Source organism: Rhea americana, unplaced genomic scaffold (genome assembly GCF_003343005.1).
Source record: "Rhea americana isolate MKP2758 unplaced genomic scaffold, rheAme1 scaffold_7, whole genome shotgun sequence".
Classification (NCBI taxonomy): Eukaryota; Metazoa; Chordata; class Aves; order Rheiformes; family Rheidae; genus Rhea; species Rhea americana.
In genome coordinates this window covers 5,900,322-5,972,410 of record NW_028186867.1, presented here as the reverse complement: position 1 = coordinate 5,972,410, position 72,089 = coordinate 5,900,322, and the positions used below count along the sequence as shown (strand labels likewise).

At 38.1% G+C, this 72,089-nt stretch overlaps 3 protein-coding genes across 6 annotated transcripts in view; 1 reads left to right on the top strand and 2 right to left on the bottom strand.

The window, feature by feature from the left end:
* GYG2 (glycogenin 2) overlaps positions 1 to 13,330 on the top strand; it is a 16,623-nt gene extending 3,293 nt beyond the window's left edge. Inside the window, exons 2-9 of one of the 2 annotated variants that reach the window (XM_085321466.1) lie at positions 2,604 to 2,745; positions 4,524 to 4,698; positions 6,020 to 6,182; positions 6,753 to 6,879; positions 7,845 to 8,067; positions 9,269 to 9,409; positions 11,075 to 11,185; positions 13,105 to 13,330. In XM_085321466.1, coding sequence (XP_085177592.1) covers positions 2,604 to 2,745; positions 4,524 to 4,698; positions 6,020 to 6,182; positions 6,753 to 6,879; positions 7,845 to 8,067; positions 9,269 to 9,409; positions 11,075 to 11,185; positions 13,105 to 13,266 — 1,244 coding nt within the window. In that variant the 3' untranslated portion in view covers positions 13,267 to 13,330. The remainder of the gene's footprint in view (positions 1 to 2,603; positions 2,746 to 4,523; positions 4,699 to 6,019; positions 6,183 to 6,752; positions 6,880 to 7,844; positions 8,068 to 9,268; positions 9,410 to 11,074; positions 11,186 to 13,104) is intronic. The other variant, XM_085321467.1, reaches the window with a different exon arrangement.
* An 8,481-nt stretch (positions 13,331 to 21,811) lies between these two features.
* LOC146586281 (arylsulfatase D-like) lies at positions 21,812 to 41,840 on the bottom strand. Its single transcript, XM_085321443.1, has 10 exons — positions 41,788 to 41,840; positions 40,616 to 40,756; positions 39,823 to 39,944; positions 38,738 to 38,860; positions 36,802 to 37,225; positions 35,603 to 35,739; positions 33,687 to 33,821; positions 29,776 to 29,938; positions 28,674 to 28,795; positions 21,812 to 22,182 (listed from the first exon to the last, which is right to left on the bottom strand). The coding sequence occupies exons 1-10, from the start codon at positions 41,838 to 41,840 to the stop codon at positions 21,812 to 21,814; spliced, it is 1,791 nt and encodes a 596-aa protein (XP_085177569.1).
* Positions 41,841 to 46,620: 4,780 nt separating this feature from the next.
* LOC146586280 (arylsulfatase D-like) lies at positions 46,621 to 63,024 on the bottom strand. Of its 3 annotated transcripts, XM_085321489.1 has the most exons (11): positions 62,960 to 63,024; positions 62,559 to 62,746; positions 55,749 to 55,898; positions 54,619 to 54,740; positions 53,241 to 53,363; positions 52,608 to 53,031; positions 51,539 to 51,675; positions 51,189 to 51,323; positions 49,212 to 49,374; positions 47,590 to 47,711; positions 46,621 to 47,131 (listed from the first exon to the last, which is right to left on the bottom strand). In XM_085321489.1, exons 3-11 carry the CDS (start codon positions 55,844 to 55,846, stop codon positions 46,764 to 46,766), a joined length of 1,692 nt encoding a protein of 563 aa, XP_085177615.1. In that variant the 5' UTR covers positions 55,847 to 55,898; positions 62,559 to 62,746; positions 62,960 to 63,024; the 3' UTR covers positions 46,621 to 46,763. The 3 variants fall into 3 exon arrangements, with proteins under 3 accessions (XP_085177615.1, XP_085177613.1, XP_085177614.1); XM_085321487.1 differs by lacking the exons at positions 62,559 to 62,746; positions 62,960 to 63,024 and adding an exon at positions 62,266 to 62,386; XM_085321488.1 differs by lacking the exons at positions 62,559 to 62,746; positions 62,960 to 63,024 and adding an exon at positions 54,998 to 55,578 and having other exon boundaries at positions 55,749 to 55,836.
* Between the last annotated feature and the right edge of the window lie 9,065 nt (positions 63,025 to 72,089).

Genomic DNA, 72,089 nt, shown 5'->3' with positions numbered 1-72,089 from the left:
TTCAGCTTTGAAGATAAAATATTCATATATAGGGACAGCATTTCAAAGAACATTAATTCTAAACATGGAAAGTCAAGAGATGTTCCTWCCTTGAAAATACAGAATAGATGAAAGAGCAAGTAGAGATAAAAATCCTTTGATTTCTATACCTCCAATGAATCCTTAATGGATTAGTGATGCCTCTGTATGGTTCTGAAATAGCTAGCRTATGCTTCTCTCTTTGCACCAAAAATTATTTTAATATTGTATGGTTTCAGTCAGTGGTTTGATTATCTGTTTAATTATCTCTATAATGGTGTATTCCATTAAGAAGGCCAAAATATGCATTTCAAATTTGATCCTTAAAAAAAGGGAATCGATTTCTTTTAATTAGTTTATTAGCAAAAATTTCTTAGAAACTGTGTGCATTTGGCAGTTCATTTCCTTGTAGTTCTTACCACAACTTTGACCTGAGAAATATAAGGCATGAAAGTGTGTGTAGGATGTGGTAATTTGCCATACCAACTTGCTGAGCTATTTGATGAGTAGCCTGTGTATTTTAGATTTATGATTTATATGTAAATATTCAACTTATGTAGCTGAAAGAACTTGCAGAAGCAGTCAGATGATTATGTGTTTAGTTTTATGGTTCTTATTTAAAGTAGTATTTTGGGATTTAAACTCCTACTCATGTAATAGTTTGTTTTTTGTACTAGCTCACCCACACTCCTCTCAGTACTTGTTTTATTACCTTGTTTTGACTGAAGATGCTTCTGTCCTAACACAAAGGCACAAAAGTGTCTTTCTTTGCTGAGTCTTTGTGTCTTTATCACTTGAGAATTACTTTATTGCTAAAGTAGCCATCAGGATTTTTTTCCAGGTTATTTATTCATTTAACCTTGTGGAAGTTTGCAGAAGGAGCAGTTTACTTGCACAGCTGGTCTTTCAAACCAGTCCATAACTTACTTGAGCAATTATGATAACAGGAGGTTCAGATACACCCACACTGAAAGCTCCTTTTCAGTTTATTTCCTTCCTCTGGGTATGCTGATTAGAAATGGTATTTCTTATAGCAGGAGTTTGCTTAGTTGAGAGATCTGGAAACTCATTTAAATCTAGGACAGATGAATCAGTTTTTTGGTTATTATTAAGGTATATTGTGGTTAATAATGCTGGTGGGACTCTCCTGAGTTAGACGGAATCTGTATTAAGATGTCAGCAAATGCTCAGTGTATTAGGCTTGATCACAATTTGGACCTGAAGCGAAATGAGTGGGAAGCAGAAACAATTAGGAGGGAGCACAGCACACACCAATGGGTCTTTTCTGGGGGCGTTATCAAATATCTAGAGCTGTATTTTGGTCTGGATTTGAAGGGCAATAAAGATMTGAAGATAGTTAGTATCTGAGAGCATATAGCCATCCTTCATGACATACCTTGCTGTTAGGTTGGAGCTTTGGACTCCCTCATTTTGGCAGCAGAGCTCTGGCTGAGGCAGCTGTGAGGTCATTTGCTGGGCTCTTTGCAGCTAGCTCTGTGAGATTCTTTCTAAGTGTCTCTCACACAGCCTGGAAACCATGAGACAGGGGATATATATATATATTTATGCCTTAATAACTTTGTGATGGTTTTAAACAAGTAGTTCAAAGCAAATATTTATTGAAGCTGTATTACRCTCTGTAGAGCTCAGCAGAATTCCCCTCCTCTGTCTGACCTACTCAGCTTGCTTTGGTTAATTTTGTGGCCTCTAACTGAAGTATTTTTTCTGCTCTGAGATACCATTCACCTTGCTAGATTTTAGATTCTAACTCTCCTCAGAAAACCCCAATAAGGGTGGTTCTCTCCAAGGACTGAGTTGAAGAAGTGGTTCCTGGTGATACTGCCACAGGCCTGGTACCTGTACAAAATATAGTATGTCTGTTAGCACACAGGGCAGTAGCTTGCTTCCTTTATGTGTCCTAATTTCTTTTCCCTGTGTTTCTTAAATCTGAGGAATGATTCTACTCTTCTTGAGGCAGGGGTCCTTAACTTATAACAGGGATACTTCCCCCAGTAGTAATTTCTCTGAATATGTTAGTAGGTGTCACTTACTGAGCCAGTTCCTCTCGCTCCAGTGCAAAGAGAGTATAACAAAGAATTATGCCAATTTGGTTGATTCAGTGAAGTCATGGAAAGATGGACATTTCTGGCTAACACTTAGCATCTACTGTTTTATCCTGTTTCCACAATGCCAAACTGAGAAATCTTGTTTWTCAGTTCTATTATACTATGTTTTTTTTAATGTAAAATCCAAATATTTACAATTCTACTTCTATGATTTGACACTATGATTAGGCAATAAGACTTGGGTGATTATTCATTTAAGCTTAGTCTGAAATTTCATATCTGGTACTACGAAAAYAAGGCAAACAAATAATAAAATTCAAGAACATAAATCCAGTGTGTCTGCAGAATGTTCTATTCAATTTTGTCTTCTAGGGGAGTTTGGGAAAGAAAAGAGCTTATCACAGGAACTGCAGGTTGTTTTAAGCCGTCGCCTGTTGGTAGAGGGGAGAGATTGCAGGAAGCTGCCAAAAGAGCTTATGATAAAGCTGTAAAGTAACTCTTCTGAATATTTGTTCACAGTAACAGATCAAGCCTTTGTGACCCTTGCTACCGATGATGTTTATTGCCAAGGAGCTCTGGTTCTTGGACAGTCCTTGCGGAACCATAGGACATCCAGAAAACTGGCAGTACTAATTACACCAGAAGTTTCCAGTGGGATGAGGTAAGAATTCATGTGTTCTTGGAAGCTGATAATATGGAAAAATGAACAATGGTAGGAAGGATTTTTAGTAGGTTCCTGACAGATTTCACAGAATTATGTCAACAAGTTCCCCTTTGGCTAGCAGCTTCTAGTCCCAAATTGAGGTCCCAAATAACATCTGCAAGTAAGATTGCAAACCTGGTAAGAAATCACTGGCAGAAGTAGAGTTTGCAGTTGGAATTTGAATCTCAAGCCCTTCGTAGGGAACACCAGTTGAAAGTTTGGGAACTACAGGTTTAACTCCTTGCTTCTGAGCCAAAATAAAGGCACTAGAGGTGTGTATTTTTTTTCTTTTTTTTCCCTCCTCYCTATGTGTGTCTCTCTTAGAACAAGCAGCATACTTACCATCTGAGACATGAGCCCCTCTAAAAACCTTRGGGGCTCAATTTCAGATGACTGACTGTTAGAGAATATAGTTGCACAGCTATCATGATGCGGAATACATTTTTCCCCCCTTTTTGAAGTCTTTTTCTAACTTGGGCTGTGATTCTACAGGCATTATAGAATTTTATGTGCAGAAATCTCATTAGATCCACTGAACTCAAACCCTGTTATTCAGAGGATCATGTTGCTTATTGAAAGGAACATGCCATACCACAAATACTTCAGCTCTTGGTTCTGCTGTGGTTTAGCAAGTATGCAAGCTCCTGATCTTTTTTTATGCCGTATGAAATTATTTGTAATAACATATTTTACTTTYTTGCTGTGACTAGGGGTAAAGAAGTCTACTTTTCCAGGATTTTTAAAATATTTATTTTGTCAGAACAATGCAATTTTCCAGAGCTAATACTGGTGGAAATATATTTGAGACCTGGGTGGATACTTTTTCTAAATCCATTAATTTTCATCTCTATATGTCTTAATATTTTTTTGACCACAGATAATATCTGAAAGAGTGCTTCACTGAACAATGCTTCTGAAAATCTCTATCTGCTCTTAATTCTTCCCCAGTTAAGAGGGAGAAGACCAGACAAACAAAATCTAATGACTCTGATCATTCATCATAAATTGATGTAGATAATCAACACAGACATTTTTTTTGTGTGTTTGTATGATATCCAGGACTGTGTGAGTGTGAATAAATAAGCTATGTTTAAGCTTTTTTTTTTTTTTTTTTTTTTTTTGGTGCCTTGAAGAGTAATTACCTACTTTGGTATCACCTATAGAATTCTCATGGAAGGTATGGATGGAAGAAAGGTGTCTTGTTTCAAAGTCTCATTTGAGAGAATTTGCAGTAGTAATAAAGCGTATGTTGCCTATTTTTTAAAGGCTTAATTTTGTAGCTTTATTTACTTAAGCATGATAGGTGCAAATAGCTGCACTAACAGTACATGTTACATCCTGTACAGTGCACAGGGAACAGAGTATGTTGCTCGTCTTTAGAGACAGCTGTACAAGATGAAAGCAGTTTTAATTTCTGTTAGTGTTTCCACAGGAGACTAAATAATGACAGTAAGGTTTAGTTTCTCCTCTGTATAGCACATGTCACTTTTGAGATGTGCAGGTCACTTGATGGAAAAGATAATAGTTTATGTCCTGATAGTTGCTATTGCACCAGATTGTCTGTTTACAAGGACTCTGCACTTTTGATTTCTCTTTCTAACMAGTCTACCTGATCTTTGTTATTGTTACAGTAAATGTGTGCTATGTCACTATTATGTCATTATTTTCATACCAGTAATGAACTCTGATGAACCTCTCTAAATTCCCTTGTTTCTTTCCACTGCTTGCTCTGGTAGGTCTGTCCTCCGCAGCGTGTTCGATGAAGTAATTGAGGTAGATGCACTTGACAGTGCTGACTCGGTCCGTTTGGCTCTGTTACAGAGGCCAGAACTGGGTGTAACCTTCACTAAGCTTCACTGTTGGACTCTTACTCATTATAGCAAATGTGTCTTCATGGATGCAGACACGTTGGTGAGTAGAGTAGGAGCCATGGCAATGTCTGTCTGTCTTTAAGAGACACTTAAGCGCGGGATGCTTCTTTATCTGGCAAYCTATTGGCATATGAAATGACTAGATTTGCGCAAGGTCATGAAGTCACAGAAGCTTCAACTGGCAATTTTTGGCAAACTCTGCTGGCAGAATTTTGCTGAAAGCTAATGAAAACTAATCTAGTTTTATGAGTAGCCTCAGAACTGTCTTCAAAAGATAACGTAAACATGCTGTATGCAAACTGACTTCTGACAGATACCTAAAATAGATCTCTCATGTACTTCTGTCTGGGCTTACTCTGGTCAGGAAAGTAGGCCAGTTTTAAAACAGAAGAAAATCAGAAACAGTCACTTTATTTTCACTCTGGTATCTATTAAAAAAAAAAAGCCATAATTTTTGCAAGGAGAATCATGTCATTTTTCCCCCTATACTTAAGTGGTTCATTTTGGAAGACTTGGATGTGTTGTAATTAAGTAGAATTATATCTGATTTCAAAACAAAATTAAATAGTTACCTTCTTCCTTTAACTACAATGTAAAGTAGGAAATCATAGACTTTGTATGTGATCCTCTGAGAACTATTTCATGGGGRAAAAAAAATCCAATGAAATAATAACCTTCCTAGTAAAATGATTTATTTTCCTACTCTTTGTGGTAGCTCCTTTGACAGCCATTACGGATGGGGMCCATATTTTCAGTGATTGTGGAGCTGTCTTTCCCCCAACTTTTAGTGATTTGGGCCTCAATCTGATCGATCTTCTCTGCTTCTTTGTCAAGCTTTTTAAAAAACCTAAAGCAAACTTCTGAGCTTAATTTACATGTGAAAACCAATAACAAGAGATGATTTATTTCTGCTACTTCTGTAGTCGGGCTGTTACTAACTTGAATTATTTGGATTCCCAGCTTTTGCTGAGCTCTGTTGTTGTTTTTGAGAATAATGGKCTTTGTTTTAAGTCTGGAAAGCTGAGCTAAGAAACAAGGAGATAGTGTGTTTATGGTACGGTATAGCATTTAAATGGTATGGTATAGTATTTAAATGGATCTGCTGATCAGCTCTGAAGCTCATGAAGTAATTTCACTTTTTTGTCAGAGAAATCATAGAGAACCATAATTACCACTACCATATCTTATTTAAAATAAAGGTTTTGACCCTTAGCAGATTTTGCATTGCCACTRCTTTTATGTTTTACAGGCTATATACTTGGCCAAACTACTAATTTGTTCTGTTAATACTGATTTAGCTTCTYACATGTTCTAGAAAAACATCTGTTGTAATGATTTTTCCTCTTTCTACTGTCTCCAAGGTGTTATGCAATGTTGATGAACTGTTTGATCGAGAAGAGTTTTCTGCAGCTCCTGATTCTGGCTGGCCTGACTGTTTCAATAGTGGTGTGTTTGTATTCCGACCTTCTTTAAAAACTTACAACCTCCTGCTCCAGTTTGCAGAAGAACATGGCAGCTTTGATGGTAAGAGGCAAAGATAGTAAGGGGCAAAGCATAAGAGGTGATGTCCAAGAAATCAGATTCGCTCTYGGTCAGCCAGTTCTCCACAGCTTGCATGCCCTTCAGTGGAGTGGAAGAAGGAAAATGTTTTTGAATTTTTAAGAAATTCTGACCCCCAAAAAATTTCAGGTGCAGGTCCTTGCCTCTTTTAGTGTATTTAAGGCCCTTTGACTTACTGTGGACTGTGTTTCCCAGAAAAGTGTAATGTGAAGAAACATTATTTCTGAGTCTTAATTTTCCTGACTTGTTTAAGAGAGAGGAAGAAAGAGAGCCAATCTTCACTCTTTTGCTCTGAGAGAAACCAACTGCCCTTCCTACTCCCTTGTTCTTATGCTACAACAGCATTCCAGTTACGCTGAAATTTGTATTGGAATGGAATTGAGTGGTATAGTAGTATTCACTTGTGTCAGCTGATATGGCTGTATCATCCAGATCAAGTTGTTCCATGAAAACTCCATTCTTGAACATGAAATTCTGAAGTAAATTTCAATGTTTGCAAACATTGAAATATTGTTTTATAATTTCATTCTTCAGGGGGTGATCAAGGCTTGTTGAATAGTTTCTTCAGTAACTGGGCAACAACAGATATTGACAAACACTTACCTTTCATCTATAATTTAAGCAGCAGTGCCGTATACACCTATGTTCCTGCTTTCAATCAGTAAGTAGTAACACTTGTGACTAATCTTCTGTAGGTTATTAAAAGGTGGATTTTTTATAAAAGAGAATAATAATAGCATATTATAGTACTGTACAGTATGAACAGTAGTATGTACAGTATTACAGTACTGAAAAATGWCCTACTATGTAAAATCACACAATGGAAAGCTTAAATGCAATGTGAATCTGCATCTGGACMGATTCAGAAACCCAGAGCTGACTGCAAAAATGAAAGATGACTTAGCAATATTTGAGTTGCAACACTGTCTCAAACACTGTTTCAGTGAAGTTTCTCTAAAAAAGTATGCAGTATGTTACTGTAGCGTTAGRTTCTGAAAGCTTTACTTTGAAAATAGTTCGCTTTGTTTTTCAATCAGTTGTATAGGAAATATTTTTTTTTTTAACCATTCCTGAGGTGGCTCTGGGAAATAAATTACATACTGATAACTATATGGCTTCAAACACTTCATTTAGAGAAACTTTCCTGGCAGAAGGCAGGTTGTTTTAAAGATTTAGTGTGTCATGAATTTATTCTTCCAGTTGCACAAAGCACTCTTAGTGGAAGGTGTACTTACAATGATGTATTTATTGGTCATCTTGATGCTAGAACAGTGATAACAAACTKTGATCTGTTGTTTGAAGTGGTATTTATTGGTTTATAAACACAGTGTAGAAGAGAGCTAGAAGTGGGACTGCACAAGCCTTTTGTTTTCCATTATGAACTCTTCTTACTACAATTAGCAGTTGGAAGGAAATGACAATTCAGCCTTTTATYTTCTGTGTGCTAAATGAAATAGCTTAAGTGAATGAGATAGGAAAAGGTATTAAAAYATATTCACATTGAATGTGTCACTGTGACAAAATGTCAAAATTAACTGACTAGTGAGAATAGGAATGTTTCTTCAGCAGTGTGTGTATTAAGTCATTTTTCTTTAAGGTATAGATTTATATATGTAATTTCCATAGTTTTGGTAGAGATGCCAAAGTTGTTCACTTCTTGGGATCGACAAAGCCCTGGAACTACAAATACAACCTTCAAACAAGGAGAGTTATGCAGGATGGCACCACCTCTGGATCTTCACATCAGCTGTCATTTCTTGCCCTCTGGTGGAACATATACAGTGCCAGTATATTACCTCTGTTAGAAAAACCTCAAAAGCTGGAAGAGTCAGACTCTGAGGAATGTAAGGTAAGTAATGAGTTAGTGRGAATCTGCTGAAACCACAGCAACAAAGTTTTGAATGTTCTGGAAGTTACGTATTTGTTACAAAGTTTGGGAAAGAATCACACAAGAAAACATGATGTTTATTGATTGTTAGTAACAGTAGTGACTATTGGCTGAAGAGCCTAAACTAACAGTTTAGGAAAGATTTTTAGTACAATCGAGTTTTCAAGTATTTCTTTCATCCCTCTTCTTAAGGAAGAGTTTGTATGGGAATGTATGTGTATAAATTCTGCAAATGAAGCACAAAGCATGACGTAGTTTGATCAGAGAAGCTGATCACCAGGCTATGAAATAAACAAACTTTTATTGATTTTTAAAGCTAATCTGATTTAGGCCATAAAACTGACCCTTGAAATATAGTGTAGTTTATCTTTTCAGAATTTCATTGTTGCTTGTTTTATGATGGTCACAACAAATAAATTAGACTTGCAAAAGCAGTGGTAATTATGTTAGGATATTATATGCTCTAATTGTACATCCTAAATCATTTACTGGGATCTTTACGCTTTTTTCTTTAAAGGAAGTGCAGCAATATGTGTTTCTTTCCTGAACAGAATAAAATATCTGTTGATAAATAGATGAATTGAGACCTGCAATATTAAATAATGACTAGAAAAAGTAGGATAGGGTTTTAATTTATTAGGCAAACATTACAATTTGGATCACCTTTACACATGTGTAAATGCATTTTCTTAATGGGATTTTAATATTTTATTGTTATCATCATTAACTAATTGCATAGGCCCATAAGATCTGTTGGACAGTAGCCATCAAAGCCTCAGAGAGGAATTTGGCTTATAAAGCTCATGACAAATAAATCAGAAAGCAGAGGAAGGAAAGGTAAATTTTTGATCTCATATTTCCATATGCTTTTATTTTTGTTGTTGTTGTCTTTAATTGTATAAAGAAGTATTCAGCTGAGGCAGTRTGAAGATGGAAGTACTTACTAGATTCATCTCCTGACAATAGTGGTTGTTCTCTTGAGTTTCAGAAACCTAAACTACAAGATGCTCTGAGTCTGGGAATTCAACTTTGATTTTATTAATTTCTTGTTTCTTTAATGTTACAATATGTTTAAGGAAGTGAAACTTATTTTTAGTAAATGAGATAACATTTTTTATGGAAAATTTTATTTCAGTGTTGAGATGTTCTTGTTTTTTGTTAGCACACATTCAATGGAGTTGAAATTATACTAAAAAAGATCAGTCCTCTTGTGGCCAATTCACTGCAAACGTCTGTGCTTCCAGAGCGAACACAGGAAACGCACCCCACAACATGCTCAGCTGAGGAACTCATTTTCGAAGCGGTAAGTATATTATGTATTACTATCAACTTATTTTGTTATAGCATATATACTAAAAAAAGATTTTTTTAATTATGCTTTTGGTCCTGGAGATTATGTCAGCTTCATATTAGCTGTAGCCATTGAATTTTCTGATGGGCACCAGAAATAGCTTCAGGAAATTACATCCTCTTTAATAGTGCATGCTTGATATAWCTGAAGATTGTAAAAGTTTGCACTGAATTTTGCGAAGAGATTACTTATTGAAAGTTATTTAGTAAAATGTAGTATGAAAAATTCTGTTACCAAAGCGATCTTTAAAATCTGAATATTCTATGAATGACTATATTTAAAACTAGAATCTTGTATTTTATTCCAGTGTAGTGTGTTGTGTTTTTGTTTTTTTTTTCTTCCCTACAGAAGTGTTGTCCCAGAAAACTGCTCCTCACATTTTTCTAATTTGGACAACATAAGTGAATTCTTAAGGAGTATGATGCTCTTAAGGAGTATGATGCTCCTTATGATCACTGCAGGGGTGCTGGTTCTTTTGCTGCTCTTATATTTGAGTATTTCTATTGCACTGACTCTCCTTATTTTATGCAGAAAGCAAATTGAACTTAGTAACACAATGTTCATGCAAATATAAGTCAGCAAATGTTTTATGGTAAGCTGTGTTATACTAAGGTAGCATTGGGGGAAAATAATGTTCACAGTTGTAATGTCATCTGCTATTTTAACTTGTGCGTTCTAGTAAGGTCAACAGATGAAGAAGGTTTTTACTATGCTCATTGCCTCAGCACTTCAGACCATAATTACTCCATAAAATAAAACTRTGGTCTTTCTTCCTTTCTTTTTTTCCACCTTTAACATGGAAGGGCTGAAGAAAAATTGCATGAATAAATTCCAAACATTATATCTTAACAATACTTTATTTGAAAAGAGCTTTTTATTTTGGGTGCTTGATACATCTGACACTATTGGGAATGCTCAAACAAAATGTAGACAGATTTTCCAGGTGTGTGTTTGTGGCAAAACTTAATAATGTTAAYTTAAAATAGTATAGTTCAAGTTTTAAATTTCTTTTACTTTTTAATTATAGCACAGTAGGATTGGATTATCAGAAGACACTATTAATTAGTTGCGAATAGCCTGATTCTATTCTCTCTTAAAAACACCATTATTCCATTTCTTATTGTAATCAGTAATGTTATGGAATTGTCATCTTTTTGRTGAAAGAGACTTCAGAATCTGGGCTGCCTATTCACTTAGATTTTGATAACTAGTAGAGGCAAATATTTTGGGCAAGATTTTTCAGTCATTCTATTTTACCTCTCTTGCTGTGTTTTCTGTCTTTCTGGCCTTGTGAAAGGTAGGTATCTAGTGTTAACTAGCTTTCCAAACTGTTTCTATAGTCACTGAAGAATGATGGGTACTCTTGAACCTATTTTAGGGTAAGATGAGCTGCCCTCTGGAGGTACTTATCCTAGATTGATTATATTAGGAGTTTAGATTCAGTGCCATTTTGATAGCTAAAGCTTGTTGAGAGGAATTTTGTCCTTGATATGTTGATCCCTTTTCCTCCCATGCACTGCTTCCCTTAATCCATTGATTTGTTTTGTATGAATTCTCATGATAAGAAAATTCTAGAAAAAATGTATGCCTAATAAAACTCCAGTGTCTGTATTTTAGCAACCTGTTTGTGAAGTTGAACAACGTGGTTCTAACACYCATCTCTCTGAGCCTGACAGATCTTCAGAACAACATGCGCTTCATCCAACATTTCAGGAAACCTCAAAACTGGTACACATGACTTTCTGCATTGTACTTTTTCTGATAATTGCTGTCTTTGCTGCCAGCATCRTTTTGGGAAAGATCAAGTATTTATGATGCAATGTACAAATCATTTATTGACTTGTTTAGCTGTGCAATTTCTTAACTGCTTCCGATATYTGGATATGATCCCTTCCTGCTAGTTATTCTTTTTAGCTATTAAATGTATTTCTTCCTGCACCAGCCCTTAAGTGATAAATGCATGGTGTTAATTTTCGCTGCCTAAGAATACATTCAAAGCTTTTTTGCTCCTGCCTCTCCTTCCCTTATTTATTTTTTTWTATTAAATCACTTGAAATGGTGTTTCCAAGCAAGTAGAACATGAATATMGTGCAACAGGCATGGGACCCAAGCTACTAAGCTTTGCTTTGTGGTCTTGTACTAAATCTGTCTGAGTGCAATGTGACAGCAGTGCTAGACTGATGCCCTTATCAGAGGCAGGGTGTCAAGGAACTGGACCTTGTGAAATACAGACCACAGCCATTTTCCTAATGGGTCTTTTTTATAGGTAGACCGGGAAGCACTGTAGTGAAATACTTCAAGAATGAGAAAAAAAAAATGCAGGTGAAACTCTAGCTCTACTGCAGTCAGGGGTGTTTTGCTCCTAGCTGAAATTCTTCACTACTAAAAGCATGGTTTCCTCTTCTGATGTTAATAACATCCAAGGCTGATTATAATGCATGYTAATGGGGACTAAAGGAATTTTCATGTAATACTGGAGTTAAAAATATTTGTACATATAACCTGAGAAGTAAATACCAAGTATTGCTGCCTTTTTGCATATATAAGCAGCAAGTCTAAGTTCCTCAGAGCATTTGTTCATGCTTCAAGTCAGCTACAGACTGGGAACCCAAGCAGGCCYACCTGTGGTAGTATGCAGTTGCCTAAATGTATAAGGTATTTCATTGAGCTAACATGACATTATCTGGTTTGCAGGTATAGGTCTTGTGCAAGTCCTGTGCCTTATTTGCCGTAAGTGGCAGATGTCATAGATACTCCAGGACATTTAGGCAGTTCAGGCAATTGATTTCTAACCATTAAGCTTTATTCTGAAGATCTTTATAATGGATTTGTGAGGACTTCACTTGAAAGGCTGATATACACATTGTTCTTAACGTGAGATGAGTGGTTCGCTTTTGAGCCTCTCAGAGTAGTACTGAAAGCAGACTTTCAGTGGCTGCTTCATTAGCTCTTGTCACATTTCTGCTTTATTGCCAGTTGTTGGGATGTCCCTGTTTTACTAGCATTGTTCTATCAGGGACAAGGTTTCCCTTTTATTTGGTTGAATTACTAATAATATTTATTATCTTACATTTGTGGAACTGTACTGACTTGATCTTGAACCAGGAATCAGAATTTTGGAGTGTCATTCAACATGAACTAGTTATCAGTCAAATGAATAGTGGCAGTCTTATGAGTTAGTTTATATGGATACTGTGATTCATGGCTAATAAATAATGCTCATCTCATTAGAGATGAGTTAAATGCTTCACCACAAACTGGAGATACTTATATTCATGTGGAGGCCTGTTGATAGATAGACTTTGCACAGATACTGGCTTAGACTTTGGATTAGATATTCCTCTCCAAACAGGCCCTATTTATGACATTCTTCTTGCATCTGTTGCTAAGCATGCAAAGTTGTGAGCTAAGACAAGTAAAATAAACGTTTGATTTTTTTTTCAAAGAGGATATGATAAGTAGTAATTTTAGGAAAATGAGATCACATTATTCAGATATTCATTCTTATTTTGATACTGTTCACTTGCTTGCTTGTTTTTTATTTGAGACTATAAAAAGCAGAAGTTGGACTTCTAAGGTTTAACTTCATGGCACAGAAATGAAACAACCAAATGACTGTTTTCCCACTGTTCTGCTTCTTCCCACAGAATGAGGTTTCCTATGCTGTTTCAGAGCTGTCTATTCACCTCAAACCAGAAGAACCAAGTGCAGAAGATGAACGGAGAAAATGGGAAGAAGGGCGAATGGACTATATGGGGAAAGATGCTTTTGAACRTATCAAAAAGAAGTTGGATGCATTTTTATATTAAGATGAAGTGTACTGTAATGGCCATCATCTGTGTCTCTTGTATAAATGCAGTCTTTGGATATTTGGCTTTCTTCGTAGTTTATTTGATACTACAGTTAGAAGTATATAATTCTTGAGAGAAGATGAACAGATACGGGCTGCTGTTTTTAACTGTTTTGCGTGCCTCAACTTTATTGTTCTCCAGTAGTGCCTACTAAAGTATAATGCAGAAGTGATATCCTCTGAATTTGAAAGTCTCATATTTATCATTCTCCCTGCCTCCTTCCCACAGTGTTCTTTAGTAATGGTCATGACCACTAAGATGCTACAACATTTTTTAAGTTATTTTTTTTTTCTGAAAGCAAGTTAACACATCCAAGCACAAACATGATGCAGACTTTCATGTGAGAGAAAAGTGAGTGAGGGGATAAAATCATGGCCTTATAGGAGTCAGTGACAAAACTTGTTCATTTAAGTATGAGTAGAGTTAGATGAAATTAGAACTTCTTGTCTGAGATCACTAGTGGACATTCTCCCTGTTTTATATGGAAGTTGGTCAGGCACCAGGATGATTAAGAGAGGTCTAACACTCTTAAAATAGACAGTGCATGTCAACCTTTTATATCATTACTACAGGATGTTGTTGGTTTTGTATATCATGTTAGCTCTACTTGCATATTCAGAGTGGCATAGTCAGAAGAAGAAACACTGTCACTGTGGTGTAAACCACCTGGTGCTTTTTATTTGTTTACAGTACTCCAAAATGCAGTTCCTAAAGGTGCTGTACTCATTTAGCAGAATTGCACCATATTGCAGGCATTTGGAGTGCAACTGAAAACACAGTTGATGCTTGTTTTAGTAAATAGGCCCTTTCAATGATCTTCTAGAGAATAGCTGTATTTGGGAACTAATTTGTTCATGAGTAGAGTTCCAGAAAAATCTATTGATGAGTCTTCAATATATTAATTATGCTTAAGGGGAAGTGTGTTGGGTGAATTTGGATATTAGATTTGACTAATCTCAGCAAATTTAACAAATAAGTGAAAAACAAGTGCTTCAAGAAATGTCCAGCAGATGATTCATCTCGCTTTCTCCATTGTTCATAAATAGACCCTTGTTAATTCACTCTTCCTGGGGAGCTAGCCTTCGCATACTAACATGGTGGATGCATTCCACCTCCTGTTTTTGTAAGACACTACGCAGCCCTATGCAGAGATTGTGGTATACCAGCTGCAGTATACTCATATACATGTGGCAATCGATCTGGACTAATTATCCCTGTTTCTTAGTGAAATAATTTGTGCACTTGAAAAAAATCTTAGTTTTTACAAGAATTGCTGTCAAACAACTTGAAGACTGTTTAAAATGACAGTCAACAGTGTGAACTAATGCTTCACGCAGCTGTACTTTTTACAGTAATTACTGGTTTTTACTGGGCATATTAATTAGATTAGAAAAGGAAATTGCTGACTTAAAACTTCAGTTAATAATTTCAGAATAGGCATGATGTAAAATATTTAAGTGAAARGAGCAGTCATGGAATACACTTGAAAGAATCCAGATGTAAAATGATATTGTGTGTGAACTATGCAGTGTTTTGCAAAGAAATATTGTAAGCTTAATAATTGGCAAGTCCTACCACAAAAAACTTGGTGCAAATATATAGCTCTGGAATTATTCTATTTGGTTGAATTCATGGAAATAAAGTAGAAATGGAAAGGACATATAAAGTCATGTGTCCATCAGATGATGCAGGGTGACAAATTTTGTTTTGTTGTGACAGGGAGTAATACTCCTGACTGGTTACTTTAATATGCTTTCAATKTTACTAAATTGCATTTGTGACAATAGCACTGCCAGCTGAGCAGAATTAAGAGGTGTGAATTATAATTATTTCTACAGACATTCATAATTACAAGCTTTAGAATCTCTCTTGAATTAGTACAACACTAGTTGTTTTGTTTTGTTTATGGAAAAGTGTTGCAGTAATTTCAAGACCCAACCAGGTTTGTACAGTAGGTCTTCACATAAAGAAGTCTGAAATAGTTAAGCTTGGTCTCCCAGTGGATTCTAGCACAACACTGTTGTCACCAGATAGTGAGAAAGGAAAATCTTTTGAATTAAATTCAGAAGTTGCAAGTGCTATGCTTTGGGGAGCAATGTTTAGTTCTTGCAGACCTCATCTGAAGTCATCTTGGGACCAGAAGCAGGTTTGGAGGGTATTACGGGTAGCGCGTTGCTAGGTACCRCAGGGTTGAGGTGTGCCAAGTCAAAAATTATTTAAAAGTACAACTTAATAAACTTCAGCTAGGATTTCTTCCACATTAAATTATGGTGTAGTCCCAGGTATTTTTAGAGAAAAGAAAGTTAAGAAATGCAGAATTTTGGAATGCAACTCCATTTCACTTCGGCAGTTTGGAAGGCCTGTAGAGCAATTTGCCTTTTCTCTGTTCACAATTGTAGTATTAAAAAGTTGCATAGGCAAAAGGAGTGTCACAAAATACCTGATACTGTCCGGTGATTGTATGTGATTGTGTGTTTTGTCACTATGGTTTAAGCTGCAGTGACATGAGAAACAATCAGGAGGACTTTAAAAGGCCAAACCTTGAGCTGTTGCTGTGTGTGGCAGACTTCTTGACTTCTTTTGTATTTAAAGAGTAACTTGTGTTTAAATGAAAACCTACTGTCTCCTTCTGCCATGTGCTTAAGGGAGTTGCTTCCAGCTAGAATTACAATTTTATGGGGTGCTGTTAATGTATAAATAGGAGGTAGTGTGGGTGTGCCACAAAGAAAATTCTTGAAAATTTTAGACGAGTGGGTTACTGCACTTTCCTAGCAAGACTACTGTTTTTGAAGTATCTCTTTACTTGCTGCCTGGTGTCATGTGATGACCTTTGCAATTGGATGTTCTTGGGAAAGCAGAAGAGAATTTTCTTTGTCTCTAGTTTAGTCAGCATGTATTAGTTATGTATTGTATGGCTGGGATTTGAAAAAATGCTATTTTTCTACCAGGAATGGAAAATTATGTTAATAGTCAGGTGACTTTATGCATTTTCATGCTTCTGAAAATGTATACTTGGTCTACAGAAACAAGTCTACAGCATGCCTGTCTATTTCTTAATAGGTCTGAACCTGTTGTCTTGCTAAGCTAAGCTGTTCAATTCATATGACTTTGATAATAACATAAGATAAGCCTGTTTTTCTAATTTACATCTCCAATAATTTCACCTTTGTGTGAGAATATTTAGCTCTGTTTATTAAAGAAAGTGATCTATATATTTGTTTCCTTTTTTTCCCCAGTTTTCTTTTTTGTCATGGTAGATTTTTTTTTTAATCAGCCCTATGAATGAAATAAAATGCACACAAATCAATTATTTAATATCCTACAAAAATACTTTTCAGTTAATACTAATTATTGAAATAGTCAGCATTTTTAGTGTATTGGTTGCAAAATGCTTCAGGTAAAATTCTGTTCATCCTAACTTGGGTGGCTCATAAGTAAGTCTTTGGTGCTGACTTTTTTTTCTTTTTCTTTCTTTTTTTTTTTTTTTAAGTGATACTCAAGCAATATCTTGTATCTTGATATAAACTTTTAATACATTATAATAACAGCGTATCATAAATACAGCAAAACTAATTTTAAAAATTACCATGATATATAATTTACTAAAAAAAGAACAAAAAACTCCCACATTATAAAGGTTAATTGCAAGAAGACTAGCAATGACATACTATGAATACAGGGAAAAAAAAAAAACAGCTGCGAGAGTTTACCTTAATCTTACTTTAGTTGTTGTAAACAGCCTTTAAACTCTGAAAGTGGAAGAAGAAAATTTAAGAAAGTCATGCTCTATTTTGTTGATTAACAGTCCCCATCTCAGGGCAGCATGATATTAGCTGCCCTGGAAAAGCATGTGTTCCTTTATTGCATAAAGATAAACTGCAGGTGGTTGCCTTGTGTAATGTCAGAAACCAAGTTACAGCTGGAAAACAAAAAGCTTAATGAACGCATTTTGCGAGGTGATTTGTTTTATTTTAGGCCTAGAGAACTATGTTTTCAAAGCCTATTAGTATTATTTAACATAAATAGTAATATTCATTATTAAAATACTGAGAAAAGAAATACAATAATGTGGCCAAATAGCAATCCTTATTTTAGAGCTTTTGTTTGAAAATGAATGTATTACTTTGTTTGGAACAAGAATGATTGCATGTGATCAGTGGGTGTCTGTTACAAGTTTTGTTTAGCTACATGACATTTTTCTTGAAACCTCCTTAAATTATTTGTGTTTCAAATCATTTTACTTACAGCTTTTAGACAAATGACAGAAAAGAAGTCAGGGCCATCCAGAACATGAAATACCTGAGAATTTTTTTTTCCTTCAAATTTTTACAACTTTATTTTGAAGTAACATTGTACTAAAGATACTTTACAGAAAACATCCAATTAATTATTAAGTTCAGCTTACTGGATCACTTTAGAAACTTGTTCACATATATACTTGTGTGTGTATGTAAACTTACAGTCTAGCTTTGAGCAAAAGATTTTGATTTTTACTTCTTCAAATTAATGAAGGACAGGACACCCTTTCAATTCCCCCTTTTGGGGGTGGGAGGCAGTTATGTAAATGGTGTAAACATACAGGCAGTCTCTAGGAAAACTCAGGCTGGATAAACTGAGCACAAACTGCTTTTTCTCGTTTTATTTGTTACATAATTATTTTGATTTCCTAAAAGATGGGACCCTGCGGTCTACACACTTGCATTCCACTAGGTCCCAGAAAAGAGCAAATAGACTTGTCTGTAATATTTAAACATGGTGAAGCAAGATCTCTTAGAAGCTTATTTCTCACCACTGTGAGACTTTTTCATTTACTTCGTTGAGTCAGTGTAACGTAGCAATTCTAAATGTCACCTAATAATGATCAAAGCATTCAGCTGGACATCAGTTTCATAAGACATGAATGTCAAACATTTACACAATGCAGCCACGACTCTTTCAATAAAAACAAACTTAATTTGTTAGAGTGTTGCTTCCTTCTTCATGGTGTCTGTATATTTAACCGTGTGTGGGCACATTGTCCTATGGTTAACACTGACTTGGARGTTTGATAGTTGTCTCAGGTTTTCTTGACTGGCAGTTTTACGTGGTGGTAGGTTTTGCCCCACAAAGGGATAAACAAGGTGGGGAAGGGGGATGGAGGAGAGAAAGTGTATCATTTAACTTATCTTCATAATTTTTTGAAAAAGCTTGTTATAGATGATTTTTCAACCAACCTAGGAAACTGACTTCCAAGTTTATTTTTCTGTATTATTCAAATGCAGACAGTTTTTGTAACAGCTATTTTTATGCGTTATGCACTTTATGCAGAARTGTGCACCCAGGTCAACTCTAAAGTGCAGAGTCAGATTCACCTAGTTTGTGGGAAATACAGAGATTATTGTGACTGGTTCTACAGAGCAGGCATGCTCTGGTTAATATGCATGAAGAAGAAGAGATCAGCAACCACTCCRTGGCTGGGATTTGCAGGAAACTTAGGTAAAGCAGTTTCCCTGCTTGCTACACTCTTCTCAAAATCTGAAAATTTGATTCTTCTAGAATTCACCAGCTTTGGCTGGTGAATGGAATGTAGGACTGAAAATATTCCTAATAGTTTGCTTTGGTTTGTTTTTTGAGGGCAAAAGGGTTATGTTTTGTAATGAAATTSTGCATCCTATTTGCTGATTCTCATTACATTGTTCTCAGTGTCATCTGTTGATCACCTCTCCATGAAATACCCGAGTTCCTCGTTTCTCTTTGTGTGGAGACAGCCCCTTTTTTGATGTCTGGCTGAGCTGTCTAGCAGTGATTTGACAAATGGCACTTACAACTTACGTTGTCAGGCCTGCCCCTTCAACCCCCAACCCCTGTGGCTTTCCAGAGATGCCAGCCACGGAGAAATCATCTGTATTTGGATGTCAGGAAAACAGCATGTACGTTCACGAGTCCTTAGCATCTGGCTCTGTGTGGCAGCTGAACAAATTCACCTTTCAGGGGAATGAGGTGTTGTACAAATGTTTAATGTTTACTTTTTTACAGGGTGATTCTTTCCTTTCAAATCTGTTTCAACACCTAAGCCCTTGATACCCAGATGCCCTTTACTYTTCCTGTTGCTCAAATGTCACTGCCAGTGCTGAGGGCAGGATTTGGACACTCCTGCAGGAGTTTTTATGTCTCTACGGGCAGGCTTGAGTGATAGGACTTGGTATAAGCCGATCCGTGTGCACTCTGTTCACATTGCTAGCTCTTCGTCTGGCTTTCAAATTGAATAGAAAGCACTCACTCTGCTCAAATGGAGTTCAGGGTTTTTGCCAGTGCACTGAGGTTCCCAGTCTATTAAGAGGAGTTCAGATCTATGCTTAGATGCTGTGGGGGGTGCTTGAACACCCTCCCATCATCTGGTAAACTCTTTAATTGCAGCCTGGTCTGTGACTGGGCATGTTCATGTGTATAAACAGTGTGTGTGTGTGTGTGTGTGTGTGTGTGTGTTGGGGGCGGGGCAGGGAAGCTGATCTGAGAATAGGCTTATACTCCACTGACAGTATAGACGTTACCTAACAGACTAGCGTCACTGTAGACAAGAGCTTCTGGCTTGGTTCCCCACTGAGCAATAAAATTTCTCCTCCATTTGTGAATTGGCCAAACTGGCTTTCAAATTAATGGTCTTTTATGCTACTTCCTTTTTGTGTGAAACCAGTGAAACACAGCTGTTCTGGTTTTAATCTCTGTCATCCACAGAAAATGTCACATCTTCTGGTAAGTTCTTAGCAATGTTGATGTAGATTTAGATGCTGTCAGGCAGTAAGAAGAAAATGCATTTTTCGAAACTCCTGTCAAGTCTGACACAAATCTATTCTATTGGTTGTCACATTAGCCCTTTGATTTATGTGGAATAATTTTCACATAATTTGCATGGTGACCTTTTAGTCAGATGAAAGGTAGTACAGGAAATAATCTAAAGAAATGTACATTCAGCTTTTTGGAGACTTGTATTTGGTGTTACATCATGATCACAGCCTCTACTGTTCAGAAAAAAATAATGTGGTGGGAGAACTGACATATCAAGTAGGGGGTGTAAGTCAGGAGTTTGTTTGAAACTACTGCAAAAAGCTCCAGGAAACAAGTCACCTACAGCATCTGCTGTGCTGCTCCTACCTTCCCTTGTTACCTTTTTGGTGACCTTTAGCTATGTGGTAGGAGTGAACAGCTACTGTTCAGGAGGGCTTGTTTGAAGTTTGAATCCAAGTCTCTGGCACACGATTCACTGTTTGGAAGCAGAAAATATAGGAACATCTGCTTAAAAATGGGATTAGACACAAAAACCCTGCAAGAACATGGTTAGGATTATATATAGCAAGATGAATTTAGTTAACCTGAAGGCAGCAAGAGAGGATTAGATATTTTAATTCCCTACCTTTCCCTAATGACTGCACAGAGTGCTGACACTTGTGTAGGTTGTAGAATATGACCTATACACTGAAGTGGCTAGCGTGTGCTGTGATTTTTCTTTTCAACACCTACTGAAACTAAACTGCTGTCTTCCAMGACAAAGCCCATTTTTTGTGGGGCAAATTAAGCTATCATGAAATCAGGAATGTTATCACTAAAGTAGGACTTGTAGTTTATTGAATTTATCTCACTGATTATGAAATTTGGAAGCAAACTTGTGAAGGCGGCTGGTCACATGCTCCTAAATGATGATTTTCAACACTCCTGCAAGTGAGAGGACTGAARTTGATATGGAAAATGTATGCCAGTAGTAATTGTTGTGGTTTAACACTTTGAAGTAGCTAGACATTGAAGTATTAGACTTTAGACTGTAACTTTAGCTACCCAATTTTTAAATATATTTGTCAGTACAGTTTTTCCAGGGAATTCTTACTGTGACAAATAAATGTACTGATGAGGCGTAACCAAACACACAGATGATGCAAAAGATTGCTGTAAATCAGTAGGTGTCCACATCTAGTAAATGCTTATTTCTTAGAGGCTAACGTGTTTTGGTATGTTTCCAAACCAAATGCACAAGTGTCTTTATATACAAGACAGTTTTTGTAACACAAAGAAACAGCCTTAAGTGGCATCTCCTGGGCTCAGGCCTGTTGCTTAACAAGCATATTGTCTGTATAAACTGCTGCCTTTGAGGTTTGATCTACTATCATCAATAACTTACTTGAATTTAAAATCAGTAAGGAAAGAAATTCTGGTTCACTATCTGGGCACTTAATCCAGAATGATACACTTGAGGGACAGATTATACAGGTGACCCTTAGGCAGAATATGTTTGGAGAGATTTTTGTCTTTTTTTAACTATAGGCTTATTGATGCTTGAACAAAAGGCATCAGAAATGTCCCTTTCACTTATTTCAGTGTAATTTGAACCAAATCTCTGTATTTAGGTTGAAGTCATTCGAATGTGAAAACTATTTCTTTTCTTTTTCTTTCTTTCTTTCTTTCTTTCTTTTTTCTTTTTCTTTTTTTTTTTTTTCTTTTTTTTTTTGAGATAGCCACTCTTTGATTTTTGGTGTTAAAGGATATCCTCTGCTTTGTTGCTTTCTTTATCACACCAACAGGATGGGAATGTCCCACAGCACGGCTGCAGCCATGGTTTCCACATATTATTGTAATGGGACAGCTGCTGTGGGACTGAAGTCAGTGTGTTCTGATGCTCTTCTACAGCTTTTCCTATTCTCCGTATTATGGTGTCAAACAAGGGCTTGGTGTCAGCTGATAGAGGATTGGCCTCTGAAGGGTCTTTTGAGAGATCAAACAGCAATGGGGGGTCATGATGAGTTATGCCATCCCCGAAACATGGGCAAATTCCTCTTCTGAAACAGGCTCCAGAGTCCTTTGGTTGGAATACTGGAGTAGTGTAATGAGCTTTCCATACAGTGCCACCTGGTAAGAAAGAAACACATTTTATCAGCTTAATGGTGAGCTTAATGGCTCACAGGCCTTCCTGGGCTTTGGGTACTTATTGGGCCAGATAATACTATTTGGATAGTTAGGTCTAATATTCTGAGTCTCTGCTCCTTTCTGGTGTTCATTTGGAACCCAACATGCCTCCTGGACGGAAAAACGGAGGATGTATCACCTAATTTCTGGGTGTAAGTACTAGCAGGTTCTTTTCTTGGCTCTGTACATCTGAGCAAAGAAGAACACCTGGGCAGGAACTCAAGACAGCTCAGGTACCATGCTCAGGTAGCACATTTCAAACAGGGTATTAATTGCAGGCCACAAAACCAACAAAATCTGTAGTATAATTTTTAATTTAACATGATGAACTAGATTGCAGCTAGATTGCTGCTAGATTGGAGATTTACATCTTGTATTTTAGCAAGCAGTTGTATGGACACACTGGATTTCCAAATGCAGATCTGTGATTTCAACAGTATTGAAGAGTTAGAAGCAAATAATAGGAGATTATGTTAAAAGTCTGGCTTATGATGAAAAATGCCAAGGGGCTAGGACTAAATTGGAATGCAGTTCAACAGAAGGTTTTCCTTCCCCTTGTTTCTTCCTTCCTCTTCCCTCCCTTCCTCACTCTTTAGTTAGAAAGCACTATACCAAATTAATTCCAGGATGAGGCAGAAGATGTACCCACCAAGAAGACAGTGATTAGACACTGTGTGTGAAAGAGGAAAGGAAAGGGGACATTCAACATGGGGAACCACTTTTATAATGCACTCACAAAGAGCTGACATTTTCGTTCTGCCTACGTGGCATTTTCTTTTTGGTTTGATGGAATCTGCTGACCTGCCCTTCTGTTGTGCCCTGAGCTGTTCTCCATGACTGAAAGTCTGCAGCTTTATTCTTCTGTCATGTGTAACTATACCAGGACATATTTTATTAATAAATAAAATAAACCTCCTAAATGCATAAAGAAACCAAAAACAAGTACTAAAACTCAATTAATTTTTTAAAATCTCCAGTGGCATTCTGGTTGGCTATCTATTTATTTCCACTCTACTTTCACCTCCTGCAATGATGCAGAAGCTGGATTCTGTAAAGGAAATAGGCTCACTCTTCCTTAGGGCTTACTATGAATATGTATTTCTTAGCTCTGTTTGAGTATGTGCTTTGCCACTGGCTGAGATGTGCTCCTGTCCTTCTGCTTCAACCTTTCTCTGTCTTGTGACTAAAGATGTATTTGTCTTGTGACAAAAATGCAACCATCTTCTCTCATATCAGGCTTTCTTAACATGAGATGGGTTTTTACGTCTACTGGTCATGTAGCACAGGCACTTGTCAGAAAGAGTTAGAAAAAGTACTCTGTGAGTCATATGCATGTTTCTGGTTAGATGGCTTTACTCTGCTATTGATATATGACTAACAGACAAATGAGAGATGGACAGATATCCTTTTATCTGTAGCTATACCTAGAAATTCATGTGATCAGCATTCAGGAAAAAAAAAAGTAGTCACTTATCTCTTTTCCTGTAATAGTTGAGCTGAATTCCTCATTGTCTATACGATATACAGCAATTCAGAGAAGTAAGTATCTGGGGAGAATTATTCTGATTTTACAACATTTTTACATTCACTTTTCACAGCTGCAAATAATTACTGGATTTGCAGGATGGGAGACAGCTAGGTCCTTGTTAGTTCATACTCAGGGATACAGTAAGGCCTATTGTAATTAATCCATACTGGTAAATTGAGTTGACAGCTGGGTTAAGAGAGATTCAGAAAAAAAGGTGGTGGTAGAAAGCAGCACTGACGGAAACAGTAGGGTTTCAGTCATCTCCAAGATGCAAAGGGGGATATAAAACTTGAATGGAATTAGCTCTGGCAGAATTTGAAGGATGTGTGTGAATTTTAGGGCAACATGTTAATGTAATATGTCCAAAGGAAAGAAAACCTGCTTCTTCAATCCAAACATCTCTCAAGCCCATCTGGTAACAATCAATCAATTTAATGAGCAGAAAGAAACAGACTGTTGCTAATAAGCCTTTTTGAGCTGTACTAGAGGAAAGGACTCTTTAACATAAAGACAAAGGATTGTTCTGGCCTCAGTGAAGGGTTTAATTGATGAGTCCTGCCTGGATGACATCAAGGCAAAATGATTTGTATCTGGCCTGTGCAACAGATAGAAATGAGCACACAATAAATATGTAATGTGAAAGTAATATACTTTTGAACAAGCACAACTATGAGAAGACTAAAACAGACTCTAATAGGTCTGCCTGCCCAGTAGCAAGGAATGACAGTGAGAACAAGGATGAGAATTTCAGTCTTGGCTGAAAGTTTGGCCAAACAGTAATATTTGATTAGCCAGTGTTTCACTTAGCCACATTTTGAGAAGATGAATTTTGGGTTTTAAATATGTCTGCTCATCATATCTTAATGGTTGATGTTTATACAAGATATGGGTATCATAAGATATATGTGTTTTTTTCATTCTAGCTTGCATTAAGAAGGTTGATTTGTTTTGCTGCCTTATTTAACTCAGTGCAAAAAATTGTAGAAAGGTATGCCTATTAAATCTAGCTGTGCTCACAGTTTCAAAGGAACACAGGCTGCCTTCTGCTCCCCCCCCCCCCCAATCTCTTGACACTATCTGTCTGCATTAGCTAGTGTGGCATATTAGGAATTGATCTGCAGAGCAAACAGGTTAATGGCTTGACATCCACAATGTACTTGTTTGTGGGTACTTCACTGTGGATTTATTCTAGTCTGATCCCATATCCTGGACACCCCTGAGTGGCCAGAGAACTTCAGATATTATCACAGAACTTCTCTTACAGTTTAGGTTCATCCAGAAGAAACTAAGGTCATGATTTCCAAGACTGTTCCATAATGCAAGCCAAAGAAGTAGGTTTTATTTCAGAAGCACTCTCCTGATCTGAACTAAAATTATAATGTATATAAACCTTATGTAGTCAAGGGGTTAAGAGGGAAAAGACGAAGAGGAGGGAGGGAGAACAGTAGCTTTGCAATCTGAAGTGCCAGGGCCTTCTTTGCTGATGGAATATGCATTTACCATTCCACTAGGGAGGTACAGCAGTCTGTATGAAGGCTGTGTGAGCTCCTGCAACATGAACTCACTCCAGGAGTGAATGTTTTCCAGCAGTCTCTGCAGCTGTACAAACCAAGGAAGGAGACTCCACAACCTCTCTGCGCAAGCTGTGCTAGTGCTCTGTTGCTCTCACAGTAAAGAAGTTCTTCCTTATGTTCAGACAGAACTTCCTGTGTTTCAGTTTGTGCCCACTGCCTCTCACCCTATATATGTATCTATATATTTATATTCATATGAAACAAATTGAAGAGATATTTCTGAATAGTGATGGATTTAGAGTCATAGGAGATTTCTAATCCATGTTGTGTTTTAGGTAATGCAAGCAGGTGAACTGACCCAGAGTTAGATGTGATCAAGCCTCAAGCTCCTGGCAGGTCTGGAGTGGGACCAGGTTGGAGCTGTGCTGTATTAGTTGAACCTCAGTCTCTCACATCTCTAGTGACAGCTCTGAGAGCTGGACTGTAGTTTTGAATCTCTCATTCTCTTGTCTGCTAAGTATTAGGCATACAGAGAGAAAGAGAGCACGCACAGACACAGACATTTAAAACAGCAACTCAGATTTCTGCAGAGTGTGCTGTGGGTTGTGGGGTGCTGCAGGCACACAGCACTCCGCGAGCGTGGGCTATGTGTGGTCCTKTTGGGGATAGCAGCAAAGCTCTAGACTGGAAATGAAGCTACTACAGTTTGGGGTGGGGGGAAGGGGAGAGGGCACAGAATCCTCCTTGGAGGTGGTTATTTTGGATGTTTACCTTCTGTGCTCGCAACCACGTTGGTATTGTGGGCCAGGTGAGGGCCCCCAGCCAAGTGAGCCGGGCTAGGCTCCATGGGGAGCCCAGGGTGTCAGGCTGGCACCCTTCAGCTTGCAGAGGGCCCGGGCCACGCTCTCTCAGCACCCAGATTTGGGTGTCCCTTGATAAAAGGCACTTCAAAACTGGAGTTCAAAATTGGGGATTTTAAGCAGACTCGAAGAGCCACGCAACTTTTTTGTTAAAATCTGTCTGAAGCTTCTGCCTGAAACGAGGAACCCCSGAGGCTCCCGCCTCCGGCAGAGCGAGGCGGCCGTTGYGGCGGTTGGCGGCGGCGGTTGGCGGCGCCTCCCCGCCCCCTGGCGGCGCCTGCCCGTGCCTGCCCCGCTCCGCCGTTTCCCCGGCTGCCGTGTGAGAGGAGACCGGCTACCGCCGGCCCCGGGCGGCCGCGCTGGAAACGTACATTCAAAGATCAGAGCGGCATACTAAACTCGTTAAGTTTTGGCATTGGCGTAATGAATCTGTATATATAGTTGCTGAGGAGGCTTAGTTTCCACGGGAGGAATCACAATACAGCCTAGTGATTTGGACATGCTGCTGAATATTTTGTATCTGCTCAAGCAGAGGATGGTATTGAACCCTTGACGGGTTTACAGATTGAACCCTTTACCCTTTGCAGGCTCCTGAGGTGACYAACCACTAGGAAGAGCTAAGCTGTTGGTGTTTTGTGGTTCAAATGCGATTCCCTCACTGGGATCACTTCCTTTTGTAGGCACGGTTGTTTGGGGCCATCCAAAGCCCCAGCTAGGGAGAAAATCCYGGCTAAACAAGCTTCAGGGACCAAGACTGTCTAGCTGTGATGGTTCTGCCAAGCTCCAGTCTTGCAAATAGTTCTGCCCAACTCCATTCTCTATGGTACACTGAACATGTGCTGTGGCCAGAGGAAGATAGGGCTATGTGGACTATAGTGCTGCAAAGGTCTGTCCACTGAGCTAATTAGAAGAGGAGCAGTTGTGGTATTTTTTTTTTGCTAATGTTTTAAAAGACAAAAATGATCCCTTTCTTGGTTCTTAGACAAAATTTTATAGGCCTCTTCCCTGTGGAGAAAATAGAAAATTGGCGTTCCCGAGGGAAAAAGAAGACCTCTCCTAGCACTTGAGGAGTGTCTGTGCCAGTGAAAAAAAAAAAAAAAAAAAAAAAAAAAAGAGAGAGAGAGAGAAAGAAAGAAAAGAAACCTGTACTCAGTGTTTCCTCCCACATCTCTCGCTCCCTGAGCAGTTGCACGTTCCTCTGGATCTCACCCTGGAGGGATTATGCGATGTCTAGACACCACCAGTGCGTGGATGACTCGGGTGTTGACCCCGGGTTAAAGTGGCAGTATGAAAGACTTCAAAATTCTCAGCCAGTGAGTGAGTGAGTGTGTGTGTGTGTATCTAGGTGAATAGAGAAGTCCATTTTGAAACAACAAAGTATCATAAAGATGCAAATTGTATGAGAGAGGTCACTCAATTAACACTTTGACATAGGAGGGCAGCTACTGAGCTGCCTATGATGATCTCACAAAAGGTCAGTACTTAACAGTACTCTTCAAACAGGTGGCTTAATGCTGCAACATAACAACAGCTAAATTTGAACAGATGGAGATGGCAGCCCTGTGAATGCCCTATGATTTTGTAACTGTTACCTAGTTGCAGTTTTATAATAGCTCAGTATTTCTTCTCTCACTTCACAGCTAGGGAAAACAAAATAGAAATTAGAGAGGCTCATTCAAGTCTCTAAAGGATGAGAAAATGGATAGATATAGCCTACTCACTTCATTGCATTCTGCATCTCTCTAGTGTGCAGAAGAAGAAAATTGAATGCATCATTACCACTAATTTATCAACTGTAATCATATGCTCACATCATTCAGTTACAGAAGGGGCAGTTCATCTCAACTAACTTTAAGTTAATATAAGGAAGATTTCTGATCTAGCCAGCCTCAGCTCCATTTATAGCCAGTGGAGAGAAATGGGCACTTTTAGGGGTGACCAATTTGGCAGAAAGACATCTATGCCTTTTCAGCAACAGTAAAGCAATGAACTCACATGTAGATACTTGAGTTTGGTTACTTAAATGCCTTCTTCCATGCTGGGACAGGAACAGCTACCCATCACAAGCCCATTCTCAATTATACCTGATTGGAAGGTGACATTAGCAAAGACTGGGTGCTTATTCAAAGCTAGGAAAAGTATTACAGCTGCTGTCAGCTTGCCTAATTCCACAGTTGAAAAATTGAAAAAAACAGAGGACTACTGAAAATAAACAAACTACTACTTCAGATAAAGACCCTGTGTGTTCCTTTTTTCTAATCTTACACTGAAACTAATAACAAATACCTGCACAGCGAGAGCCATAGATACACTACAGCAGTAAGGAGTTTCTTCATGCTACCCATAAAGCAAACCCTTTCATCTCAGGGAAAGCAGGAGAGMTAAAATACCCAGCCCATCTGCATTTTGCAGAAGAGCTAAGACTTTGAGGCCATAAACTTATCCCATTTTTTTTTTCACCTGTTACTCTGTTGGAAACTAGAGGCCATTATATCATCTCTGATATGCAGGAGAGGGAATGTTTATACTCACTGTCCTTTTGGTGCCAGCGTACTGCATGCAAAAACAYACCACAATAGTGAAACATGAACTCATGCTCTGAGTGCTGAACTGTGCCTTGCAGCAAAGGCAGCAAGGAGTGTCCATCAATTACCCTGGTGGAGAGAATGGAAGTCAGCTAACTGTTTTAAGAATTTCAGTTTACATTTGGAGTCTGAGCAATACTTACCCTCCRCATATGTGGCATTAGGATTTCAAGCAGCATTTATAATACAAGCTGCTATTTAGCTAATGAACCCTGAGATTTTTAATTGTGAGGCTGGGTGGAGACAAACAATTAGTAGTTACTAGCAGTTTGTGCATTTACAGCAGTACACACATCCTGGAGAGGTGAGTTATCATTACTATAATTTTCCTGGGAGTAACTATGTGATAACCACAGAGAAGGCAAACTTTCAAACCTGGCTGCCTGAAACTAAAATCACTGATAGCTCTGTGAGCTCAGGGCTTCATAAAAATTATTCTACTTAACTTAATTGACTAACTGTAAATTTAGTWACCTAATACAGGGACTTCTGTGCTTTTTGCTCAAATGGCTTATTCACCCATCATAACTCAAACAGGCGCTTTCTCTCACTTCCTCCTTAGAGGAGTTTTACAGATGCTCAGAACTGCTTACTGCTCAGGAGCCTGCTTCTCTCCTACTGGTATCTAAAGGCAGGCCATGTGTGGGCCCTCCCCTATACCCAGCTTCCTAGTCTTAGAAAGGGCATAGCCTGTTTACTCTAACAAGACCAACCAGCCTTGTAAATCTCTGTGGATTTTTCATGAAAAGTATAATGAAAAAAGGAAAAGACTTGGAAAATGATTCCATCCCAATAATCCAGCCAACCAGATGATCTCAGTAATTAGAAAACTGGCTTCAGATAAATGACACTTTTAAAAGCATACTGTTTTCCTTTGCCCTTTCCATAAAATCAGACAAGACAGGAAGGGGAAAGCTAAACAGAAAGGAAGCTGGATAACTATCTGGTTTAGAAACAAGTGGAATTTAACTTGTGGATGTTAGGCTGTTTGATATTCATTCTAAATCAAGAAAAGGGAGCAAATATGCTTTATGAAGTAACTTTTGCACCTGTCATGAGGCACTGCGCCTCCAGCCAGCTGAACCACTGTTGGGAAAATGTCCATAAGGCTTGTCAGTTCATTGATAACTGTGTCTGCAGGTAACACTCCTGGCCATCTAATTATTCCAGGGACACGGATCCCTCCTTCCCAGCCTCCCATTCCTTTCCCACCTGTTAGAAAGAGAGAGAAAAAAGGAAAGTACTAAAAGAGCAATAAGAATGAAAGATATTATACATGCATAGTAATTGTTTAATAAAAAGCTTTAAACCTTTCAAAATATTCAAATACTTCTAATGAAAACACACTAAATCCTAGAGAAGAGAGAATTGAATGACCACAGTGCAAACAGTTCTTCACAAATAAGTATTATTACTCTCTTTACATTACACTACTTTTTTTCTGTGGCCACATGGCAGCCCCTCATTCAGCAGCACTTCTGGCAGAAGAGAAACAATTCCACCCTTTGATGTATGAGAAGACTTTCTGAYCCATACAATTTTATGTTATGTATGGGAATAATCTCTTCACTGCCTAAGAACATGTACAGGAAAAAAGTCTGTTATTAATAAAAAGCAAATCTGACTCAGTGTCAGTGGAAGACAGGTTGCAGCCTTACCTGGTGCCTGGGAAAGGAGACTTAACACAGGGCATGCCTGACTGTCAAACAGTTCAAAATTAGAGGTAGTAAGAACATTACAAAATGATTTACAGACCTAGAATGCAGTAAAGATAACTAGGATAATGTTTGATGTCTCTCCAGGAGCTTATAATCCCAGAGATGCTCTGACGTGATCCCAAAATGAAGAATGCAGAACCCATGGGGTAAATGAAGAAGCTTATAATAGTATGCAGTGATGAAAACTTTCCACCTGCATTTCTGTTGAAATAATCCTGAGATAACCAAAGAATTTTTCTTGGTTTCCTTTTCATTCTTCTAATCTCCTAAATTCAGCCCCTCTCCCAATGCATTGACTTTTATAACTTGAAATATTCATTGCTTTGAATATTATTTCAGAGTGAGAACCATTCATTTATTATATATATATCTATTATTAATGTCAATGATGAGTGTATTAATAAAGCGATGTGGTTTAAAGGCAGAACTCTGATACTCAACATCCCAAAGTTAGGGGTCCAGTTAGAAAACAAAAATTGCAAAACGTGAAGCTTAGGTACCTACTTAACCTTTACTCTGCCCTGTTGCTCCTCCTGTCAGGGGCAGAGAAGCAAAGTCATTGCTGAAAAGTATTGCAGGAAAAATGACAAGCAAAACTTGAAGCTAGCTTATTAGATCAGCTAATAAGCTGGCAACTGTGGATGGTAGTTTAAACTAACCTCTTAAACTAACCTGGCTCTGCCAGCGAGTACAGGTCTTTTTGCTATAGAGGAGGTTGTGCTTATAGTCAACAGCTGAGAGGTAAGGTTCCCAGACCTTGGTATAAAAGGTTGAGAGGATAGAGTGATGGATTATAAAGCCAACCACTGTTCAATAACCTTTGTGCCATATGATAAAGGTCACTATCTCATGGTTTGTTATTTTGTGGTGATTGTTTTCATTAGCCATATGCATGTCTTATYTTTCTTTATCATTTTTATTGTTTGTTTTTATTAACTGTTAATAACAACATTTTAYAGCAGTGAGTTCTATGAATATTTGTGAAATAAACTACTTTTTATAATCAATTTTCAGTTCATTGCCTTTTTGTTTAAAGTGGGTATTCTGTCTAAACAGAACACTTCTGCTGTTACAAGAGGATAAATAGGAATACCTTTCTCTTACTTATTTCTAAATTGGTATTATATCTCCTCTTACTTGCCTTCTTTCTAAGCAGGTATCATAGCCCTGTCATACTGAAATCTCTATCTAATCAAATTTACTTCTCTGGACTCTCCTGTTACTATTATATTTGCTGTAGGACAGTATAAGTGAATACTCCCAGATTCTGAGCTATACAAATGAACCTGTAGCTTTTTTTGGTCTTTCTTGTCTGGAAACTTCATATCTGGAATTTAAGGAAATTTAGTATTTAGAACCACTCATGGGTGAGTCCCAAGGTGTTCCAAGCTGTGTGAAACACTGCTTGTGTGGCTCATCAAGTAACTTAACACTAGACAGACAAAGTGCATTTTGATGCTGAGTGTGGTCAAAGCACTTGAATCTTCTTCTATAGGGAAATAAATGATGGAAACTGATCTCAGGCTTCATTATGGAGTAAGTGCCAAGCTGCTTGAGATGTCATGGTGGGTATGCCAGGCAAGGGAGTCTGGAGGGTTTTGCTCATGTGCCTGGGCAGGTAAAGGAATAGGTTCTGAGGATCTCAGTCCAGGTTCAGGAATCTCATCAAGTCAGGAGTCACAAAAAATCTATGGGTTTGGTCTCCAGCCTGTGATGCATTGCTGTACGCATTCATGCAAAGTGAATGTGCGCTCCCTGAGTTCACTACATGCCATGAAGTATACAGAAGGGTGAAAAGAGTTCATTCAAAGGGGATGGAAGAAAGAGATAAATGACAACTAGCAGTGGGCTTTATAATCTGTGGTGCTTCTTCCTTGTTCTTCGATGAGAAAGACCACCTTAATTTCCTAATATGTGACAAAGTGACAAAGAAGGTGTAGAAAGCAAGCAGAAGGGAGCTCTTCCATTTAATAATAAGGAGARAATTGGCGAAGAACATAAACATGATGAGAGTGATCATTAAAAGCTAAAGACAGCAAGGAGGAAAACAGCAAAATAAAAACAATGAACTCCAGAAAGGCAGACAAAGCTAAAGAAGTAACAGGTAAGAACTCCTAGGAGACTGTTTGTTGGAGAGAAAAGGCCAAAATTAAGTGATGAGAGACAACTAGTGATGGGAAATAGAAATGAAAAGTAGCAGGAAGGAGAATGAAAAAAATGGCTAGTTACTTTTCAGTGGGGAAGCAAAGCCAGGAAAGAAAGTTGAAATGTTTAATGATGCTTCTGCATAAGTCTTTGATACAAAGATGAACTGTTATCAGGTAACCAACATAATAAACACTACTGGCCATTAGGTAAGATGTCAGCCTTGACTAAGGRTTGAATGGTACAATAATACATAATATAATGTAGAATGAAGTAGATATTTTCAAATGGCCTAAACCTGATGAATATTTGGAGCATTTAAAACATTAGCTGATGGAATTGCAGATTTTCTAGAGGTTATGTTTGAAAAGTTGTGGAAAATGGCTAAAGTCTCAAACTAGAAAAAGGCAAGCTGTGATGCGTATCTTGGGGAAAAAAAGAGAATAATAGACTCTCTGAATAAATTCTGCTATGAATAATTATCGTTTTTAAGCACCTAGAAGGAAACGAGCATATGACCAATTGTTCTGTTAAGATCAAGTCATGTCAAATAAACATAATTATTGGTTGTAACTATGTTAAAGCAACATATATGGAGGGAGGGGAAGCAAGTGATATCATAGATCTTCATTTTCATATAGCTTTCAACACTGTCATAAGCCAATTATAGAAACATATTCTAGATGAAACACCTATGTGATAGATGAGAAACTGGAAAACTTTATGAAGAAAATAGTTATCAGTGACCATGATCACTGTCACTGTTGACATAAATAGTTGTCCACTCTGAAAACAGAAGGATGCTTAAACTGCAGCAAGGAAATCCAGGCTAGATAACAGGAAACAATATTCTAGTAGCATAGACAATGAAAAATGGTATGGCTGGGGCATTACTAGAGGTCTGTAAGAACATCTTAGACAATACAGCTCTCAGGAGTAGGTTTGGTGATCCTGTCTGGGGGCTGGAGGATGACTAGCTGATGTCCTGAAGTCAGTCTAGCCCTACAAGACAAGATTGTTTTGCCAGCRTATAGCTTTGTGAATGTACTCTACCTGGACATATTTTATATCATTTTATTTTTAAGAGAAAGTCTTACCTTTATAAATACCATTCCATCCACCTAGCTGGACATTTCCACTGTGAGCCTCCAAGGATCCTCCATGATCAGATGCAAAATAAATGAAAGTTGTATTCTTCAAGCCTTTTTCGTTAATAACATCCAGAAGCCTTCCTAAAAAAAAAAAAAAAAAGAAATTATAACTATGTCCTAATATTTTAGATCTTGAGTCAAAACACATTGAAGATAGGATCTTTCCATTGACTTGAATGAGAAGATATAGACAAAAAGTCCTCTTCTACTTTTATGTTRTGAGCGACTATGAACAATACAGAGGAAAGTCATGCATCATGGGAATAGTAAGGGCCCAACAGAAAGCAGCTGAAGGTGAAACAAATTTGCTTGTGGAATCTGCAACAAGGAAAACAGAAATTAAAAACAACTGGAAAATAAATTGAATTAGTGATACATTATTCGAAGTGCTTGGCATACACTGTCATTCTTCTGCTGTAAATTCTCTGAGCTGAGGACTGTCTCCATTGTTAGTCCCAAGCATCTTGAAAGTGCTTACATTACAAATGATAGGGACTTGGGTCAGGCTGCATACTATCAACAAAAATCTCCTGCTGTCAGTGGTAAAAACTCCAGAGAGTGCAATTCAAACCCAACTTCATGTTTTTGGTACCGTTAGCAACAAAAGTTTATACAGAGTATGATTTTCCATGATTGTTCTTCATCACTACTCAGTACATGAAGTATCTTCACCAGGAACAATTTCTGTAGTTACAGAGAAAGCAACAAATGCTGTAGTACGCAAGGAAAAAGCATGAGCTAGTGAACAGGTCATTTGCCTAATCTGTTCTGCTCTATAGACTTCCTATGTCTCCTTGTTCAAGTTACTTAGTGCCTTTCTTAAAAATAGACACCTGCACAAAAAAGAATTTAAAATGAATCTAGGCACCCTGGTTCCAAATTAGACCCCCAACTTAGCTGTCTGACCTTAGAAACTGTCCTCACTAGCTTCTATACTGTTTAGTCTATATATTCCTTATGCTTTTGCTCTTTTGCTACCTAGCTCTGAGCAGCTTGTGCCTAAAGTTGATCAGTGCCCCAAAATTAGGAAGATGAGTGCCAGAGTCCTGTAGTAGGGCTAGGTCTTGCAGGGGTTCTCAAACTGTCCATCACAAGCAATTGGGCTGCTCACAACATACAATTTTTGAAACATGGCTATTGGAGGAAGAAGCAGTTCAGGGGACTTTAGAATCTTGGCCAGAACAGGAGGTGAATACTTAGGCTGTAAGTCGTTCGTTTACTATTTGTAAATGCAAACAATAGCTATCTCCCTCCCTCCTGCCGAAGCAGAAAGGAACTACAAATTAAGGCTCACATCTAAATCCAGGCTCTAAGTGCAAATAAGTTTTTAAACTTGATTAACTTATTAAGTGAAATTCCACAGWTTTTTAGTTTGGGCTTTTGGCTTGGAGGGAGGAGACCAGAGTTCTGTTTTCTGTTCCCAAGTTTATTCTTCAATAAAAAGGAACAAATACAYGAACCAATGACTGTCTAATGTAAAGTCATCAGCAGCACCAGGTACAACTTTTGAAAATAGATGCTCGTAATTTTTTTAACAAAGGGGAGCTGGGGGAATGTCAAACATGCTAATAACAYGATAAAGCACATACTGCATTTATCACTGTTCTGAATTTATCAAAGTGCAGCACAGAACTGTCTCAATGGAAGAAGAGGAAGAGAGAACAACCCTCACAAGAAAATATTGCACTTTTATCTTAAGAAAAAAGAACAGTGGTAATGGAATGGCCAGCTTTGGAGCTGGCTGTATATCCAAGGCAAGTTCACTGATTTTTGTCATGCATACAGAGACTTCTGTAATCAGCTCTAAAATTTCTTTTCTACATTCAAGTAAAAGAAGGATTTTACRGAAGACCACCACTCACCCACCATCCAATCCATCTCCTCAACATTATCTCCRTATAGGCCATGTCTGCTTCTTCCCAAAAACTTCTCTGTGGTAATGAGAGGAGTGTGAACATGTAAAAGGGAAACAAAGAGAAGAAATGGTCTATGCTTGTTCCTGAAATCAAAGAAAATAACAATAGTTATTTCTCTGCAAACTGTTACTCAAAACAAAATACAGAAACCCCCTCAAAATGTAGCAGTGACATAGCCATGATTAGTATCTAAAATAAAATGTTCAGATTCCACTATCTTTGCATTTTTGAGGTTTTGGGATATAGAAGGGATTAAAACTCACCTTAAAGATTTAGGTTTTCTATTGAGACCAAAATAGTAATGGGCTTTCTTCCTGGTTCTAAATTAGACACATGTAGAACATCAAATAAATAAAKAAATTTGGAAGTTCTTAGCCAAAAGGCTGATACACTGTTAGAGACAAGGAGAACAGGATTCATTTTCTTAAACCTAAATATGAGTGTCACTAAGMATCTCAGATATCCTCTTGGCATTGACAAGTGTCATCACTGGACCTGCAAGGGAACTATATCCCTTCAAGGATGGCAGCTAGAAGACAGGTAGGATATACTAAGACATATTCAGAGTTTTACAGAAAAGAGATTTTTCTCCAACCTCCAATTTCATGTAAGAAATAAAGTCTTACAGAAATGGTATGATCCTAGTCAGGGATGTGCCCAGATTTGACACACGATGRAACTGAGAATTAAGTGATTTGTTTAGTTCTAGTTGAGGTTATCAACGTTTATGTAAAGGAAGGACATTTTGGGAAAAAAAGGCAAGACAAAACAAGATTCAGTATCGCTCTCCTTTTTGTAAAATATTAACCTGAAACACTTCATATGACAGTCCATCCATCAAGCCAARGTTTTTGCCTGCCTACTGCCAGAAGGCCCAGTCCTTGGCCAGGACCCCTCTGTATTTTGTAAGAGTCCTGAAGAGAACAAAATCATCTTCCCTTTCCTGAGGAGGTGAAAAACTGTGTAAGATTAACGACAGCAGTTGGATGCTAACAATTACAGGTACACATGAAAAGAGCAAATTGATGCTGGCCAGCATGAGGAGTGGCTAGTTCAGCATGCCACCCACCAACCTAGTACTGTATGACACAGCAATAATATCATTAAAAAAATCTACAAAAAGTAATGTGATTTTTTTTGATTACCGTTCAATGAATGAAACTGCTTCCTTAAGCATATTAGAAGTGATTTTTTCTAGCTTCATTGGTTGTTCAGTGATTTCATGGTTTCTCATCAGGATACAGTTCCAGTACTTGGTGAATCCATAGCTGGAGAACCAGGAAATGAAATACAGGCAACCACAGATAGCCAGACATAGGATTATTTTCCATCTTACTGAGAATAARTTGGTAATTTTTCCAATCAGAAGTGTAAACACTGCAAGGATGATTATCTGTGTATACAGCCAATAGGTATCTTGCAAAGACTTGGCCAGTTCAGGCTCATCTGTGCCTTGACACTCATTCAAAAGGGTAGAAGGCATGCCATAAAAATAATCAAAGCCATGATTTAAAGGATGGTGGCAGTGATCATAGCGGGATTTGCAATTCACACCCAGATGCCATTTCCCTGAAAATATAAAATAAAGATATTAGATCCAAAGGCATGACTCTTGGTGATTCTGCATGTATTTGTAACAGGTTGGTGGTTGCTCCTCAGTTATGGCCCAGCCATAGAAGGAGCAGGTGTGGAATGAGGCAGGCTCTCGGGTAGCAATCACACATGCTGGCATTATCTGACTACAACAGCTGGTTTTGCTCATCTCTCCCAATTAAAAAAAATCCACGTAGGGTAAATGGCCCAGCTCGGAGGCCTTTCTGAATGAGAACAAATATGGTTGTGATATTTGGTGATTTTTATTTTAATATGATGACCTAGCCTTCCATTAATGGTGTATGGGGGGGAGAGGGAGAACGCAGGAGAATCCTATGAAGAAGAGAAGCAGAAAGCGCAAAAATATTAGCTAATTTACAYACCAGTTCAATGTGACCTTCACATTCAGGAAAAAACTTCAGCAAGAAGGTGTACACATTGGTGTGATGTGTCTATATTTATCTTAAAATAAGTAGCAAAAATAGGCCATTCTAATTATCCAGTACAACTGGAGTGATCATGTCATATACTGATAATGAATCTTAATGAAGTCATATTACAGAACAGTGTAATTATCCTGATACTGAAAGACAGTCTATAACCATGGGCTTAGGGGCTATTAGCCAGACAAATAACTTCTGAGGACTGCTAACCACATCTGCGCTCATGTATATGGATATATTTTATAGCAACAGCTAAACCAGGCTGCAATGAGCTAGGGAGAGTTCTCCCCTTTGCACAGGCTTTTGTGAAGCCAGTACATCACTAAGACTCACTTCAATCCACAATTTAAGAACTAAATTGCACCTCACTGTGGGAGACCCTAAGGGAGTGGTGAAATTCACAGTAATTATAATTAAGCACCTAACACCTTTAATAACATGATTTAAAAATGAAAGGTGCTTGAAGGACACATCCTTTAATCAGGCAAAATTGGCAAAGACTTAGTACAATTTTCTTTCTTGAGCATGGGTTCTGATTCCAAACCCACTGAAGTGGATAAGACTTTCCGTTTTTCTGTCTCACCTAGCTGAGCTGCTTTTTTTCAGATAATGAAGGTCCTTTTAGAGTTTTAACTGTGGTAATAAGCAGGATGCCTAAGTGTAGAAAATCCAGCTATTAGATATAATTAAGACCACTGTAGTGTCTGACTACCAACTGGCAGACATTTTTCTGCTTTACTGGGTCAGTTAATATCTCTGTGTTTTTTTCCCCCCTCCCGAAGCAGTGTGTACTGAACAAAATTTTTTTTCCATTGCTTTTATGTCTATGTATTCCATATGTCTTAATTTTGGATTTATCACATATGCCTCCAAGACACTGGGGGCTATGGATGGGATTCTAAAAACCTTGCTGTTTTTGAAAGTTGTGCAGACAAGAAGCTTTAGTAAGCTGATCCTAAACATTTGGACAGAGAAAAATATTTGTGGAAATAACTTCCTCTGAATAACAAACAATGAAAAAGCAGCAAATTGCTATGTCTCATACCTATAASTGCTGTCGAATAACCCTGCTGGTGCAGTATTCTGGCAAAAGTGGTTTCATTTGGTGGGAGCCCACCAGAACACCCATTCCAAAAAAGAATACGTCTTTCTGTGCTGGAAGCCATCCCTAGAGAGGAGGAGTAACATCATTTAAATAATTCAAGTCATTTTATCTCTTTTCAGATTATTCTTTTCAGATTATTCTTTCAGATTATTCTTTCTATTCTTTCTAATTTTATCTCTTTTCAGATTATTCTTTCTAAGCACTGGATTCAGTTCTCTAAGCCTGGTACTTTTTTATAAGCCATTTTGTATGCCCTAGAATATTCTGATTGGCATTCAGAAGGATGTCTCCATGTCTTGTGTCCTGTCTACTAATCCAATGCAGATCTCTCACATACTCTAGACTGTCTAAAATAGCACTAAGATACCGAGGTTTAGACAACTGAATAGCTGCCTTAGGTAACCTTGTCCTTAAAACCAAAGTTCTATCAAAATATGTTGTAAAAAGCATGGGAAATTTTATATAGAACAGCAAGTTTACAGAGCTAGCTGTTCATACTTCCTAAACTTACAGTTCAAGGTTACATTCTTCATAAATCTAACTCCTTAGCAAGTCAGGATTATTCCAGAGGAGCTACATTGATGATTACTGACATAGAAACTGGCTGAAGTTTTCTATTGTGGTTTTGAATGGCTGGAGTAAAGCTATTTTAAAACTTCCTCCTTTACAGCTCTTCCACAGWCTGACAGATTTCACTGTTTGTCAGGATATTCAGAATATTATGCTTTTCTTTGCTTAATATAATCTTAACACCACAGCATATRCTGTGCTCGTATATGTGCTTCTTCATGTTTATACCTTCAGGTAGAGTCATCTCTGTGTTGTTAAATAGCTACATTAAAGGTATTTAATGTGGGGATTTTCTCATAGAAATCAACCAATGAATCTAGTTATCTTTGTTTTTGCCCTTCTCTTTAAGGCCCMAAAACCTCAGGTTAACTAATCTTTAAAAAGTTTATCGAAGGGCATTTTTAATAGCTATAATGGCTAGACGACCTGCCGTGAACCATTAGAGAGAGTCCAACCTGATCTGATGGGGTATCTGCCCGTGAGGAAGGCTGCTCTGCTCGGTGTACAGACAGCAGCTGCAGCAATGTGCTGAGTAAGTTTCACTCCTTCCTTTGCCAGGCTGTCAATGTTAGGGGTCCTAAAGAGAAAATCATGTCTCTGACAAAATGTGTTATACAGATATTCTTGGTATCCTACTCATTGTCCCTAGTTCTATTAAGGACATTACCACAAGTTTACAGATCTCTCTTTTTACCTACAACACAGTTAGGAAAGCTTTATGTTACATATTTTTGACGACACCTTGATTTTTCTTAAAAAACAATTTTCCATGGAGAAAGGGGATGATAAATATATGATACAGACYGAGCTGTGATTCCATGACATGCCTCTACTAGAGTTGTTGGATATTAAGGAATGAGATTAGATTTGATATTTAATTTCTGGAGTTGGTGTAACTCACAAAGCATACATGCCAGAAAGATACACTTCATGTGTATGTTTACAAAGTCCTGACTGTATGAGATGAAAATTAGAAGTCTAAGAAAGTCACTCAAGTATGCTTGTATAATTATTATTCCACTAGCAACTACTGTGGAACAATTATTTTTTACATGCTTTGAAAAGAAAAGTGTCTAAATAACTTAACTGTTAAATTCAAAATTAATTCTTACCATATATGTCTGGTGTTGCAATGGCATTAATTAGTAACAGATTAATAATGGATTTTCTAGTACTAAGTGTCATCAGCATTTTTTACACTGAAATTCACCAGGAAGGGATAATTCATTTTGTGGAACACTTCCTTACCTTATTGTATCATTACCATAGCAACCTACATCTCCAATACCCAGATCATCAGCCAATATCAGTAAAATATTGGGTTTTGAAGCATTTAATGCAAAGATTCTTGTCAAAAAGCATAAAAGTATCCAAATTTTTAGGCAKCTCCTGAAATTAAAAGTAAAAAAGTAGTATTACAAGAAGTATTTGTAAGTTTTCTATCATTTTAAACTATTAGTGCTATGATAATTCAACCAAGATGCAAAGAGCTACCAAAAACTGTCGGCAGATGGAGCTCCTGAATACGTAGAAGGGTTCTTGAGTTTTCTAAAAATCAGTAATTTTTTTTTTCATTTACACAGGAAATAACTTCTTGTTTGCATTTCTTTATTGAGATTTACATCAATCTCAGCAGATGTTTCTGACAGAATGAGTGATTGGATACTTGCAAGTTTACTGAGACAAGCTGTTGTGTTTGTCATGCAACACACTTCTGCTGAGGCTCCTTGAGTCAGCACAAGTGGTTTGGCTTCACACTGGTTGTGATGTTAATGGCTTGACTACTGCACCGAACACTATATGCAGCGTCTGGAAATCCATGCTTCAGCCATGGCGCCATCTGCAAAGTCAAGGTTGCAGCGATGGGCCTAAGCTTGGGCATCTTCCTAGAAGAACCTAAGAATATTTCAGCACATAGCTTAGCTGCTTAGGGTGTTTGCAAGAGACAGCTTAAAGACCTCCACTTGAAGTAAAAAGTATATTCTAGAATACATCTACTGACTGGTAGATAGGCTTTTAAAGTCCAGGCTGAGTTCATAGATTTGGCAGGTAGAAACACTGCCCTTTCAAATTTATAATTTTTTTAGGCTTAGAAGTTCTTCAGGAGGAATAAACATAATGGTATATTTTAACTGTTTCTGGACGTGATTAGTACTTCCTTGAATGTATTAGATAGYTTAACAGCTACCACAAAGTGATGAATGCATATTAAATCTGTAATATTATATATTATAAATACTCCTAAATCTCCATGTCTTATAAAAATAGGGTAGTGGACTTCAAAAGCGATCAATTATAAATCTCTATTAGCTGCTCTTAGATTCTCAATAAGCTTTAAAGAAAGAGAAATCAGTTAACATTTTCTTACACACAACACTTCATAAAATCAGGAAACACCCTCAGTAAACGTCTTTTCTTACCATTGTTTTCCTTGGTAAACTCCTTGGCTTCCTGTTGTGTGTAACAGGTGCATAGCTGGTTACATAAATTCTGGTGAAAAGGGGGAGGAAAAAAAAAAAGTCAGAGCCGAGCAGCTCCGGTGATGATCTCTGTGAAGTTAGTCATTAACCACCCCACGTTACCACAATCGTGCAGCCATTGCTTGTGGCTGGTAATTGTGGAGGTGGACCGAACCGCTAGGGCTTGATCAGGCGATCCCCGCACTCCTGAGCGCTTGCAGAGCCCTGCTGAACTGCGACTACGGACGGGAAAGAGCTTTTCTGCGGACACGGAAGGTCAGACAGCGCAGGGGTCAGTCGTGCAACACCCTGCCTGTTCCCAGCTGCCATGAATTTCAGGGGGAGCTGTGAGTGTTCAGCAAGGAGGCTAAATGCCCAAGGTTTTAAATTGATGTTAAAGAGGGCAGTTATTAAATCCACAAGCAGAACCGTTGGTGATCACGTAAAGGAAGGTTTCCGTTGAGCTACAAACAGTAGGCAATGATAAGTAACACTAATTTCTCGAACTTTGTTTTACCTTAAATTATCTTTTAAGTTCCAGGAAGAGAATGTAAACCTTACTCTGAGCTTAGAAACTATAAAACACTCCTGAAATAAAAGCCAGCCTGGAAACTAAACTTTTAGGGAAATCATTGTCTTAGGTTTGGAATAGATCTAGTATGTTCAAGGTGGTACTTCAGTCTAAATGTTAGTAATCATTGCCCAGCAATTATTGCCTCTGAAGACCTTCTAAGCCTAATGTCATTTACAAGTTTAACAGCTCTATGAATTCAACCTGGACTTTAAAAACCTAGCCTTTTAGTTCCTAAACATATATTTCTTTTGTCTAGGAAGTCAAATTTTATGAGTGTAAGCAATTTCTTATACTTGTTGAAATAACCAATGTAACTATTCTGTTTGGCGAAAGAAGAATTTTGGAAATGCACTCTTAGACTAAGGCATCTGCAGAAAATGTTGCACTGAAGATTTAACAGGCCTGCAGAAACACATGATAAATAGGTTCCACAGGGACTGGCACAGGCTTATCTTAATGCTCCAAAGTGAATCAGAGGTGCCTTTTATTTTCTTCTATGTGGAAAGAGATCAGAATTTTAAATATCCAGATCCATGGGAAATTCTTACTTTCCCATACATCTTTCCATTTCATACCAGCACCAGAACAAAGATGTTCTCAGTTCCATTAAGGAATAGTTTGAGGCAAATAAACCTATTTACTTCCAACAAACAAATTTTATGTTGCTTCCATTTTGATTTTTTTATAATTGCAGAAGACACATTTGTAAACAAAAAAGGACTTCTAAACACAAAGTAAAAGTTCCTAAAAGTTTCTGTCTTGAAAGACTTGTTCCTTCCCCCCAACCCCCAATCTACATTTCTCAAGTGGGAAAAAAACAACATTTTCTGAGAGAWTTTTTTTCCACCTTTAATGGTATATAAGAATGCTATGTTTACTTTGTACATCTGGAAAATGATAAATTACACAGAGAAGGACATAATCCTGCCCTACGAATTTCAAAGAATGGCCATAGGATAATGCTGCTTCTTATAAAGGCATTAATGTGAAGCAAAGGATTCACTGCTAGGAGTTATTATCACTTATTTGTATGATACTGGTGCCTCTGAATCACAGCCTAGCAGCAATTCCCACTGAAGCACCGAGGATCTAATGGCCCCATGCAGTGCAGAGGTAAGGATAAGGTGAGTGCACAGAGCCATTACCTTGGGAGGAGGAAGAGGCAGCAACGGCTCTGGCCCTTATCTGTAATAAAACCTTTCCATGGTGCTTTAACAAAGCTGGCAGGGCTCTGCCTTCCCAGTAGCTGGCAGGCAGCTTTGTGTTTAAAAGGATTGGGGGTTACATGAGTAAGCCCAAGCTATTGCCATAAAAAAATGTTCTCAGTCTAGCTTGAGTAATTGAGGATCATTACAGCCCCTATTAGCTGTAATAGAGCAAAAGTGCCAGACAGATCTGAGCATCTAAGAAATCCATAGATTTCCTAAAGGTGTTCATAAGTTTTCCAAGCTGGTATAGCAAGCAGCTCTGCTATCTTCTGCCCTCTCTTACTAGGCTCCAGTGGCACAGCCACCAGTGCCAGCATTTACATTGTTATTTAGATAGAAACTTTGTACAGCCCTGTAGGAAATCTGTGAACTTAAAATCAGGGAGTTGCAGTGGTCCTAAAAGATATTAGGGTCTTAATACCTTTGGGTGTGGCATGCTGAAAATTAGTACTCTCTGATTTACTGCAAACCATTTTAGGGAAACTACTGTTACTGAAGGGCTAGAAGAAATACCAAGCTTGTAAAAAAAWTTTTTTTTTAAATGTGCATATTCACCTTTTTCTTTTAGGTGCTGATTTGTTCTAAAAGTAGAGCTCTCACTGATGTCACTACGAGAGCATGGCAAACATGGTCCTGAGCCCTAGAGTTTGTTCAGTTTCCTTATCTGTTAAATGAAAAAAAAAAAATCCATAAAAGCTAACACCTCCCTCTAGAAATCAGCAGTTACTTACAGAAATCTAAGAAACTATCAGACCATAATTCCTTCTCTAAGCCAGCAAGACGCAGTAAGCAGTCATCAAGACTAACAGCAGCCAAACTGTTTAACAACGTGAAAAACAAACCCTTGTCTTGATTAATCTTCTTGCATCAAAACTCCTCTCACTCCTTGGTTTTCTTAGCAGCATCAATCCACTAAGATCACTGGGAGGAAGGAGACTGACTTGATATTTTTCCCCTTACCATCCCTTCCCCCAGTCTTCACACAGCAACCGGCTGGGATCCCTGCCAGGAACAGCAAGCAAACTGGAAGCGTTGTTAAAGTTTTACGTGAATTCCTGGCTGACCGAGTACAAAGTATTCTCACAGCGTGGCTGCTCCGTACCTAGATTTCCTGTGCAATTAATTCTATGCAGATTTGCATAAACCTCATCATTGCTCTATTTCAGTACAATGAAAAAGATGCTATAAATAATATATGCCTATAAATAATAATGACTATTCATTTGTTGACATTTCAGGCCCCTAAATACTTTGACTATTAATACCATGAATGCTCAATTTAACACTGTATTTGAGAGAAATCAGTAGAAGTCAGTGTGACAAAAAAGATACAGCAGTTTAAACTATGAGATTTGTATAAAAGTGCTGGAAGGATAAGTATGGTTGAAGGCAATTCAATTTGTTGATTGCTTTGCTTACATGGTTTACATGGCTTGGTTGATCACTTTGCTCACATTTGGTTATTTTTATATGAGACCAATTGTCAAATTTGGCTACTTTTACCGATACCTGCTTGATTATAATACTTGGTATGAATGCAAAACACGATTGTGATGTTTCCCATGCAAAGATGTTTCTTGAAAATTACATCATGCTTTGGGAAAGATGATTCTTTAGAAGTTGCTACTACTGTAAGTATTAATCTACATCTGTCTTCAGTCCAAATTATAGCTTTAGCTTTTCTATACTCTTTCCATCATTCTTACCATGTGATGATTGCTGAAGGTGTGCCCATGCTTGTTGCTGGACTGCTTAAAAAGAAAGCCTTAAGTGTTTTCCTGATAACAAAACTAAGGATTTGGAAGTGGAGGAGGATTTGAAACTGGAGGAAGTGGATTCTGCTAGTACGGACTTTGCATCCTGTTACTCACCACTATGCTAGTCACCCAGTACAGAGGTTAACAGATGTGACTGGTTGTTCTCTTTTGTAGAACTAAGCTTTCAGCCAAGATCTTTCAACACAGTTACAGATTTGTGATAACAAAGCAGAAATGAGATTTTTTTTTCTCTTCATTTTGAGCCCTGCAGAATTTCCTTTTCTTCAAATAACCTGGTTTTGACAGTGTAATCATAGGAAGCTGTTGTTTACTCACTACTGTCTAAAAATGAATTCTCTGCCAGCAAACACTTAAATTTTGAATCATGGCATGCTGTGTGCTACCATCCACATAGAGATCTGGCTATTCTCACATGTCTGACTTCTAAAAGCAAATATCGGCATTCATATACTCCTTCACACGTAAAAAGGTTTCTGAAGCAACCTGCAATAGTGAAGAACATAAATATTGAAATGACACAAATATAAACAACTTGTACAAATTTCTATGTTATATCTATGAAAAATATTAAGAGATGCAAAAAAAAAAAGAAAAGTTAATCAACTAAACTGAATCAACTGGTAGAGCAAGTAAAATCTTTGCAGAAGCATTACTGGGGAGAGGAGGGAAAGCTACCAATATCAATAATCAGTTTCCATTTACTTTCTCCAAACCCCAATTTCTCTACAATTTTATCAGCATGCTTATAAAGACCTTTGACTCCATCTGCCTTCTGCAGAAAACAGTCCTTAGTACAGATCAAGGCACTAAAATCTCTGAGACTTCACTGCTAATTTCAGTGTAAACAGAAATTCACACACATCTTTAGAAAAATTTGACTAATTTGACTAAAATTTGATGTAACTAAGGTTACATCATTAATTTTTGAAACTAATATTGTCAAGATTCCTTTATCTGAACGGTGGCTTGTAAACAGTTCTATAGAAGTCTAATATTTCTTACTGGCTGGCTGCTCAGCACCATACACTAGGCTCTCTGCAGTTTTCCACTTTTTTTTTTTTTTTTTCCCCAGTGGGTGTAAATTAGACACAGTTTAGGAATATACCTCTACAGTTGTCTCTTAGATGCAAATCTGAAAAACGGATCTCTTTCAGGCCCTTTTCCATGCAAGACAGGAATTTTCTTAGATCTTTGCCTAGTTATGAAGAAAAAAGAAAAGCTGTGGGAAAAAAAATCTGTTCAACATTCATTTTCTTTATTTTCATCTACTTTGCTTCCAAAACAAAAAGTATTTTATTGGGCCCCAACATAACTAACTTCTGAAAGCTTTGTCAGCAGAGAACTCAGAGCCACAGAATGTATTAGTAGGCATCCATCTCACAAACTGTGTGTGCTGTCACCTTCCTTATCACACCAACAGAACGGGAATGTCCCACAGCATGGCTGCAGCCACGGCTTCCATACAACATTATAGAAGGAGAGCTGCTCTGGGACTGGAGTCAGTGTCCTGCGATGCTCTTCAATGGCTCTTCCAATCTTCTTTACTACAATGTCAAAGAGGGGCTCAGCATCAGCTGTTAGAGGTTTGGCTTCAGAAGGGTCTCGTGAGAGATCAAACAGCAACGGAGGGTTGTGATGGGTCACGCCTTCCCCAAAGCATGGGCAAATTCCTTTTCCATAACAAGCTCCAGCCCCGGGTGGATGGAAGACTGGGGTCACATAATGAGCCTTCCAGATGACCCCACCTGGCAGGAAAGAAATGCTATGGCACAAGTAGAAGACAATAAAGGAAAATGGAAATACAGCCATTTACTAAGGACACCTCCTCTACTCACTACTTCCCTTACCCACAGCCATCAGAAATCTGGTTCTCTGTGCTCAGTACTGATTTTGAAGATGGCTGACATCAGAAATATGAAGAAAAAACAAAATCCATCTACTATAATACTAGACAGCCTGTGTTCTCACTGCACCACCTAAGAAACATTTCTTGTATATTACTTATAAATATTTCTTTGCTGTGAGACACCTCCTACTGCCCAGAGTCACTGATACATTGTGCATAATGAGTTCAGGAATACCAGAGATCAGTATTGATAAACAGCTATCATACAAGAAATCTATCAGCTAGGAAGATGGCTATCAAGAGGAGGAAATGCTTGTTATGTTTTGCAGCTAGCATGAATCAAACATGTATACTCACTGTCCTTTTGGTGCCACCGCACTGCATGCAGGTAGGACCCACAGTAGTGAAACAGGAACTCGTGCTCTGACTGTTGAACTCTTCCTTGAAGTAAAGGCATCAAGTTCCGTCCATCGATTACTCTAATGTGATGGGGAGAGGGGTATTCAAATGGGGGCAAACCTGACAGAATGAGCTACATACTTACAATTATCCTTGCATTGGCTGCACCAGTGCCAGGGAGCTTGCATAGCAATTTGGCCATACATTTAAAGCAGCCATCAGCACACATCAAGCTAGTATTTTCAATCCTTAGGTAAAATGTTGTTTAAAAAACAGTATTGTCAACTCATTCCATTTAGCAATATGTAAACAATCTGTATTTAGAGTTTGATCTATAGGAAAAAGATCCTTTATTCAAGAAATCATTACTGATCTCAAAATTATTTACACACAGCAATTTTCAGAGGAGCTTCATGAAACCTCTTGAACAAGGATGTTTAAGGACTTCAGGAGGAATTTGGAAGTGTCCATAATTCAACAACTACAACTCTCCTGGTCATGTAAGCACCCACGGGCATATCTGTAAGAGTTCATCACTAATTTAAAATCTTAGATAGATTAGGCTTGAGGCAGAGGAATACATGTGGGAACATCCAAGGATGGTAAGTTTCCTAAGAAATTCAGTGACCTTGGGTAGTTAGATATCCTGTCACACACTTCCTGTTGAAAACATCTCATTCAGTTAATCTCAGTGTGAAGGTTTCAGTCTCAACTACAACGAATAATAAGCAAGTAAAAACCTGAAACAGTTTAATGTAGAGAAAGTTATAATAATCACAGSCTGGAAGATGTAGTTGGAGATACGGTTTCAAGTGTCCTGGGAAGAAGTCAGCTTGTTTCACCCACATGACCTACATATACACTGAATGACACACTCATCTGGCCATCTCCTCTTCATATTAATGGTGATTAAATATTAAAAGCTGAAATACTTTAGGCTGAAGTCAGCAAGTTTGTTTTTTTTTCTTTCTGTTGAAAAAAAAATTGAACAAAACCAAAAAAGTTTATCTTTCTATAGCTTCTCTTTAAATGAATCGCACACATATTCTGAAGGCCTATAAAGAGGCAATGGTTCCTCATTTAGAAATGACAATAAAATGACAAAGTCAAAAATGCTGGCTTTTCAAGACCTTGTAACTATCCCTTCAATCACTCATGGCACGTATTTTTTCTTCCATTAGAGTGGACTGGGAAGGTTGGAGAGAAGGAAAAAAAAAAGAGCACAGAAAAAACTTCTGAATTTCCTACCTGCATTTCTGTTCCTTTCATCATCACTATACCTACAATAGGGATTTTCTTCAGCCAGAGACCTTTATATGGCGCCCAGTGGTCAGTAGCCTGCTCTTTTTAGTTCAAGTGCTCAGCAAATACATTTACACACTTTGAGATTTCAGAATCTTTCCTGCGCTTATGAACTCTATAGCCTACACTATCTCCCTGTTCTGTGTTGTAGTACATCATTGCAACAGGTCAGCAAAAACCACTGTTTAATACCTACCTCATCATAAAAACACACACAAAATAACAATTGTTGTCATCACAATAGATAACACAGTGGGTATGCTTTCTCGTCTCCATACCTGTCCTGGGGTAATGTTCCTCCAGCTAGATGAACTACGGTGGGATAGATGTCCATAAGGCTTGTAAGTTCATTGATAACTATGCCTGCAGGTAACACTCCTGGCCATCTAAATACTCCTGGCACACGGATCCCTCCTTCCCAGCCTCCCATTCCTTTTCCACCTGCAGTGAAATAAACCAATATACAGCAGTTCCAAGGCAATTAAATGGCTTGTTATGTTTGAATGTACAGAAAAATCCACAATAATACACTGCTTATCCAGAACATTTAACTCTGTATTTCAGCCCTTCTGAAGTATGTGAAATCCAATGCAAAGAAAGTCTAGGAATAGCAAATCTTCCTTTGAAAAGCATGTACTCAAAAACAAGAAGCAACTTCCGTCTTCTGTTACCTTCCATTTTGTGGYCTGCCTGCGTTCACTTGTGTTACTGAACAGCTTCACAGTAAAAGAGAAGAGGAGGGACAGGAAATGGAACAGCTCACAAGAAGAAATACTTGATATTCTCTTTAAACATAAAGAAGATTTAGGAACTATTACCCTGGTTTAATAAACACCTTCAATTTTATTGCTTTTTAAATTGCTTTTCTGTCTAGCCATCAAAATATGTGCATTTAACACTTGTATTTCCCTGTGTCTTATGCATCTCTTCCATATTTGAAACTCAAATTTGGACCTGACTTTCTCAATGCTTAATGCAAATCTCCAAACTCAGAAGCAAAAATTTGAAGCTATGAAATCACATCATACGCACCTTACTTCAAATGGCAGGGAAATGCTTTTTCTCCACTTGTTACTAATAGAAATTAATCTAACAAAGCATCCTGATACTAGCTGYATGAAGATTATTTATCTTACTGCTAATGCAGAAATCAGCCTTAATTAAGGCGTTCAACTTGGCAAAAACATTGTCCTTGCTAGATCCCATCAGGCTGATGTATCAGTCTTGCCATCCAGAAAGAGAAGAGAAGCAAGTTCTCATGCAAAGATAGGAAATACRAAATGACAAGGAGGACCAATGTATTAAGTGAAAGCCCTTCCCTTTTATAAGGGCCAACAACCTYCTTCACTCAGCAGTACACAGCATTTACCTTGTGGAAGCCAAAATTCCAAGTCTTTGACTTCTGCTGTGCACTGGGGAAGTGCAGAGTGTTCATGTGGGTTTTAAATTGGAGGAAGCCTGATTTATGAAAATGAGAAGCTGCGAAAGAAGTGGATGGTTCATCAGTGATAACAGGGCCTATGACCTAAATCATCCCCAAGTACATGTCATCACAACTTGATGTCAGGTCATAGGATGAAGTGGTCTGACCAAGCAGGGTGGTAAGAGTGGGTGGGAGGACATACGATAGAGACATATTCTTCTGGTATGAAAAAGCCACTGTGCTACACACCAGGCTGAAACATGTCACAGTGGAAGGGAGATGCAGAAAGTAAAGGATAAGGTCCTCTTTGACCACCATGGTCAATGYAAATGGCATTTGAATTTTATGCCAATCATTGATCCTGGGTAGAGTATGAAAATATATGGGGACTAAGTTGTTGTTGCAAGTCATGGCACAATGTGCCCTTCTTACTCTATTACAGATTGATTAGCTGGGCAGATATGATTTCTGGGAGATAATGAGAAAAAGAAACAAGCAAATCAGGAAGAAATCCTRTTGTGGAGAGAAGAAAAAAATATATATATCAATTAAATAATGCCAGAAACTTGCATTTTTTTCCTGTAGCTTTCATTTGAGAAAAACAAATGTCTTATAGGTATCAAACTATAAAACATCTTTATCATAGAAATGAGTAATAATAYTTGCATCTTACTGAAAGGAAAGATGACTTAAAGACTAAAACACCTTTGCATGACACCTATATTTCATCCAGAAAACAATGCAACTCATTCCATCCTTGACARCTTGAGCAAGATAAATTCATTATATATCTGTTTCTAACCTTCACATAAAGTCATACAGTATTTCCTACCTTTATAGATACTATTCCAGCCACCTAGCTGGGCAGATCCATCCTGAGCCTCCAATTGTCCTCCATGGTCAGAGGTAAAATATGTGAATGTATTATTTTTCAAACCTTCCTTGTCAAGAGAATCCAGAATTTTGCCTTGAATTTAAGAAAAAGAGACATCAAGGTTCCTATTAAGCAAATAGAAAGAGATCAAGACATTTTTTTAATGTTTTGAAAAATAATCTCTTGCTGCACTCTAGGAGAAGTTTTTAATAGTTTAGACTTCTYCAGATACCTTGGCTTTATTATTTTTCCTGCTGTAAAATACACTGGTATATGTCTGAAACAAATCTTTCTTGACAAATACATACCCACCATCCAGTCCATTTCTTCTACGTTGTCTCCATATAAACCATGTCTGCTCTTGCTCAGAAATTTTGCCGTGGTGAAAAGCGGGGTATGAACATGTAGAAAGGAAACGAAAAGAAGGAACGGTCTGTGCCTGTTTCTTTAAAAAAGAGTTGTACACTTGGAATATTAAAAAWATATATATATTCATTCATGCAGACACACACATTGGGTCTAGACTGTACCCACATCCAACATATCTCCACTGATYGTGGTTAGCAGTTTTCTTATTGCATAAAAAATAGGAAAGAAATAACATGTTCAGTCARACTGATGATTGCTTTAAAATTCTAATGTGTACACAGGCATAACATGTACAAAGTGCCTACATGAATTAAATGCYCAACTCTGATGCCTTTTTAATTGAATGCAGCTGGATGCAATCTCATATTTCATATTTATACAGCTTTTCTAACAGAGTCACTAACAGTTTTTAGTATATTTGTTTTCACAGTCTCRAAGAAAATAACAGTCACTTTCCCATTTTAGATAAAGATAATTGATACACAGAAATAATTACCCAAGGCTGTGCAGGCAGAAGAGGAACTTGTGGCTAAAAGAACATGGACCATCTTAACTCAGCTTTCTTCTCAAGTGTTTGAATGTCATGAAAATGAACTTCAAGTGTTTTTTTTAGATTTTTAGCAGGAATAATTGTGTAATGTGAAGCAATCCAATAAAGTGTTTTACAGGGTTTATGAGAAACAGCACAGATGAAGCTTGTAGAGTGAAATGTATAATTTAGCTGGTTAATCTTGGAGCAAATGTATTATTTGCAGATTACAGCATACAGTGAGTTGAAACAGTTTCCTAATCATACACCACTTGGTTAAAATCCACCTCATTTGCTGTAAGTTCAGATTCAAGACAGTGCAACTAAAGTGCAAGGGAATTGAATTTCTAACTACAGAACTTTGGTACAAGTTTCAAAGCAGTTATCAAGACACAGCTCTAGTTTCTAGAGAAAATACCCTACTGCAAGAGCCCAGAACACCCTGTTCCCTTTAAAGAAAACTACAGACAACGAGTTACCTTTCGATAAATGACACTGCCTCCTTCAGCATGAGAGAAGCAGTCCTCTCCAGCCTCATCGGCTGCTCAGTGATATCATGATTCCTCATCAGAATACAGTTCCAATACTGCACAAAGCCATAACTGGAGTACCAGGAAATGAAGAAAATGCAGCCCACCAGAGTAAAACAGGCAATTATCTTCCAACAGATGGAAATCAAACCAGTCAGTTTTCCAGCAGTGAGAGTGAACACAGCAAGTGCAATTATCTGACTGTAAAGCCAAAGCCTAGCTTGAAGGGCTGCATCCAGCTCTGGAGGTTTGTTTTCCTGACAGTTGCTTAGAAGCGTGAAAGGCATGCCGTAGAAGTAGTCAAACCCATGGTTTAGAGGATGGTGGCAGTGATCATTGACAGATTCGCAGTTTACACCTTGATGCCACTTCCCTGAAGGTTTTAAAGCGTGAAATAAATTAGAGCATTAATATAGACTGTAGCATTTTTAGTCTTCCTGCAAATACGAGTATTTTCTCCCCTCTGTCTTTTGGAGGATTCATGTCTATGACTAATGGATCATTTTGAGTGAATATAATCCCCAGATTTCCTTCATACAACTAGATCATTCTTCAAATGCATGATAAAACATTTTCACTTACCTATCAGTCCTGTGGTATAACCTTGTTTCTGTAGCAGCCTTGCAAAGGTTGTTTCATTCGCAGGGAGCCCTCCTGACCCAGCATTCCACTGCAGGGCTCGATACCGACCACTGGAGGCCATCCCTGACAAAAACAAACCAGGTCATTTTGTGCATGCCTTTCCCTCTATGCATGCAGAGGCTGGGCTGCTCTTGTCAGGCTCCGAGTTAGGTGCTGCACCTGAAGCCAACGAAGCCCCTCAGAAGATGTAAAGCAAAGTATGTCTTGTAGGCACTCATATCACATTATCAATACTGTATCTAAGTACTCCAGGTAGTCAGGAGTTATATTTTAAAACAAATACAGTTTGACAACAGTTTTACCATCAAACTGAGAATAAATCAGTGGTGACAGTATATAGTAAGTTTTATTTTCTGCTTTTCTGAACAACTGCGATAAGTCAGTCTCCCTGTTCTTCATCTAAAATGAGAGATAACAATTTCATTTCCCTATCTCAGAATGATGTATTGAATATATAAATACATTAAAAGCTATGAGGTACTCAGATCTTAGAGTAATAAGGGTTATATGCTTAAAATAAATTTCCTCACCATGTATCTTTAAAGTTTTACAAAAAAGCTTGATTTCATTGTTGCTAAGAATTTGAACAAGAATTCCTACTCTGCAGGTGTAAACCTCAAACTTTTGGTGTAGCCACAAGGGTAGACTAAATGTCTTCTCTGTATAAACTGTAACTGTGGAAGTCAAAGGCAAGTTGCAGTAAACATTAAATTAGCATGACTCATGCTGGAGATGTAATGACTACAGCAGTGACATGCTTAGGTGAGACAGCTCACCCAATACATACACTGATTTTGCGCTTAGTTCTCCTAAAGTATATGATTTTCCTACATAGCTACTAGCAAGAAAAGGATATCTATAAAGTTCTCCAAAAGATGCTTAAATAGGTGTAGAGTGGATCTCATGTTTTATTTTCAGTGGAGTTTTGTGACTTTCTGCACTATGGTGGCACTGAACTTGCCATTTTCTTTGGAGACCCTTATTTCAGCCCCTCACTTCTAATCATCACTGCCAAGAGGACTGCCAACAGTTAGCACCATGCTGTGTTGTAGTAAGAAAGTGACAGATATTACTTATGTTGTTAGCATTTCTCCATATTAATCTATTTGCATCATACACATCTCCCACATCCCATAAAGGTTAAAGGTCTGTCAGCTAGTGAGGCAGTGGTTCCCATTCATAAGTCATTTCTGAATGACTTCAGTTTGAGCCTGAAGTTTGAGCCACTGGCAAAGTATTTTCTATTGCAAGTCAAGGAAATAGCTGAGTTACCTTCTGTTCCAATACATATTGTAAGTTATTTAAAAATGGGCCCAACCTGATCTGATGGGATATCGGCCAGTGAGAAAAGCTGCTCTGCTCGGAGTACAGAGTGGAGCTGCAGCAATGTGCTGAGTAAGTTTCACTCCTTCTCTGGCCAGACGGTCAATGTTCGGGGTCCTAAACAACAGTTTCACATTATTAGAAGCAAGGTAATATCAAACTTATTTTAACAGATTGTCAAGAAAAATTAGAGATTTTGAATAGTTCCTCAAAAAGCTCTTTTTTTGTACATGCTTTAGGAGTGGTGGGCTGTAGCTACTGGAGAATCCATTCTTGGGACACAGCCATAGAGTGTATTTGGCAGCCCTGAAAAGAAACTTGGAAATTTTTGGCACTGTTTAGTTTGAAAATAAAACCGAAATGGAAAGACCTACCTAGAAAAGGATGGTAYTCCTCTATTCCGATACTTCCAACAGGACATTTTCAGCAGCCCATCTGCATCTTGAATTTCAGAGTTCATTGAGCCGGAGAATCTTCCTGGGCATCTGGAGCTCTTGCAACCAAGACTTTTTTGTTCCATGTTGATAACACATGCTGTTTATTTCATAATACCTTTACATACTGACACTTGCATGGGACCCCAGCTCTCCCAGAAGAGTGGACTACAACATCGCAATGAGTGTAACAGGCCTCTCAAGCTGTCTTCAGACACCCATTGGTCTGTACAACCATATTGACATCAYATTAGAGACATATGCCCAGAGCATCATAACAAAATGGTGCTGCACCTCTTGGAGGGCATCAGTCGAGGCGTGTAAGAAGTGCTCCCGATGACCATTTGCTCCAGCTTTGCTTTTTTAGTTTTGAGGGAATGTAATCACTAGTTTTGAAGGCACATCATCATGTAATGACTCATGTGGGTCAGCCCACAGGAGATTGAATTGGACTGTATCAGTGGAGGCAAYGAGCAAGTGGATTCAGGATTCTGGAAAAGCACTGGGTGGATAGAGTAAGGCTAGCATATATACAAAAAAGAATGAAGAAATTCATGCATGAGAAGGAGAGMAAACAGTAACTGTAATGGCAGTCTGATAAAAAGATTAAGAATGCTTCTTATAACTAGGTTTAGTTACCCAAGATAGATGTTTTATAATGTTAAATATATTGTACCAAGAGATCTTTTACCTTATGGTATTGTTCCCATAGCAGCCTATATCTCCAATGCCAAGATCATCAGCCACAAACAGAAGTATATTGGGTTTAGAGTCCATAGCTGCACTCATGCCAAATGTGTTCCAGAATAAACATAAAGTCAATGCCGTTAGGAGGTATCGCCTGAAATACAACAAAGTAACTTTTTACATATATGACTTGTAAGAAGTTGGAGAGAGATGGGAGCTGCCATCAAGAAAACTGAAGCATGGAACACAAAGTGGTGGGAAACTTCATTTCCCAACCACACTTTCAGTAGGAAGTGGGAGGTTAGAATTTTAYTGGTTCCCTTTCTTCCATCTCCAGCAGCTAGATGACTGTACTCAGAGAGGCTGCAGTAGAGTCATAGAATCAGTAAGGTTGGAAGAGACCTCCGTAGCCTTTCTAGAGCTCATGGAGCAAGGAATAAGGGAAGACTATCCTCTTAGTYATTTGGCCTAGGAATTTTCTTCTGGAATGAGTTGCATATATTCTAAAATTYGTCAGAAAACTCTGAAGAGCTGAGAAAAAAACAATACTTCTATGATTCTATAAATTCTATGAAAATTGGAGTTATGTTCCAAAGCCATTTTGGCATTTTCTGAATATTTTGTCTCCCGTRAATAAAGAAATTTAACCTACTTTTGGAACAGAGCTGGAAAAAATTAAACAACTCCATGCCCCTCAACTCAAGAATACTTAACTCGAAACTCTCCTACTGGCATTCGGAGCTGCCACTGAATTAGTCTCATACCAGAATCACCTATATTAAATATCTGACAAAAACAAAAATTTTTTTTATATATGCATATCACCCTTTTTTACATAGGTATGTCCGCTATATTTGAAGCTACATACTTCTCCGAATAAGTATTCAAAATTGCTAGATCAAAGGTCTTAAGGTCTTATCCTGGAATGGTTTTAACTTGCAGAGAGTTATCACTGAAACACATACTAATTTTGCCAGACATAGGGCAGTAGCAACTCTATAGCACAGAATGAGAGTGTTTTCAGTGTCCTGAAAATCCAGAATTTGCAGTCTTGGAGCAAAGATCTTACATAGAAAAATATGCTTTTGAATGAATAAATAACCAGATAATAACAAGATTTTTATAAATGTAAGAGATTAGAGAACTCCCAGTTGTAAATAAGTAACCAGCAGCTATAAGAATTTAATCATTCAAGAGCAAAGTTCCTTTTTTTTTTTCAATCTACTAATAAGTTACAGCAGTGATTTGCAGACTTGCGATGAAAACTTGCTTTAGGAGCAGTTTAGAGCATTCCATTCTGTACTTGGATTATTTATTTTAAGTAAAGGAGACTCTCCTATTTGCAAATGTCCTATCTCTGAAGAGTTACACAGTGCTGTACTGGTAAAATGAATGCTTTCAGAGCGCTAACTGGTTCAAGCTAAGAGCAGCAAGYGGAGGTCTCTAAAGAGCACTGGAGGTCTCTAAAGAGCACTGGAAATAAACAGCCCCTGACAGCCCATTTCAGTTACTGAAACATTCTTCTTTCCATGCTGAGTACAAGAATAGTCATTCCCTCCTCTGCTCGTCACACACAAAAGGGAAAGAAAAAGAAATAGGATCATGAAATCTGATTTCACCGATTACTGCAGCAGCATCCTAGTGCTTTGTTTTCTCATGGTGCTAMGATGGATGATGGTATTTTCTGATCCCAGCAGTAATCCTGCCTGTGAATTAAGATTGGGTCAAGGACAAACTCCATCTCAGGTAACCTACTGCTTATAGTTCCAAATCTATATACTAAGATGCTACATGGCATTACAGTGCATTATAAAATAACCATGCTCAGTGCTCAAGGTGATCATCTTTCAGCAATACCTGGAGAAAGAGTGCAAGAATGCTTAGTTACTAAACATTAATAAACCTTGAAAGCAATATGGTTGAAAGGAAGTAGATCATAACACATGCATATATGCGTCTTTTCAGGGTTACCTAGAAAGCTACTCAGCAGATTCTGGAAACGATGATGTTAAGAGGCACAGCCAGAGAATTCCACTTGGGAGACAGACCTCATTGTTTAAAAACACTAGACATTAAATCAATATGTAGTTATGATCCCAAGAATCCTTTTGGCAGCTGATTGATTCTACAAGGTCAGCCTAATGAATCAGGTAAGAGCAAAACATTTGGAAAACACTGTGTAGCAGGTTTGTAGCACTGTACACAGAGTGTAGCACTGTGTAGACTAAGTACCAGATGTAATATGGGTTTACGGCACAACTGAACTCACATAGCTTTATTGACAAACAATGATCTTTGAGCACAAGTTAGATAACCACCGGCACAGGCAATCAGATGCTGAAAAACCTACTGGTTGTAAAATTTTGGCTGCTATACCTGCCTTAGAATTATTTTCTATGGGGATCCTGCTGTGCTTAGTGCACAGCCAGAGAATTAAAGAATTAGGAGATTATAGCATCCTTCTGTTCAAGAAATCTGCTCCTCCTGCATGATTTCACAGGAAAATGAACACTATATGAGAGCCTGGCACCTTAGACTACTTCTCTAAAGGCTCGTACAAAGGGAGAAGCCATTTTGGGACAGTGTAGGGTTCACAGTTAGGGAAGAGAGGAAAAAAAAAGAGAAAAAAGAAAAATAGTGACACAATTTTTAATATAGCTGAATTTCCTTCCTGGGGTTAAGGATGAGATCAACAACAAAGGCTTAAAGTAGGCAAAACCTCATAAAAAATGGTTCATTTGAACCCTGGATTGCTTAGAAAAAGGCAGGGCAATTCAAACAACAGCATTTTAATTCTGTCAAGTACAAACCAAAACATACAGGGAGGAACAAGAAATCTGTTCACCTGAACAGAATGGCAGCAATGGCTATGCAAGGTGGGAGAACAATCATCTCCTGCTAAGCTGTGATTCTGAAAACAATTTAAGTTTATAATAAACTGTAAATTCACCATAAGCCACTGGTGTGATATTGGAGGAAACAAGGACTCAGTCAATCCTTACATGTCTTTACAAGAGAAAGACTAGTGAGGTGGTTTTGCCTCAAAGACACAGCATTGGTGGGAACCACACTGCATATTGACCAAGGCTTGATTATTCAAATTAAAGCTTAAAAATTGGAGAAGAGATAGAAAACAGCACATAAAGAATTCAAGAAAAGGAAAAGAATGCTTTATATTGATAGACCAGAAGCTCAATCAAAAAAGAAGAAAAAAAAGATTGATTAGTGCATAAATTCATAAGGAGAAAGCACAAGTCTTCAGAAAGCTCAGCATTTTTGCTGAGACAGACCCGTGTCTGGAGGGTGGAGTTAGACAAGTACAGTATGTGTTACCAGCTAGTGAGGTGATTGACTATTGAATCATGTTTTCAAGGAAAGTACAATATAATCAAGACCACATGCCTAAACTGGAAGAAGAAAAAGATATAAAGAAACACGCATTATGGAACCCCACAAAGGGGCAAACAGTGGAAATTTAATAATAAGCATGATTAGAGCAACAAGCTTCTATATGTGTGCAGATGCCCATAAATCAACATCTATTTGTCATCACTACTGGCAGATTCCATGGTACCTTCATATGACATCTTCTTTTCTAAGCTACTTGTAAGAGCTTAATTAAAACTAAGTTTAACACTCTTACCTAAAGGATTCAAATAACCCAAAGAAGATGACCCTGGCCTTGAAGAAGCTGCTTCTCATCAAAACCTTTCTTTTTGTATTTCAAGATTTTTCTTAGTTCTTTCCCTAATAGACCTTCCCTCTACATAAGCTCTTCTGCTTATAAACCCAGATTAGTTTTAAAATACTAGTTCTATAGTTCACTTATGTCTTCACATGGAGAAAGGGGATGCTGCACATATGTGGTGGTACTAAATTATTCACAGTAGGAGTCTCTCCAGATAAAGAATCACTGGAGGTAAGCATGGATTCCCCAAAGTCCAACAGAGCTGGAAACAAGCACAGTGTTACAGTTTATCAGTTTAAATATAACCATTGTTGTTATTATTTTATTTCAACTGAAAAGTTGTCAAACATCATCATTAACTAAAAACATTATTACTTCATTTACAACCAGGAGATGTACACCCTAGCAGTTATGCAGCCTAATATAGCCACATAAAAAGTCATGGGACTCTATGGTAATTCAGGCTAAATATTCAGGTAAAACAAGGCCAAATCCTATGGAGCCATGAAGAGCAGGAAGTGACCAGCACAATTTTGTTTCAGTTGTTTGTATCCACAATTTAGTCTCTTCAACAACTGATATTGCACATCACTCTGCCATCCATTTCTTTCTCCAAATTTATCAGCCATTGAGAAAGGCTTAATCTGTTTATTCACTCAGCATCCCAGGAATGCTACAAAGCCTCTAGCTGCCTAAACAGTCACTTGAAGAGATTTAGCAAGTTTTGCTTGAACTCTTGCCAGCTTCTTCGTGGCTGCTTACAGGTGGATCTAAATGATTTGCAACAATTGCAAGTAGTTGTATATGACTTTCTCTATGCAGCTACCTCTGGTTGTGCAGTCCCCATTTTCCCCAGGATTGCTTTATAGAATGCAATCCACATGCCTAAAGCTGCTTGAAGATTTAGTCTTTTCACCCCCCAGGGCACTGTGGCCTCAGACAGTTTCCCTCATCCTCAGAGTATTTCACTTGTTGATTGWATTCCCAGATTAAGAGTCTATCCTTCTGAAATCTCACAGCACAGGAAAAAGAGAAACCTCCATTTCAAAACTACCTGCCTGGACCAAAATAATACTGTTTTGCTGCAGCCAAACAAGTCTCATGTCTCTCCCTAGTTTCCAGGTGTGGCAACACCACCACTCACTCTGGGGAATCTACCAGAGTATAAAGGACCATCCCATCCTTAATAACATTAAGAGCCACACAGCTTTAACAGTAAAATTGGAAATACATTCTTGATAGTTAAGCTGAAAATCAGTAATCGATAACAGCAAAACATTTTACTTTCTTTTTGTGTTTTAGTTTTCTGACTTCAGATACTGAAAGAAATTATTACACATCAAAGTAAAGCAAAAAACCTGTGGCACTTCTAATTCACTTTTGTTATATTAAAATAAATATTAGGAAAAACCCTTCCAAAAGATGTGTGGAGCATACCTTGCACATGTATGTTACTACCTAGCAATTTGCTGAAAATAAGCACCTGTTTTCTACCTTCTAAAAAAATATATTACACAACAGGTTGATCACATTCAACAGTATATCCGGATATAATAAAAAAAAGGCTAGTTTCAATATACTTTACAGCTTTGGAAGAAACAAACTCAACATACAACTATGCTGTTCCACCTTGTCCTGCCTTTCCTCCCTGTCTCCYGGAGTTTCCAGGCATGTTCAGGAGGGGAACAGGCAACAAGCTAGGACTGAAACAATGAAAAAAAATATCTCAGCTGGCCTGAGCAGTCACTTACTCAGTACTTGTGGCTAGTGAGCCAGAAAGTGACACTTTTCATCAGCTATAAAACAAGAGATGTCCTTGAAAAAAAGGATGAAAGTATGAAAATTTCTGAAATTGAGAGATTCTCAGTGGTTTTTCTTCCCTCCTTCTCCATTCTGCATTCTCAGGGAATCAATTGCAATATTGTTCATTAGGAGATTTAATTCTTACCAGCCCAACTAATACTAGCATTTATTGTCCATTACTGTGATTATACCACTGTGTTACCACCTGGCTTTATACTTCATCACTAACCAAAACCATCCCAGGAAGCAAGCTGGGAATGTTACTTTTTAACAGCTATCCTGTGCTGGCTGGTAGTGGCACAGCTTCCCCCCCCCCCCCCCCCCCCCCCCGCGGATGGGAATAGTCTAGCAAGGCTAGGCTACAGGCTCATGTGCTTCCACTTTGTTGCTGGCAATCCCCGGACTAAATGACCTAATTGTGCCTTCAGGCTTCAAAAGACTCATCTATGAACATGCATGTTTCCTTACAGCTGAGATGATAGCAACACACAAGCATGGAAAATCAGAGATAGAAACGAAGAAAATGGATGAAAGGAGGGGCAAGTATGAGCACTGCTGCTGGAAAAGTAGTGAAGATCGCATGAAAGCAACCTGGAGGCAGAATATACTTTCTATATGGTATCCTAAAGCCATGGTAACTCTAGTGAAGATAGTAASGAAAGCAGGTTAGCTGCCTTTCACCACCTAATCCACCAAAAACTTGAAAGGGTTTGGTTTGAAACATTAAGTAGGAAGAGAAAATAGAGATGACTAATTACTGTATCTTCCCCACCCTTGTTTTTGATATTGATGATCTGATGAGTCAGATGCTTCAGAAGATAGAGGCCCTGGTTACGCTCTGCTCCAGAGGTTAGAGGAGGAAGTGAGCAAGAACAAAGCAAAGATGCATATTTGCTTTGAAAGCAAGACGATAGCTGAGAAAAGCAGAGTTTCAACTAGTTCCTTGTTTCAACCCTCCCTTCCCCGCAGCTTCTTGCCGCGAAACAGCCGCCCGGCCTCGGCTCGGCTCCAGCCTCCAGCAGCACCGCACCTTCCGCGGAGCCGCTGCGGCCCCGRCTCCCGCCCGGCCCCGGCGCCCATCTGTGCCCGTCCCCGCGGCTCCACGGCKGGGGAGAGAGGCCTGGGACCGGGCTTACGGCCGAGGGCTCCCTTCTGCGGTCAGAGCGCCAGCGAAAGCAAAGTGCAGTGCCGCCGCAGGGGAGTGCACGCAGTGAGCAAGGGAGGGAGGAAAATTTCCTCTCCCGGGGAAAACAGAAAGAACTTAAAAAAAACCCTAAGCAAAACAAAACCCAGCCGCTCGGTTTATACTCTCTTCATACTCACTCACGGCAGGAGCTTTGCTCTCTCCATTTTCTTCCTCTCAGACTTTCTGGTGCTTCTTTCTAATGAGCAGTTTTCAGAAGCGTTGCTTGTATTTGTATCGGAGTAATTGGTGGGTGCCAATCTCTTTTAAAAATCATTTCATCCTTTCTGGCACAAGGGAGAACTTCCCTGCCCACTGCTTAAAAGTGCTGGATAAGGAAGAAGTGTTTTAAGTGGAAAGAGAAGAAAAGTTTTGAAGTGTAGTAGTATAGTGTGTGTGTGTATATATATATATATATATATATATATATATATAAAGTAAAAATCTAGTATTGTATATTAGCAAGACCAAGAGAAAGGGCATTAGTGATAACTGAGCAGTAGATGCTAAATAATAAATCATGAGAATATAGGATATGTACCACGCTGCATAAGAAACCTTGGGCTCTGGCTGGAGAAACTGTCTGGTAGCTGGAAGCAGGATGGCCACATCTAATGCAGAAGGCAAGCCAATAGCCCTGCTGAGAGGGCTGTAATCCAGTCAAATTAATGTGGCYGTGTCACATGGGTGTGTGGATACCAATTCTGGAAGCTTGTCTAAATCTCCACCGTATTTTGTCATGCCATTAACTTAGCAGCACACTCGCAGCAGGCTTTGCTAGCTCTAAGGCTGTAGTTATGTGGTCATCAGCCAACATACRTAGTGCTGTGCTTGAAACAGTCTCATCTCCCTGCAGCTCTGTCTGCGAGCTCTCACTGCTGACAGCACTGGGATTTATGCGGCTGCACAGTCTGGCTTGCCGTACAACTTTGAAGGACCACAAGAGCCCAGGACCTCTGGTTTTATGGGGTATATATATTTATGGTGGTTTAAAGAGAGGGTACAACTGCATCATACTAAAATTGATTGTATAAACTGCTTTATTTGATCAAAGTTAGAAGAGAGGAATAGAGATTCTTTGTGTAGATGTACTATTGGGAGTTTTAAAATGTTTGCAGGCCAAAATAAATGGTAATATAAAATATCACTGCAAGGTGCAGAAATCAAACAATCAGAACTTAATAACTAGGCCTTTGTAAATCCTGTTTATGGTAGAAGTTCACAGTGTCACCAGCTGGTGCAGTGTATGAATGTCAAGAACAGCAGTAAGGACTTAATTGTTCATCTGTGTATAATAAGTAATGATTGCATTGTTTTCTTCAAAAAACAGCAACTTCTGCCCAAAGAAGTAATTGAATGTATTTGGCTAGGAGATGCTCACGGAGTGGAGCAAAGAAATGAGAGTGAGAAAAAGGAAGGCGCCTTCAGCACAGATAAGAACAAGGAGGCTTCTGAGGAGAGAAGGTATGCTTGAATGCCTCAAGGAGGAGATAAAAAGCTGCATAAATGCTAGAGAGGAGATTTTTATGAGACTTGGAAAGAATGAGGTGAAAATTGTGTAATGTAGGAAGCAGCAGAGAGTTCCTAGATTGCAAACCAAACCTGAAGGAAAGGATCCACTTTGCAAAAGGGCACAGTGAACCTTTTCTGAACCTTTTGCCTCATTGCCTCCCCCCTGCAGATCTGATCACAGTGTTTCCTGTTCTCATTGATAGCTCTTACCTGCAGAAAGCCTCATTCTGACCAGCCAGGAAAGTCCCTCCTTCACCAGAAAGACCATCTATTTGGCGAGTTAAGTTTTTATAAACATTTTAGTACGTATTTTTGTTGATTTAAATCAGTTTTTGTTAGCCTACATTATATATTGTGGTTACTTTTATTTCCACAGAACTGAAAACTGTATTTTTAATGTTAGAGGCATTGCCCTATTAGGCTGTCATCCCCAGGGTTGTTAATTACGTCTTTATAGGTAGTGATTTCACTGTTTTTTTCTTTAACTTTTGTTTTAACTAAAGGGATCAAAATCCCTTTAGCTTGGGGTTTACAGTAGGGCTGCTATATTTTTAGTCCTTCAAACCAATCTGTTTAGCCAGCTCATGCAGGCCTCCAGGATACAAGTATAACCAGTAAGACCAACTTTAACTTCAGCCCTCCAGCCATCCTAACGTAATGAGTGGGACAGCGGCAGAGAGCAGATCTGATCTGTACAGAAACTTTCATGTTTGCAGAAGCTGTTTGCAGCTTCAGGAAGAGCCTGCAAGTGCAATGTGACGTGAGATCCAAATTAGTAGTCTCTTCGCTGCCGTATGTAAGAGGCCCAGTTCCAGTTCAGGACCCCGTCACACAATGCAGAGGTAGGATAAGCTGTGCCCCTACATGTTTGTCTCTGCCCAGTGGCTGGCAAGGATGAGAAATATTGCCTGTCTCAATGAGCAGCATTAAAACTTGTGTATGGCTTTTGTGTATGTGCATTTCATGCTTAAAAAAAAAAATGCACTAAGAATGTGTCTCCTGATCACATTAGCTACCGGGCCCTGAGTGCAGCTCACAGCCCTGCCCAGCACTTGTCAACCCCATCCCGGTGGTACTTTAAACAAATCTCTGTATACTTTAAACAGATCATATTAATCACAGTCAAAATCTGATAAACACTAGACACAGAAACTGAATACACTGAAAAATTCTGTTTGGTTTTAGAAAGGGAGAAATGGAGCAGGAGGAACAAATAAACCAGAGGAGACAGAATGAAGTTACAGATGATTTGTAAAATACTTTGCTTTTTCTCTGCCATGTTCTTTTATAAGTAGCTACTTTTTTTCCTATATATTTTGACCCTGATATTAGGTAGTTGAAGATGTGCTTGTTTGTTATGTCGGTTCAATCACTATGCAGTTCATCACCTCTGTGTTGTCTCCATATAAACCACTGCTGCTCCCAAGAAATATGTCTGTGCTAGAGTTTGTAGACATGTAAAAAGAGATCAAAAGGGAAATAATCATTGCACTAGTTTCCAAATTAAAAATAATAATAATAATATTAAAGAAAAGAAGAACTTTACGTACTTATTATTACTTTCAAGTTATTGTTCCCCTTTAAGAGGAGAGTTTATATTATTCATCGTACAATCATTAGAATAGCAAATCATATTAAATTCTGGAGGGGATCAAAAGTGAGTGAATCCTAACTGCTTTGCAAATCATATGTGCTTCTGAATTTTTAAACTATTTCCTTTTGTCTTCCAGTCACATATGGAGAAATCCCATCACAGTGTYTGTATTCCTGGCTGACAAGCCAACACAGATCTGCTGAAGCCCAGGGACTGATTTATTTTATGGCACTTGAGCACTTGCTCTAAGTAGTAYAGCCAAAACTGGGAAGACTAATAGGTATGATGAGCCCTTCCTGCAGGAGCTGGACAGAGAATAGAAAAAGCTTCCATATAGTTCTTACATGGATCAGTAGCTCAAGTACAATCAGATGTGACTAAATTATTGGGCCTATGATCAAAGTGGGCATGAAATACTTGCCATAWGATCTGTTGCTCTGGAAAGCCAATCTGTTTTTGTCTTTGCCTGAAATCTTTTACAATGTTATGGTTTTCTGAGCAGAAAAAAAAAGTATTTCTTTGAGTGTACTCTGGACATTTTGTTGAGAAATGTGAAACTTTTCAAAAATTTTGAGTGCCTGAAAACAGCTAGCAATCACAGAACGTTCAAGGCTACCTTCTCTTTTGAAGTGAATATATAATATTATCAATAATATAGAGTCAGTTTTACTCTTGAATCTTGGTTTAAAAGTTTACTCACTGGTCATTCATTTCTCAGATGTTTAAAGAGAGAAGCAAGACATTCCAGAATCAAAATGATATATTTGCAGGGAAATACACTTTAACTTTCAATAAATAATGGTACTTCCTTCARGATAAGGAATGAAGTCCTTTTTACCACCACTGATTGTGCTGTAATTTCACTGTTTCTCATCATAACACTGTTCCTGTATTTTACGAATGCATAACTTGACAAGTAACAGACAAAAATATGTCAACCTCAGCAAGGCAGCTCACTGTTTTCCAGCTGACTGAAATCAAACCAGTAAGTCTGCCTATAGTAAAAGTGAGTAAAGCAAGGCCATTCATCTGCATTTAAAGCCAGAGCTTCACACTGAATGCTCTCTCCAGTCCTGGGAGCTTGGTTATATGACAGCTATTTACTAAATGAAAAGGCATTGCATAAAAAGTCACCAAACTCATGGTCTAAAGGGGGMTGACAACGCTCATTGTGGGTTTCACAGTATGCACCTTGATAGTGGTTTCCTGAAAATACACACTTTTACAAATGTTATGAAACAATACTTTAAAATAACCTTCCTCACTTAGAATCCACTAACTCCTAGCATTTATTTTATTTTCCTTGATAAGCATCTATGGAAGTTGGAGGACCTCTGTATGGCCCTGTAAAATGGATYGCATTCAAGAGAGGTATATAAGAAAATCTGGTATTTGAAGATGCSACACTTCCAAGGTGAAGTAGAATCTCTCCAGCTTCCTGCTAGGAAATGGAAAAGAAAGCATGTGGTAAGCAAGGGATAAAACAACATTCTTGTCTTACTCCTATTATCTGGACAGATGCCATGGACAGATGAAGTAAAGAGRTTGGGATTTAAAAAAATTTGGAATGATACAGGAATAAATCTCTACAGATACGTAAATGGATGTTAATTATTAAGTATGTGAGCTTTGAATTGTGATAGAAATAAATGTAGATTGATTACATATGTGCTTAATATCTTTTTTATGAAAACAGTCAGCATTACTAAGGGCTATCAGACCAGCAAATAGCCCTTGAAGAAGAGTGTGCTGTTGGAAGAGCTACCAGGTAGCCAAGATATCTTTATGTATCTTGTGGATATAAGTAGCTTTAAATAGGAATTATGAAACTTTATGGAGTGAATAAACATAAATAATCAGTTTATAAATACTTTACTAATTTTAGTAATGATTGATAAAAGATGAATGGACTGCCTAATGCTGATTTTCTTTTAACCAAATTTTCTGCTGTTCACCATACTTGAAGAAACTCCACTCTGTAACCAGCTTGTAGGCTATTGGTTCTGAGTACAGATTCAGCATGTGTTTGAGTTTTGGAAGTATCCAAGTCTTCTGCTGAGATTAGTAAAGTCAATCATAAGAAAAAAACTCATCCTATGAAGGAGGCTGAAGTGTATGRATGAGAGAAAAAAGTTYAGCATCARTGAGGTRACAATGCTAATCAAAGGCAGATYGTGAAAAGCGTGATACTAAAGTTTGGTCTTTATATAATATTACTACTCATTTACTTGGATTTACTTAGAGATTAAAATATTTTTGGTTTTGTTTTTTTAAAGAGGGAAAAAAGTGCTCAGACAGAAAATATTATTATATGACATTTTAATGGAAATTATGARGCAACTTCTTGCCYACCCCTGTGMTGGGGGTTAGGTTTAGCTYAATTGGTGCTAATAATGCCAAGGTCACAGGTTCAATCCCCCATGTGGGCCACTTGCTTGAGACTAGATGATCTCCAGAGGTCCCTTCCAAACTTGCAATTAAAAGGTTAATGTATAGTGCCAGCTAGATTCTCTGTGTTGCTTCGTGGTCTCTACAGAATAACCCTAACCTGAAATAYTGAAAACYAGGCATGGTCTTGTTGGTCGTCACRTGTTGAAGTCAAGCTGAAGCACTTGGCTGATGTATGTTCATGACTAGCTTGAAAAATATTCCAGCTGTTCTGGCAGAAGAAGAAGATTCAATGTAAGTATTTTAAGAAAAGTAATACTTCTTCTTTAAACTTTGAAGATACTGTTTTCAGTATTACACATGGATTTTTTATGCCTAATTTTGAGTGAAAAGAGATTAGTAGATTTCCAGCAGCTTAGTTTGCATGTGCAGATGTTGTCGGGTACTGTACTGTCCAAACCTTATCAGTGTCTAAATTTATAATTTGGCATGTTTGGAGTATGCCCTTGAAATCCAGTCTCAAACTTTTTTGATTTATGTCATCTCAGGCAATGACGAGTATAAATGCAACTAGATGAAAATTGTATTATGGCTAGGCAGTAAAAATCTGTTTTMGCAAGTGACTTGTATTGAAATGGTAGTGCATCCATCAGGAAGACAAAAAGAAAAAAGAAATTTGGACAGGTTGATTAATATTTGACAGGTTGKATGTTTCCAAATCTTGCTTCTAGCGTATTATAACTTCTGAAGAATCTTCCAATGTGGTATTTCTGTTCCTGAAGGACCAACTCTACAAATAGTATCACTTGACAATCTGTTTAATTGAATACATAAGATGCATAGTTTTGATGCACATCTGTTTGATGTGCATCTGTACCTATTACAAGCATGAAGTAATTCTTGTTGCTATAATATTTTGGCAAAAGTGGTTTCACTTAAAGAGAGAACTGATGAACTGCTAGTCTGTAAACATTTATTGTCCAATACTAATGTCACACGATCTCTTTTTCTGCATGTCAAAGCTTGCTAGATTGAATAACCAGCCCTTCATTGCTTTCCTGTGTTGTCTGATTCCTTAAAGAAATGCAGCTGATACAATATTTCTCTTGCCTGACAGGTTCGCCATACTGCCAGCACCTTCTCAGTTTCATTGCTAAATTACCCACAAATGTAAGCAGGGGAGTRGAAATCACAAAGATACCGAATTTTTACATGTTCTGTGAAATTCAGCAGCTAAATAGATAAGAGACCCAAATTACTTCTGCCAAAACAAGGAATGATAGACTGTGAGTTTCACAGTCTGTTGGCAAATTTCAGAGTTATGTGATCTGCTGATCTGGAGATTGTTTGAATGAAGTGTAAAAGCAAGGCTGTGGGTAGGAGGAGTAGAAAATCCTCAAATATATTAGGGAATAGGACTGTCCAATATCCATCAAAGGTCAGTTTTCCATTCAACAGGATTTCATTTCATTCAAAGGCAATGAGATATTATTAAATTAGGTATTTTAAAAAGCRCACAAAAGGCCTGGTCACAGAAATCACTGGCCAGATGCCTAGCTCCAACTGGCCTCTGCAATTGAGGGATCACTGCAATGTCAGTGGGACTTCTCAGTATGGGAGTGGAGGAAACTATCTGTTTTGTTCCTCCAAGTATTTACACACTGAAATCATTGCAGCAGCAAGCTCTAGGGAGCTTTCATTAAAGGCATACAGTTATTTGTATTTTAGAGCTTTATTTCTGAGGATTTCAGTTTGACTGGTTAGCTTTTCTTGAAAGAGCAGATCTGAGAAAATAAAGTAGTTATCAAACTGTTGACTGCTTTATGGGATGAACAAATTATGATGCACCGCTCACAAAAGTTGTCCTGTAAACYAGACATTTTGCCTGGAATTCTGCCTGGAGAGAATGAATAGAAGTCTGTTTAGTTTTACTGTGTTACCTACAGGGCTAAGTGATTTCAGATTTCTGAAAAGGAGCCATCTATTACGGGAAATARTATCTACATTTATTCACATTGCAATCCTTTTCTCTGTTTGAAGACTGCACATCAGCAGAGRCTACCACTGCCTTCCATGTGTAGACTCAGTTGCCTTCGTTTGCTGCGACTGATGGGGTCAGCAAGACARCAGTCAATCTCTTTTCCCTTCATGACTCTCCAGTCCTCCTAGTAAGGAGAGAGYAGGAGCCCATCTCAAGGAATAGGGGGAGTTTGTTAGAGCTAGAATGTGAGCAAGAGCTTCACCGACCCCTTTTTGTMCAAGAAGAACCAATCTATAAATTTCAGAGGCTTGCAGAAAAYGTAAGATTTATTTTACATATGTGAAGGGTCTGTTAAACTTACTTCATGGAGTAAAGAAAACATTTCTCTTTTTATTTCTATTTTATTTGCTATCTAGATTATTTATTTATTTCCTGGATCTTGCTACTACTTGGTAAAGCACAGCCTCATAGAGGCCTTCCTCTTTTAAGTGATGTATAAATACTTTTTAATGACCCAGTGTTGAGAAATTCTAAGTGTTCAAACATTCATCCTGAGGTTAAGCACTGCTGATCTTCCTAAAACAATAAGCAATTCTTATTTTATTTCTACAAGTAAGAAGTAATAAACCAGTTCATACTGCTTGGCCAAGAAAACAAATTGATAACTGGTGACTGAARGTAATCTAGAAGTCTTAAAATAGTGATTTATACATTCTGTGAGGCTAGACTGAAGGCATAACRTAGGACAAATAATCATTTCCAGTTATCATTGACAGCATCTTAACAAAAATGTCACCCATTGTCATGGCCATTTTTCCATTTAAATTAAAAAATACATTGTCTACAGAAGGGTTTTCTCTATTTTTCCTCATAATTATTCCTGCCCCAGTAAGAGACTGGAGGAAGATGCAAACTCATTTTTAGCAAGTAGGGAGTTCCCTATAGTTAGTCAAGAGGATGTATTGAGCTCAAGGAGGTAGCTGATACTGTCTCTCTCTGGACCTCAAATCTTTAAGTCGGGTCTGCAGTGGACATTTCCATTTACTTGAGATCTTCTAATGAGAATAAGTACATATTTAAACAGAGCTCATCCYGTTTAAAATTCGGTAGTAGTATGGACAGGCTTCTGTGTAATTAGAGCAGCTACTAGGAAGTAAAATGCTTGGTCTCCACGCTGTTCTCAGTCTGAGAAAAGAGCTCTTAATTGCTAGCTAATGTTAATGTCTCTCTGGTTTTCATCCCYTACTCTTGCATTCTTGGCCATAAAATAAGCGAGCTTCAAAGATACAGGAGATAATCTTCTCAGTATGGACAGCGTCTGGAATTTAAACTGGAATCCTGGCTATAACTTTGAATCCCTGCAGGCTGGGAGGAATTTGCAAGCCAATCATGTCTTCTCATCAAAGTGACTATGATTGTCAAATCTGGTGTAGGATTTGGTGTATTAGGCAAATCTCAAGTGAAATTTGTGTGTCACTATCTTCTGGAAACTCAGGAGTGTCTAGTCTTTGAATCAGTGTTTGGTGACTGTGAGCAGCTGCATGTTAGCTAGTGAGTCTAGCACAACCTTCAGGCACTTTTGAGATAAAATGTAGGTAGCAAATAAGTGTAGGAGGGAGTTTGTGGCTACTGAAGTGTGATTTTCRTGGTGATAAATGCTAGATTTCCACCTGGTTCCCATTCTAGGTGCCAGAATAGCCTTTGTAGAGCTCACCATTACTGCTTTGAACATATATATCTTCAAGATACCTATTGTCCCTTAGTTTGGACTTTCAAGATCAAAACGTACCTCATCGTGCCTCAGTCCCCTCTTCAACCTGTCTGAGGTTTTGCATTATTCCTTCTGGCAAGAAGTTGGCAGACACTGACTGATTGCCTTCATTAAATACAAATCTGTGTTTTTTTCTGGAAGACCCAAAAAAGTTTGCATCAATGCAATAGTTTGTTTATATGGAAGACTGAGATTTGGAAAGACATTTAAGAGAATGTGAAATAATTCCCATTCAAAAGCTTTATGTACTCTTCAAATGTTTGAAGATGTGAGTACGGCTTTAGTTAAAGAAACACATGTTTCTGGATTCAAGTTAAATGAGGAAGGAAAACAAAAATCAGCCAGAGATTTCATCCTGTTGTGACCATAGCTCAGTAACTGGACATGTTTTAKGTTTCTGCTTTATAGTAAAAAATGACAAACTG